The sequence below is a fragment of the Gossypium raimondii genome, chromosome 8, assembly GCF_025698545.1.
Source record: "Gossypium raimondii isolate GPD5lz chromosome 8, ASM2569854v1, whole genome shotgun sequence".
Lineage (NCBI taxonomy): Eukaryota > Viridiplantae > Streptophyta > Magnoliopsida > Malvales > Malvaceae > Gossypium > Gossypium raimondii.
In genome coordinates this window covers 46137989-46207714 of record NC_068572.1, presented here as the reverse complement: position 1 = coordinate 46207714, position 69726 = coordinate 46137989, and the positions used below count along the sequence as shown (strand labels likewise).

The window sequence follows — 69726 nt, the reverse complement described above, 5'->3', positions numbered from 1 at the left end:
TGGCCAAAGCCTAAGCATACACACCAAACATGCTAACCAAATAAACATATAGTATAAGCATTATAAGCATGGATAAGCACCACATTTATTCATGTATCAAACTTACCAACATGAGTTAATTCATAAACCTTTTTTTGACATTGCTACCTACCAAATCATATACCAAGTATACCACATATACATACTATGAAACTTTATTTTCTCACATGAACTTTAACCATAACTAATAATGCACAATTATAAACATCATTTCTTTTCAATCGTTTATCGATTATAATCGAGCATATGGCCAATTATACATAAATCATTCATATGTTCTTCCAATTTTCCTCCTCCTCCTCTCCATTCCACTTCCTTAATGTACATAACCCCCTTAGAAATAACATTTTCTATAGTTTCACTATTCACTTACATGTATACTTAAAACTGTCTCTCCGAGTCAGAGTCACCAAATTATTTTTACCCAGAGCTACAGAGCTCCAAATTAAGAACCGTTAATTTTCCCCAAAACTAGATTCACATATCTTCTTACGATAAAATTTTCAGAATTTTTTGTTTAGCCAAATAGTACATTTTATTCTTTAAAGTTCCCCTGTTTCACTGCTCGACAGTTCTGACCTCTTTTCACTAAAAATTAATTATCTTATTGTATAAAATGCAAATATTCTCGTTTGTTTCTCTTGAAAATAGATTCATTGAGGATTCTAAACATATAAATTTTATCCTGTAATTATTTTTTACAATTTTTAAAAATTTTCCAAAGTCAGAACAGGGGATTCCGAACTCATTCTAACTCTATCTAACTAAACTTCAAATATCTCAAAATATATAACTCTTTTTCTTACTCTGTTTCTTTTATGTGAAAATAGACTCATTCAGATTCAATTTCATATATTATTAAGCCCTAATTCAATTTCCACCATTTTTGGTGATTTTTCAAATTCACACAACTGTTGGTGTCTAAACTATTTTGTTGCTAAATGTACTCTTTCATAATTTCACTTTTTCACTTTCAATCATAATTCAATTCAAAATTCACTTTTCCATTTCTAAGTCGATATTCAATTCAATTCCACACCTATATTCATTATTCAATTACACTTAGTCAATTTCCCGATGAACACTTCGAAATAATAACAGATACTCGGTGGATTCAGCACATAGCAACCACCTTATTAATCAATGATGTTCGGTTCACATAGTAGCCTGCACATAGTACTACACATGTGACCATTACCATCTGATACACGTAGTAGCCTGCACATAGTTCTACACACGTGATCGAAGCTATCCGGTATGCATAGTAGCCTGCACATAGTACTACATATGCGACCCATCATTCCGGTACACGTAGTAGCCTGCACATAGTACTACACACGTGACCATCACTTTCACTTTTACATAGTGGCCTACACACAGACCGTGCCACACATGTGATCATTACTATCACTTCATTCGTATCTTTTCTATTCCGAAGGTTCAACTGAGAAATTTTTCACTTTTTCTCACTTTTCTTTTTCACTAATCAAAGTCAATTTCTCGTCTTTCTTGACTTATAATAACACATTTAACTTATTTAAAACTCACATTTATCAAAACAGTCCTTGACTCGAACTTTGACAAAATTATGATTTTGCCCCTAAACTTTTGCATATTTACACTTTTTCCCCAAAGCTCGGAAATTAAACTTCATCTCTTATTCTTATGTTTTATGACATACTTAACATTTTTCCCTTCTATGGCAACATCAAATTCCCACTCTAACACTTACTTATGAACATTAGGTATTTTTACCGATTATGTCGTTTTACTCGTTTTCACTTAAAATCGCTTAGCAAAAGTTGTTTAACATAATTTCTAGCTTTATAATCTACCATAAAACATCAAAATAAACACATTTCACCTATGTGTATTTTTCCAATATAAACCCTAGGTTAAATTATTGCTAGAAATAGTTAAATCAAATTACCAGGACTCAAAAAACGTAAAGAATATTAAAAACGAGGATTAGAATCACTTACTATGGAGCTTAGAAGCTTGAAAACCTTAATTATGGCTTCTCCCCTTGCTAAATTCGGCCATATGGAGAAGATGGACAAAAATTGGCTTTTAATTTTGTTTTTAATTCATTTTAATAACTAAATGACCAAAATGCTCTTAATGAAAAACTTTGGAAACATGCCTAACCATGTCCATTTTTGTCCACCAACTTAACCAATGGTCTAACTACCATATAAAGACCTCCAATTTAAAATTTCATAACAATTGGACACCCCTAACATATAGAACTCAACTTTTTCACTTTTTTATAATTTAGTCCTTTTGACTAAATTGAGTGCCCAAACGTCAAAATTTTCGAACGAAATTTTTACAAAATCATTTTGTGAAATTTTAGACCATAAAAATAAATAAAAATAAAATTTTCCTCGTCAAATTTGTGATCCCAAAACTACTATTTCGATTAGCCCCAAATTCGGGCTGTTACAGGTAAAGCTGAACATAGATGGCACAATAAATAGACAGAGTGGCAATGCTGTTGCAAGAGGCATTCTTAAAAATGGATTACAGGTTACTCTAAGAACCTGAGGTTTTGTTCAGTCAAACAAGCATAAACTTGGGCTATTTATGATGGGTTATGCTTGGCTTGGAATAAAGGCATTCTGAAAATAATTGTCAAGAGTGATAACAAGTTGTGGTTGAGGTCCTTAAGAACCCTGTTGCTGGTGTGAATGTTGATCCCATGGTCCATTGATTTGGTCTCTTATTAGTCAGACTTGGGATGTTCAGGTCAAATATTAAAGTAGGGATGTGTATAAAGTTGCAGATACATTAGCAAAAGGAGGGCTACAAACTAACTTTCAATTGAAGATCTTTGAAGAACCGCCTAACTTTGCAAGCCTTGCTAGTGTTGATAAAACTAGATGTTCTACTGAAGTGCTTCCTTAACAAATTGTTTGTAACACATTAAACCTAAAACGTTATGGCAGAATCCGAAAGTTACATTAATAACGCTTGAAATTATTTACTTATTGAAAATAACTAGGTTTGAGCTGTTTTGTGAAAACTAAAAGAATTTAAATATTTTTTATTTTGTTTCTTTGAGAAATACTAAAAAATATAATCATTTAAAAGGAAAGGGAAATATTATATTGTAATGTCATTTTAAGTTATTTGAAAATAAAGAATTTACGGCTGACACCTTGGCATGTTAGCATGCCATTACTTTTGCTAGAGATATGGGATTCCAAAAGGTGGTAGCGGAAGGGGATTCCAGAACGATAATCGTAAAGGCTTAAAAAGGGGTTTTGGACAGATCCACGATTGGAGTTTATGTTAAAGAAATTAGATTGATGGCTCTTAATTTTGATTCTATTTTTTTTCAACATGCAGATCGAGGATCTAATTTAGTTGCTTATATAATAGCAAGCATGGGTTTCAAAATAAGGAACTCTCAATACTGGGTTGAAGAAGTACCTCCTGATGTTGTTGCGGTTACTAAAAGGGATCGGTAGTTGATGCAACAGCTTGACCAAGATAGATCTATCATTACTTGAGTTTTTTTTTCTGGAAGACGATCGGAGTCTTGATTATGGATGATTGATACACAAAGGAGAAGATGAAAGGCTTATTTATGTGGTTTGATCATTTTTTCTACTCTCACCGAGGCAATTTTTATGTTTCTTCTCTTTTTTTTGGTTGCTTTATTCATTATTTTGTCAGTTTTGCTTGCCTTTAATAGATGTATTGTCAAACATGTGTATTTTGGTTTTGGTGTGGTTTGCTTATTTTTAATTCAAGAGATGCCTCGGTTTTTTCTCAAACAAAAAATAAATTTCACTTTAATTATTTATAAAAATGTTTTTGGGTAAAAACCTTTCGCAGTGGACTTTCATAAAACTACTTAGAAAATTATGAGTTATAATTTTGTTTAAAACCAAGTAAAACCATAAATAGTTTAAATAAATTTCATAATTTAAAATGCTTGAAATCTCATAAATTTTGCATGCATGTATAACAATTCTAAAGTTTATAAAATAAACCACAACCCAAAAATAAAAAGAAATGTCCAATGTCCGAAGTCCTCAAACCAAAATCCAAACAGTTTTTAAAATTCATAAAAATGTTCATAAGGTAAAAACATCCGATAGGCTCCACCGAATGTTGAATCCAAGTCCTATGTTTGAGTGCTACCTGAAAGATTATAACACTAATAGGGTGAGCTTTTTAAGCCCAGTGTGAGATTAACATAAACACAATCACATACATATGAACATATACATTATACAACCATAATAATCATATCAGTTTCATATAACTCAATATTTCACATTTATACTGTGCATGATCATGTCAATGCACATTTCGTTAAAACGATTGAGGTTTTATGAAAACGGTCCTACCTATCTCTACTACACACCACAATCGAGTTCCCCAGAACTCATCCATCTGATAACACACCAAGTTGTGAACAGTGTCACAGTAATGTAGATAAACTGCCACATAATCAAATTGTGGACAAGCCATCACTTTTGCAGATATACTGCCACATAATCAAATTTGTTGGCAAGCCACTACTTTTGCAGATAAACTGCCATATTCTTCCACCTTTCACGTATCCCACCCTATGCATATGATATGGCCACAATTCACTTTTTCACTTAAAAATCACTTTTCACTTTGGCATGTGAGACATGCTCATTATACCAATTTTCACTTAAAATCACATAGGCATGTTTAACATGCAAATTACATATATACACTTTATATCAATATTTCACATTTTATAAATCATGCAAAAATCACATAACATGAGAATGAGATTTTCATACATTTCATAACAGTAATAGCCATCAAGATCACACAACATACTTTTCACAACATATACGGTGTCGAAACCATTTTTTTGGAATCGAGGTTGACTTTTTATCTAAAAACGAAAATGGAGTCGCCACGAATCCTTTTTATTTAGGTGTGATTGGATCACCTCGTAATTTAATCATTTTAGTAAAAGTTTAAATTTACGAAAACTATAATTTTTGTTCTACAAAATCCAGAAAACAAGTTTGGGAGTCGGTTACGCACGAGGAAGGATTAACACCCTTTATGCACCCAAAATTGGTACCTAGTTGATTACTTAATGTCTTGGTGTCGAAAATTAAAAACTCGAAAAGAATTTAAAATACAATCCCTCTTTATATTGTGTTATTTTTAATTAAAATTACTCAAATAAATCAAAATGTGTAAAATGCCTCCTTAGCTCGAAGTAACAAAATGTCACATCCCGTAAGTTAAGACACGACACCTCGTATTTTTGAGAATAAGCTTGCCTTTTATTTTTTATTTAAACCTCATTTATTTTAATTTTAAAAAGAGATTCGGTTATTTAGATTCAACGCGAGAAAAATCGAAACCCAGTAAGTTAGGGCACGACTTCTCGAATTTCCAAATACAAAATATTGCATTTATTTTTGGAATTTTCTTTTTTTACGAATTTGGGTAAAAATTAATGTAATATTAAAACTGATATATGAATAAAATGTTACGCTAATGAATGACAACAATATAAATGTACTAATAAGCAATTCATAATACATATAACTTTAATACCAATATTAACAATCAAAGAAAATAAATAAATAAATAATAAAATAAATAATAACAATGATAACAATAATAGTTCTAATGACAAAATATGCACATGAAATGACAATACTAATTTTAAATATAATGAAGACAAAGAAAGAAAAAATATGTAAATAAATATAGAGGAAAATATTATATATAATATTGAAAATAAAGTGCTTAATTAAAATATAAATGAAATTATGGGTGCAATTTGTAATAAGACACATAAATAAATAGTAATAATAATAAATATAATAATAAATATGGTAAAAGAAAAATAGAAAATGTATAAATATATATAAATAAATAAATAAATACAAAGAAAAGTAAAAGATTGAAAGTAAGGGACTAAGTCAGAATCTAAGCCAAATTTAAAGTAAAAATCATAATAAAATAAATAGATTAAGTAATAAAATAAAGTAAAGGGCTAAAATCAAATGCGCAGAAACAAGTGGGGACCAAATAAGAAATTAGCCCCATCCCCAAGACACGTGTCCTTTCCTCTGCAGATCAACGAACTGGGGATTAAATTGAAGCACGAAAAAATCAGTGGCCAAATTTAAAAACATCCAAAAATGTAATAAATGACTAAATTGAAGCGCATCACAAAAGCGGAGGAGCCGATTGCGCAAATAACCCATGCGCTTGCAAACACGCAGATTCTGAGGGCCTTGGGTCGGATCTCAGGTCAAGGGCCAAAACAACGCCGTTTTGGGGCTATTGAAGTCAGCCGTAAACGACGTCGTTTAGAGAGTCTATAAAGACTAATTTTTTTTAAAAAAAATCATTAAAAAAACTTTGAGAGCTCTCTCATGCTCTCTCTCAACTCTCCCTCTGCCACCTCTCAGCCGGCCTTGCTCTAGTTGTCAGACCACTGTGACGACCGTCGGTCGCTGGCGATGAAGCCGCCGTCCGCGGAGGCCGAAAAACACCAAAAACCTCATTTTTTGCTCTTTTTTTAGTAGAACCCCAATTTGGGGTTGAAATGCCCAGAAAAGCCCTAGAAATCCAAAAAGAAATGAAAGAACCTTTCGGTTCTGCTCTCCTCTGTCGTGACCCTTCGGCAAACCCCCGAGGGTCCGTCGGTCTTCCAAAACGAAGGGAGAGGCAACGGCGATAAAGGTAAGTTTTTTTTGTTTTCCTTTTATGTATATGCTTTTGAAAATGAAATATAAAAAAAATCACCTTTTGAATTCTATTTTTGATTGATATTTGTGTTTTTTTGTATTCGATTGTCTGTAAAAAACAATTACATTGATATGTTTGGCTTTTATAGCCATTTACAACACTATATATTATTTCTATTGTTCTGCTTTCATTTCTGCCTACTTTGTCTTCTCTTCTAAATCTGTTTTGTAGGGCTTGGCGAGGTCAACGGAGGTGGAGGCTCCGACTTTTTGCCGTTTTGGTGCAAGGTAGCAGAGGGGGTCAGGCAGGGACAGGTGGTGCACCCGAGGGAGGGGTGTGACGCATATGGGGCATTAGGGTTTCTGTTAGGTGTTTAGATTTTGGGCCATTAGGGTTTGTGTTATTTGAGATTGTAAATTTGGGCTTGTATTTGTTGTAAATGGATTTTTTATTTTGGTCTATTATTATTATGATGGGCCCGGGCTAAATTGGCTTATTACATACGGTTTGGAATCACTTACTTGACATAGTTCATATCGATGGGTTTTATCTCTCTTAATGGATACTTAAAGTATCCTCATCAAACATAATTTAAATAATAATTTTAATCAATATAAAGCATAGATTTATTTTTTTGTAATGTTAAAACCAACACCTGATCGTAAATCCGATGTGCAACCACTCTCTAAGAACGCCCACACTTGGATCTAACAATTATATTTCCTATTCAATCAACAAAGGTGATCCTACATTAAGACTACAATTTTTAAAGTAGATGCGATAAGTTTATTATCGATTACCATTAACACTTACCCTAAAAATAATAACTCGGATTAGTGATTTTAATCCTAACGTTAATGGTCTCTCGGGTTGGTGTTGATCGACCTTTCAATAAACACGACATGAGATGTTAATACATGAGAAAATATTTCACTATGACCCTTTAAAGTATTCACCCAAGAGAAAAAGTAAGGAGGAAATAAATATTTCTACTCAACCCTTACACTTCCATTATCGCAATTGGAACAGAATGATCGATAGATCATCTTGGTCATGAAATGAAGGGAAATGAGGATCTAAAGAGGAGGACTATTATGAAAATAAGTCTAAGAAATAAGTTTAGGATTAAGAATTATTTAAAAATAAATAGTGCAATTTTTTTATGGCTAAAAATAATATTGAAGGTTAAAAAAATAAGAAGAAAGGAGGAAGAATCCCAACCGTCGGCGATGGTGCTACAGCGGCGCTTCAGTAACAAAGGTAGTGGTTCGGAGGAGGAAAAAGAAAAGAAGATATGACTTTCAGACACTCACTTAAAGGATAAGAAAGGAGAAGAGAAAATAAGAAAAATGGTTGCCACGGTGGTGGAAGACGGCGCTAGGTGCGGCGTTGGAGAAAAAAAGAGGAGAGAGGTGGCCAGGTGGTAGTTCGGTGGTGTGGTGATGGTGGTTCAAAGCTAAGAAATGGTGGAGGAGAAAGAAAAGAGAGAAAAGGGAGAGAATAGGGAAGAGTATAAGGTGGTGCAACATTGAGAGGAAAATAATGAAAATTAGATGAAAAGAATTGTGGTCAAACATGTCTAGATTCATTAAATCCCTTCATATGGCAAATATGGATATAATGGTGAGTTAAGGGGATAAGGGAGTGAAAAAGGGATCATGTTCTTATAAGTATGGTATGTTGACTAAAAAGAAAGGAAAGAATCTTCCCTTAGTATGGTAAGAAAGGTTGGACGGGGTATTTAGCACATGGAATGTTCACAAAAAATTAATTAAAAAGGTGGTGATGAAGAGACTTGAACCTAAAACCTATACAATTTAATTAAAGCTCCTAACCATTTTACCACATTATTCTTTGTTTTCACTTTAACAGAAAATATTTAAAACATGGGATGTGACCTTTGCTAAGGTTGGAAACAAAATTTTACCATATAGAAAATAATGAGAGGGAAGGGATTCGAACATTGGTCTTTAAAGGCAGCTCCAACACTACTCAATCACTAAAAAATTTGGGTGTGACCACTCTCGGTTCATTAACCCATTTTCTACTAACCCGATTTTTGGGATGTGACATTGTTTTAGGTCCCTTTTCATCAAAAAAAATAAATTGATTAATAATAAAGTCCCTAAAATAACATGGTTATTCTTAAACTGCCCCTATTCAAGTATTATTATGAGTCAAGACAATAGCAAGTTAAAACTAATTTTTTGTTGATTGATGACAAGATGTTGTCATGGATATGTGATATCAAGTCAATGCACGAGTATATGTTAATAGAACAGTGTATTGGATTGACTCGCCATGAGACCAATTATTGGATTATCATGAAATAGCCATAGCAAATTCTCATAGTGATAATGATGTACATGATTCTAGGATTTGAGGTCACTATCATCCCCAACATCAAAAGTTGTGTAATTTGACACTGTATGTCTTCAATAATTGGTTGTAGTATAAAGATTGTTACTAAATATTACACAAACTATGTAATGAAATATGAGTGATCAAGATAGAATTTGTCCCTCTTATATAGTGTTAGTGATATCTAATCCCGCTGATAAAATTAGACTAGACAAGAAAAGAAAAAGATAATAGCTTTGTTTTATCTTTTATTTACTTAAATTTTCTTTTATTCACTAAAATACTACTTTACCCCTATTATTAATCAAAAGTTCAATTAAACCTTGTCCATAACTTTCCACTAACTTAATTATGGTATAATTACCATCTAAGTACATTAATTTACCTTTCCATAGCCATTTAACCCTTTTAACTAATAGAAACCTACTTTTGCAACCTTTACGATTTAGTCCTTTTTACCTAATTAACCATTTAAACTTCAAAATTTCTTTACAAAACTTTAATACGACCCTAATATCCATAAAATTTAAATAAATATTAAAATATTTAATCTCTCATTGAAATATTGGTTCTGAAACTACTATTTTCGACGCCACTGAAAACGGGCTGTTACAGACCAACTGTTTGGCGATGTCACAACGTCAACCCTGAATTTTCAAAACTATACAATTTGGTTCTATTTCATGCCCGAGTAAAAAAATAGCTTTCGTAAGCTTGATTAAGGCTCGAGTTTAATTGTGTATTATAATAAGAATGTGTTTACGACATGTTTGAATGTTTAGTTGATTTATTTATGGTTTATTTGACAAGTAGTTGCTCCGGCAACGACTGTAGCATCCTGTAGCCCAGACTTGGCAATTGGGTCTGGTGAGGGGTGTTACATTTAGCGGTATCAAAGCTATGGTTTAGTTTATTCTAGGACTAAACGTAGTGTGTGTTGAGTCTACAAATACATGCCACAATAACCTGTGATAGTGTGATGCCTTCTAATTCAAATTGGCTCTGTTTTTCTTGTAGAAAAATCATGTCAGTCGAATCACAGTAATATTTCTACTTTCAATTAAGGAGCTGCTAATAGTGTTCCTGTTCAACAAGGGCCTGGAATTGAGGTACGAAATGCCTTCTTCCAAATGATGAACCAATGGTTCAATCAGTTTATTGGAACTACCCCTTCAGCTTCGCAGTCTCAAATGCAACCTCCACTCCCGATTTTTCCTCCTGCGGTAGCCTCTTATCCTCAAAATATTGTAAATGTTCACCAACCCCTAATAGATAAAATTTAAAAGTGTGGGGCCGAAGAGTTCAGAGGTACAAAGGATGACGATCTGGCTAAAGTTGAATATTGGCTGGAAAATACTTTGTGAGTACTTGTTGAAATGATGTGCTCACCTAAAGATAGTTCAAGATGTGTCGTATCATTACTGAAAGAAAAGGTGTACCAATGGTAGACGACACTGATATCCATTGCTCCGAGAGACTAGGTGAATTGGGAATTTTTCCAAATTGAGTTCAGAAAGAAATATGTTAGCCATTTATACCTAGAGAAGAAAAAGAGAGAATTTATAGCATTGAAACAAGGTGATGTGACTTTCATTGAATATGAACGTGAATTTATTTGACTCAGCAAGTATGCCTAAGAACTGGTATCCACTGAGGCCGAGATGTGCACCTGATTCTAGGGGGTTTAAACGAAGACACTCGAATGCTTGTTGGGGCTTTAAACTGAAATAATTTGTTGTGTTGTCCAAAAGAGCTCAAAAAATGGAGGAAATGAGAAATGAAAATAAGCAGGCCAAATCAAAAAGTAGGGATACCGAGAAACACAACATGACTAGATCATTCCCTACTCATCTGTCCAAGAGGACTAGAGATTTCAGAAGTAAATCTTTCGCTACTGTAGGGAACCTGAGAAAAGATGTGTCTAGGAAAATTATTCGAGATCACAAGCTACGTTAGTAGTTAGTGCTGGCAATGTCTGCAATATGAACAAACCTATTTGTAAGCATTATGGCAAAAACCATTTCAAGGAGTGTAGATTGAATAAAGGATCCTATTTCATATGTGGTTCTTTTGATCATTTCCTGATAGATTGCCCAAAGAAAGTTGTGACTGGTTCAGAACAGGTTGCAAAATCGGTGACAACTCAATAAAGGGGTAAAAGACCGAGATCTGGAAATAATACTGGAGCTAACTGTAGTAGAACTAGTTGTAACAACTCGAAAGTTAGTGGCGTTAGAAAATGTAATTTAGGGACCCCATTTTTATAAATCGAGCCTATAAATAATATTATTAAATATTTATGGAATTATATTATAAGTGAATTGAATTTTAAATAGGTAATTTTACAGAATTAGTGATTAATTAAGGCTCATAGACTAAATTGTGAAAGTCCAATCGTTATAGATTTTTAATTAGAAAATGGCTTAAGGACTTAAATTGCAATAACCAAATATCTAAAATGGCAATTAGAACGTGACAAGTCAAGCATTATTGGACGATAGTGTTTAAAACTAATTAATTAAACAAATATTAACTTAATTATCATAAACATTAATTCATTTAAACTTAAAATAGGTATAAAAACCAAATTAAGAAGTGAAAGTAATCATCTTTCCTCCACCTACAAACCTAAAGAAAGAAACAAACAAAAGAGGAAGCCATTTTCGCTAGGGTTAAACTTTTAACTTCAAAAATCAAGTAAGTCTTTAGTTATTTTCTTGTAATATTTATATTTTTGAGGTCATGGGAGCTTGGTTTAGCTAGCCCATGTATCAATTAAAAGTTTTTCATAGTTGAGAATCGAAAGTTTTAGGTGTTAAATTGATATATTTTAAGCTTAGATATGAGAAATGACTAAATCGTAAATCTTAATTGATAGTTTCGTACATTAGGGACTAAAATGAATAAATTGTAAAATTTTCTGTAGAAATGAGAAATAGGAGGTCCCTAATAGATAATAGTGAAATCAAATTTCAAATTGGAGTTTTAGATCAAAAGTTATGTTAGTCTCGATTTTAGGGACTCAATTGAATAAATTAAAAATTTTGTATAAATTGGTAATTGATTGTTAATTGACTTTTTATTGATAATGTTATATGTTTATGTTAATCCGTAGCTAACGTTGAATCAGATTCGTCGAGAGAAAAGGAATATCTAAAGTTGCCGGAGAATAACTTGTAATTTCTTATTTGTATTTCTATGATTCGATACCCAACTTATTTATTGCATATTCAATACATATTGCACTACATGGTAATGAGGTGAGTTGGTAATGACTATTTAACTTGATTCATTATGATTGAGATTGAATATTGAAATAAGGACTAAATTGAATAAGGTGCAAAAATTCTAGTTTACATGTTTTGTAATAATTGATATGAAATGATGCTGAAACATGTTATATATATGTTATAAAATTGTGAAATGCTAATGGATTTTGGGTATTGGAATGTAAATTGATATATATATTGAATCAAAATTAGATACCTATTAGTTGTTTGGATCGAGTCGGATATAGTTGGCATACCAGATGGTTAGAGTATCATTGTTAGCCATCATTTCCGGGCAACCTAGAATGGTAGATTATATTTATTGAGTCATCATTGTCGAGAAACCCAGGGTGACAATTATATCGAGTTGAGTAAACCATCGTTGTCGGGCAATAGAGGTGATGGATCCGTGTATCCGTTCTGAGTCCGTGTTGGTTAACAGGGTTATAAACGAAAGAAAAGTTTGATTGAGATGTGATATGATGTATGCCTTAATATTTTGATATGTTAAGTGAATTGAAAATGAGCCCTAGGGGCCGATGGTGTTAAATGAGTCGATAGACTCGGGTGGCAATATGAAGTATGTTATAAAATGAAACGTATAAGTATATGCATGTATGCCAAGGGTGAAAATGAATGAAATTAATGGTATCTATATAAAGTAAATGGATTGAACCTAATGGTCTATGAAAAGGTTAAAAATTTGGTATGTGTCATTGGTTGTATATGTGATATTGTATAAATGAAGATATATTGCATGAAATTGTATGATATTTGGTTGGAATTGAAGATGTGCATTTTGCATATTTGCATCTATTTTATCTTGAATTATACATTTATCATTAAGTGATTTGCTCAGCGTACGGTTTATTTTCTGTGCACATGTTAGGTTCAATTCGAAATCCCAAGTGTGAACTTTAGCATCCAATTAAATTATCATTATTACTATATTAAGAATTTTATTAAATTCAATTTAATGCCATTAATTTTTTTAATAATAATAAATGAATTCAAGCAACATAAAATTATGAATTCATGTTTAAGTCAAACAACCAATTATAAAATAACACACTTTATATGTGATCAATATTTTGTTTTCCAAAATTAAACCAACTCTAGTCTTTCAAAAATATTTAGATCTTACCCCTTTTAGTACTTGTTATTAATGCGTGGGAATCTCGAACAATAGGAATATTGAAATTAGAAAGATCTGTGTAGCAAGATGATAGTAGAAAAAACACGTGGTACCTTCATGGAAACATGACACAAACAACATCATGACAATGACAACAACAATGAACATGAGTATCGACAACGCGGACTGTAACACCCCATATCTGACTTGATCGCTGAATCTAAGATATAAGATGCCACATTCTTTGCTGAAGCAACTACAATTTTATTTCAATATTTAATAGATCAGTCATACAAGCAATTTAGTTTCTATACTTAATAAAACGCATTATATATTCACATTTCAGTTATAAGCGAGCTTATGAAAGCTTTTATACTAATCTGATGGTGAAAGAGGGACTAAAATGTAAAATAATCAAAATAGGGGTGTATTGTCATGACACCAAGGTGTAACGTCACAACCTTGAGTGTAGAAGCTTAATGTCGTAACCTTGAAAGTGAGATCTCATCGTTGTGAATTCAATGGGGGAACGTCGTGACCTTAAGGTAGGGGGAACTCAATATTGCGAATTTAGCAAGGGAGAGTCATGACTACAAGGACAGAAGCTCAATGTCGCAACACCAATAGGAGAGTATCGCGGCTTCGGGAGCAATTTCCCTAAATTTTTACTTCATTTAACTCAACTCATTACTTAGCATTGTGGTCAAAATGACCCAAAAACTCATTACTTAGCATTGTGGGCATTAATTCAAATGCCAAATAATCATTCTTAACACTTCAATCACCTATAACTGCAAAGTCTCAAGTTTATATCTATTCATTTTAACATCGCAAATACTTACTTTGCATACAAGTAATGTTCTAAATTTTAACCATAGTATTACATATTCTTGGATAAGAAAACATATCACCATACCATTAGATTAACATTCATGATTGCTACCAACTTAGATGATCATGTCCAAGTATAACATTTCTGAACATAAGTACCAAAACGACAACTCAAAACTAAAAACCAAATTAACAATAGGTACATGCCACTTGCTATTAACATATCATAACTATACAAACTTGCTAAGTCAAGGATTGAGTCTGGATGTAGTCGATCACTTCAAGATTTTGAATCTGCGAAACCTATGCACAGAAATAAACAAATCGTATGCTGAGTGATAGAGCTCAATGGTACTTTCATGATTTAAACCAACAATCAATAGAACCAAGAAATCAATACAATTAATATGTGATTCAACTATAAGCTAAATCAAATTGAATTTTCATGTCTCATGTGCATAATCTTATACCACATTTTATTAGGCATGTCATATATGAACATATAATCTCATTTAACATCATGTCACTTTTCATATGTATTATAACATGTCACAAAGTCCATTTTATTTTCTCATTTCCATCTTGAATCCACTGATTCGTTCTATATCCATATTAGCCCTTAAGACTTGTTTTAATCGGTTTGTATAATCTTTCACGTGCCATCTTTTGTTACTTTAACATTAACATACAAAATTCATCATTTAGTATTAGCATTTCATATCAAAAGTCACATAGCATGGTATATGTTTCATAATCCCTATTAATTGAACACAGACTCAAGATAGATACACGGGTCATCCAGCCATCACACCAATATATTTGACACTCAATGTCTTATCGAAACATCCGAAGTATAATTTGCACTTCACACCTTATCAGTATAAGCCAAAGTAATGTGTGCTTCACACCTCATCGAAATGTTCAAAGTATAGTATGTGCTCCACGTCTCATTAGTATAAACCAATGTATAGTCCCATACACAAATCCTATGGCATGCCACCTATACCCGACTATGCTCGAGGTAGTTAATAGTGTAATCAATGTTCCAAATACATATTTATATTCACGATCACATATCATAGTTTCATATAGTACTCATTTATACCATGCTCATCTCAATTCAATTCATGACATCTCATATCATCATATACAAACCAAATCATGAGCCAAGTAGGATACTTACCTAAAGCAAGCTAGTTTGTAATAAGATATATATGTATATATATTGAATTCAAATCGTGAAAGTACAAACTGTAATCATTACTCGTCTACTACTCTCGCCTTTCATTTCTTTCGAGGTGACTCGATGTCATTTTTAGCTTTGATAATTCAATTATAAAAATGGTATTAGTTTCCACTCAATCACATTAAAAACATATCAAACATTTTTGCATTTTATTCATTTTAGTCCATATATCTAAAATACTCATATTTCTCGATATTTAAAATCGAATCAAAATCCAATTTCATATCCTCTCATTAGGGACCTTACACCTTTAATCTATAGTATAATTTCTTAACAGCTTTAAATTTATTCAATTTAGTCCCTAATGTCACAAAAACTAACTATCAAACCTAGTTAAATTTGTAATCAATGCCAACACTTTTCTCTACTTTTCAACTTAGTCCTAACATGCTCAAAGCTCATACCTTAATTTCTTATCAAAATCAAACTCAATTTCATCAAATACCCACTAATGGCAAATTGATAAACATTTAATAATTGACAAATCTAAGGCATGGGTAAGCTTAATCAAGCTTAGATGACAATGAAAACATAAAAATTTTAAAGGAAAAACATGTTTACCTTAAAGATTTTGAGACCAAATTGTAAAAGGAATAAAAACGAAAATTTTCTACTTTTCTTAGCTTTGGACGGTGGCCTAAGGAGAAGATGATGGTTTCATCTTTTTCTACTCATTCTTAATATATATACCTAGCTTAGGTTATAATTAGAGCTTCATTAACTTAAATTTTAACCTTTAAATATGTTTAATTTTAATAATTAACCTTACTTAATGAACTAAGTCCTCAAACATTTAGGTCCCTTGATTAATTACCAATTAAGTCCTCAAACATTTTCTAAATTAAAATTAAAATTAAATAGCAATTAAACTTTTACAATTTAATTCATTTACTTTAATTAATAAATTTCTTGATTTAATTACTCAATTGTTCATTGATATGTTTTCATATTGACTTCGTAAACCTCTCTATAAATAATTTCACTAATTCGGTTTACGGAATTAGACTCCAAAACTGCATTTTTTTACATTGTCTAAAAATTAGATTGTTACGTAGACAACATCCAAATATCCCTAAGATGGTTAGAAATCAAAGGTTTAGAAAATTAAAATTGTTGCTTGAGGCATGAATATCACTATCCTTAAGTATATTTCTTGGATTTACGTATCCCCAAGCTTCAACAAGCACTTTTGTTAACTAGTAGGAAAACAAGGAATAAGAAAAAATAAACCAATTAAATATTCAACTAAAATTGTAGAAGGAAACATTTGAGAAAACAGAGTGTTTGAAAGAGAATGTAAAGAATAAGCTAGCTAAATGATTGTGAAGGATGTCATATAGGGTATTTATAAGAATTTCACTGGCTAAATGTAGCAAATGTAAGTTGATTGAATTAACTAAAAATAATTTGAGAATGGTTCAATGAATTTGGACTTAACTAAAAATAACTTCAATTGGTTAAGTTATTTTTAATGTGACTAAATATAGGTGTTACAAGTTAAATTTAAGAAGTTTACTTTTATTGAAATCTTAAAATTCAGTAAAAATAATTCCAAAAAGCGAAACCTTTTGGCCCAATGCACTTAACTTGAATTATATTTGCCTAATGAAGTATAATGGCTTGTAAACAAGGATCTCAAGATCTGGGATTTGTGTAATTCTTTAAAATATATAAAACTTCACAGATAAAAATTGTTTTACTATATTTTTTGGTTAAAGAGATTAGTTTAGAAATAAAACAACTTTTGATTCGAATAAGATACCACTTTCGACTTTTATTCCTTAATATCATTATTGATTTTTAATTATTCAAAATAGTTTTGAATAAAAAGGTAAGTACATTATCCCATCTTTGACTTACTTGAAATTCTCAAATAGCATACTAGAGTTTTTCAAGGCAACTCTTTGAAGAGGTTGACGTGGGAATTCTATTCATATTCTCCAGGTGTGTACAGTAGAGGCCGAAATGAAAGTTGCGGTTGCAATTTTATTTTGCGTTGAAAGTACCCTATCATATTCGACTTGATATAGTTTGAAGTTATATTTCGAACCTGTTTTTTTTATCTTGGATCCAATGTCTCGCACGTGGGTCCACCAGAATTTGTTTTTTTCTAGTTGTGTCGACTATTCTCCAACGTCTTCAAACTGGATGCATAGTGTTACTGAAGTTTTCAGCTGTTGAGGAGAATAGAGTTCAAGAAAATCAATTGGAACGAGTAGCAACTAAATTTACTTTCTTCGGATGGTCATGTCATCATTAAAAGGAGCTTTAAAAGTAATGCCAAATTGAACATCATTTTGTCATTTAAATTCTCATCGATGTTAATACCAATAACCTGTTAAATAGTAAACTGTAGGGAGGAAACAAACATGTTCTTAGTGGTATCATATGCTGGTGTACGCTATTAGAATCATGGTCAGGCGGAAGCATCCTTCCATGATTTGGTAGTTGTGGGAATACATGATATGGAGCACTAATTTAACTACTGGACTAGGGCACTTATTATCTTTTAGGCTTAACTCACAATTTGTCTTTTAAAATATACCCATTTTTTCAGTTTGATATTTAAAGAACTTTGCACGGTACTTTAAGATTCAAATTTAGTTTTCTTTGTTACACATTAAAAAAAACTAGTCATCTCCTCTAGCCAACTAGAAGCTACCACGTGAAGCGTCCTAGTGGAATCACCTTTCTTTTCTTCAAAATCATAAAAATATATGAAAATTTACTTAAAATGTAAAAAAAAATATTAAAAATATATAAAATAATTTTCACCATTTTTACTCGCTTTCAAGCTTTCTTTGTTGATATCTACTTCCGTTCTTACTTTTCCTCCTCTACAATTTTTAATTTTTGCATTCTTTTAATACAAATAAGAACAAAGAGAGAATGTGACTTCGAATATTTTAATTGAAAAATGTGTGTAATAGCCCGGTTTAGACCCTAGTCAGACAGTGGTTTTGGGACCATGAATTCGAGTCAGAAAAATATTTAAAAATTTCTTTTGGTGTTTATAGTAAGTGAATTAATATGTGTGAAAATTTCGTGTGAAAATTTTATTGTTTGTGTGCTCAATTTGATAAAAAGGACTTAATCGTGTAAGGTGAAAATTTTGAGGTCTTTTAGTTGAGGGCATCAAATTGATGCAAAATGGAAATGTGGAGCACTTGCATATCAATTATACCATTAATAATAGTGATGGACAATATTGGACAAGGTTAGGTGGATTTTAATGATAATGCATTAAGGTTGAAATGGTAAAAAGCATATTAACTTATAATTAAATTAAATAAAACATAATATAGCCATGCAAATGGTTTTCTTTTGCCCAAACTTGAGAAAGAAAAGAGGAATTTGGAGCTTTGCATTTTCGGCAATTAGAAGATTAAAATTTGACATGTTCTTTGTTTAGTTTTCGATAATTTTTACGTTTTTTAGATCATTGCTTCGAATACTAGCTAGCCCATACTTTAATTTTTTATTTTGATGAATATTTTGAGTTAAACCATTAATGAGTATATGAGATTTGTGATGTTAGATGATAGATTATGAAAGAGATGTTTTGGATTAATATGTTTTGTGTTGGAAATTTTGATGATTTTGAGTAATTAGGGCTAAATTGTAAAAATAATAAATTGAGGGACTAAAATGTGAAATAAATGAAATATATGAACTTGTATAATCATGGGTAAAATTCGGCCCAAGCATGGGACCTTGAAATTTTGCATATTTTGTGTTTTATGCAATAGGGACTAAATTGTAAAAAGTGTAAAATGTCAGGGGCAAAATGGTAATTTGCCCATTTATGTTTTTTTTGACTAAATTGAATAAAATAGTGTTTAAATAAGTTTAATTTGAATATGTTTAAATCAAGAACCAAAGAAAACAGTTTTAGATCGGGGGAACACAAAAATAATCGAATAGTCGGTTATTTCATCCGTTGATATCCGAGGTAAGTTTATAAGCAAATAAATGCTTTTAATTTTGAATGTATATGAATTTTATATGCTGATTTGAATTTTATGAATATATATAAGTGTTGGCCGAATGTTTATAAGCTTGTAAGCTATGTTTACGAGATTGATTCAATCGAGTTATGATGCCCGAAAGTCCCGTACGAGCCTTAGGAATAGCTAGGATACATATGTCATGGCATAGGGTTCCGTTGTGTGTTATCGTGTAAGACCATGTTTGAGATGTTGGCATCAACTTGTGTTTACGTGTAAGACCCTATCTGGCACAGTGGCATCGTTATGTGATTACAGGTAAGACCACGCCTGAGACGTTACATTGTACGATATGTTCGACTATTCGAGTATCCTTTTTAATTCTGAATGTTTCAACGGGCAATGATATAGTTAAGATTGAGTGTAAAATCGAGTTAGAATGGCTCAGGTATGTATTCATAGTAAATTATGAAAATAAGGTAAGTTGAATGTTTAAATTGATGATATGATGCTATATGTTAATGTGAAATATGTGTATATATATATGTGAGAGTAGGTATATTAGGCCTAATGTTGTAGTTGTATTATTGAAAGTAAAGGTTAAATATACTAAGGTTCAATTGAATATTCGCCAATGAAAAGTTATTACAAGTTATATATATGTTTTGACATATAAGATGATATGTTGGATTGTATATGAAATTACAATGGCTTATAACTGCTTAACTAGCTTAAATTATGTAAACGATTAAATGTTTATTTGCTTATGACTTACTAAGTTGTGATAGCTTACTATGTGTATTTGCTTTTCATTTTATAGATTTTGGGAGTTGGTTACGAGCTCGGGGATCGTCAGAGAAGTTTATCACACTATCGACTATTTTCGGTATTGTATTAAATCTGAATTTGAACTTATGGCATGTATAGTCTAGTTAATATATTCGATTTTGGGGTATATAAATATGAGCCATGCGAAAATGACTAGAAATGATGTTTACCTATGTTTGCAATATGTAGTATAGTTAGTAAATTGAAATGAAATAAATGTGTACAAATAGATGTTTTTATATATGCTTGGTATATTATATGTAATCATAAATGTAACACCCCTAACTTGTATCCATCGCCAGAATAGGGTTATAGAGCATTATCGGAGTTTACAAATTAATTTACAGACATTTCATCAAGCATTCAAATTTATAACCAATCAAAATCAAAACATTAATGAGCTAACGTTGGCCAATTTAACTTAAACATGCCATTATTACCAGAATCAAATCATCCAAAATTACCGATAGAATCAATGGATAGTGTGATATATCTCCAACAAGCCCCCAACCCAATCGAACTTTCGATAATCATTTCAGTGCATCTAATAATTATACATATTACCAATAATAATTCAATTCCAATAATAAAACACATATTTATATAATATTCATCACAAAATAATATTCACTTTAATTAAAATTATCGAATATAGTTCATACGAACTTACCGGGCTAAATTGCAAAAATACCAAAATTTAGGGACATTTTGGTAATTTTCTATTTTCCTCAAATTTTGACCCAATCTTGATCTAAATTAATATTTTTATTTAATTTATTAATTTAAATAATAAAACAATTCATTTCATACAATTTGGTCACTTTTTGACATTTTACAAAATTTACCCTTAAAGTTTCACATTTGTTCAATTTAGTCCCTAAACTTAAAACATGTAAATTAGCTATTTTTAAAATAATCTCATATTAGCTGAATATTCACATGTATTTTTTCATCCTCTAATTCAATTTCCATAATTTATGGTGATTTTTCAAAGTTAACCTACTACTGCTATCCAAAAGCTGTTTTAGTGCAAGATGTTGATTACTAAGTTTATAACTCTCTTATTCCCTTTCTCTATAATATTTCCCATCACTTTCCCTTATTTTCCTTCACTAATATATCAATAACATAAGACTTTATATAAGAAAACTCTACTATAACATCATTTCCATGCTTTTTCAATAATATCAAACTTAAAATATATTGAAATCTTGATGTTCTTACCTTGTTCTATTAGTTTCAAACTTTAACTTGATTTTCTCTCTCCTCCAGTTTCTATTTCTTGAATCTAACTTGATATTTTAGCTCTTCATAGTCTCCAACATCATCATTGCCTTCTAGATTTCTCTCTCCTTCTAATTGACCATTTTGCCCTTCATGATCTTTTAAAATTCCATCATTAAGTCATCACTCAATTTGGTAAAATTACGATTTAGTCCCTCAAAATTCTTCACTTATTCAATTTGGTCCTAATTCATCCATTTTCCTTAGTTTCTAGATCATTCCACCCTTAAAATATTTGCACAATTAATTCTTTAACTTTTTTATATTTACACTTTAACCCTCAAATTTTAAATATTTACTCCTAAGCAATAGAAATTTTCTCACTTTTGTAAATTAGTCCTTTCTTGCATTAATATGTCATAATATACTTTCCAATGTTGACATAAATCAAAATTTTACTTTTGTCACTTTATTTCCTTATTTTACTATATCAACTATACCTACTTTCTTCTTGTAGTAATTTTGGGATATTACAATATATGTTTGAAAATTTTTAAGAATTTGAATGATATCAAATTTTGATTAGGTAAATGATAATGATATGGTTGAATTTTGAAACATGGTTGGTATATGTAAATTGATTAATGATGCATGTTTGATTTTAATTGGTTATGTGCTTACATATATATTTATATATATATGAGGTGACTTATTCGAGCGAGTGAATGATTGCTATTTGAATTTGATCAAAAATAATAATAAAAATTTATATATATGAAATGAAATTTCGTGATTGAGTTAGTCTAATTTATGCAAAAATATAAAATGAAAAACTGTTCTGAGTTGGGTTTTGATCGGTAATACCTCGTAACCCTAATCTAGCAACAGACACGGGTTCGAGGTGTTACATTTGATTGGTATCAGAGCTAAGATTTAGTTGGTTCTAGGACTAACATAGCGCGTGTGAGTCTAGCTATACATGCCATATGTTATACTGCGATAGTGTGATGATTCCTAACATTTGCAAATGTGTTTTTGTATAGTAAATGGATCCTGATAAAGCCGTAGCAGATGATGTAGAAAGTAATGCACCCGCTCCCACTCAAGGGGTAGTGCAGTCTGATTTTAGACCTTCTACGGGTAACCAAGAGGGAGAGGCTAAGCAAGCATTCTTCCAAATGATGAACGAATATACAAAAGAATGCATTTATGAATAACTATTTGTACAATATAATTATGAATGAAAGAATGATGTGGAAGAAAATCCAAAAGAATGAAAGAATAAAAAATTATTGGCTCAAAAATGAATGCAAAGATGTATTTTATTAGAATAATAACGTTCAGACATGAGCCTTTTTCCACAAAGGAATTTCTATCATTTTTAGGCTAAAAACAACAAAAATGTTCTGAACATTACTCTAAATAAGCTCTAAAAACTATAGGAATTTCTTTCGCGGTCCCATTACTTAGAACAGTCCCAAATTTATAAGGGCGGACATCTAACAAGGTCCCTTTTCAATTGTGTCTTTGTATATGACATTGATGTGAACACTTCCTAACACCTCTTCATATATTGCATTCACCCCATTATCAATCATGATTGGGTCGCGGATTTTCTGCATTAGATGAGTCATCCAACTTGACAATACCCATGTTGATAAATTTTTCAACTAGCTTTTTGAAGGTAATGCAATTCTCTATTGAGTGCCCCGTAATTCTCGCATGGTAATACATTGTGCGTTCGCATCATACCACTTGAGATACGGAGGTTGTGGAGGTTTTAAGTAGGAAGGGGCAACAACATGTGCATTGAACAACCTTTGATACAGCTCCTTATGCGACATCAGTATTGGTGTGAACTGGAGCTTCTTAGTACCTTGTTTCACTCCAAGTTCTTGTCTCAATGAACCTTGTTACCTAGCGACCACCTTTATTGACTGATTCACCGTAATCGGCTTACTGTACGTATTTACGCTGTTCACCTCATTTTCCTTTGAGGCTTGCCTTCTGTTATTTCCTCCAGCATCAATCTTTTCACTCTTTATGGCGCTTTCAATCATTTCACCATTCATGACTATGTCAGAAAAGCTTTTTGTAGCACTTCCTAACATATGTGTGATGAACGGGGCTTTCAATGTATTTATAAAGAGCATTGTCATTTCTCTTTCCAAGAGCGGTGGCTGAACTTGGACGGCGACCTCCCTCCACCTATGTGCATACTGCCTAAAGCTCTTGTTCGGCTTCTTTTCCATATTCGAAGGGTGATTACATCGGTACCATGTACATTACATGGTATCTTGTTTCATGAATGCTTGTGCTAAATCCCTCCATGAATCAATCATGCTACGGCTCAGTTGATTGTACCATTTAGATGCTGCCCCTGCGAGGCTATCTTGGAAACAATGTATCAATAGCTGGTCATTGCTAACATATCCAACCATTCGCCTGCAGAACATGGTGATATGAGCTTCTGGGCAAGTTGTCCCATTGTACTTCTCGAATTCTGGCATCTTAAACTTGTGAGGGAATACCAAATCTGGAACTAAGCTCAGCTCTTTAGCTTCAATCCCGCGATAGCTTTCAGTGACTTCCATCGCCTTGAATTTCTCCTCGAGCCATTTGCACCTTTCCTCTAACTGCTTTGGTAACTCCTCTTTTAATCTTTCCTTTTCAGCCACTTCATCGAAGTCAGGAATGGCGGAGTTAGTAGGGTTGTTTCCGGGGTTAGAGCCCAATCCAGCTTGAAAGTTTGAAGCACCAGCCTGGGAGTGTTGAGGCTTGATTGTGACAGTAGGTTTGTGCGGATATTCAGCTTGAGCTCGCACATGTGGAGGAGTAAAGCTTGGAGGATAGAGTGGTTCATCCTCATTACCCTCTTCGACATCAGCCATGTGACCTTTTCCCTTATCACCTCCTCCAGTCAACAGTTGGGTTAGCTTTGCCATCATATTATTTTGGGATTCCATTATTTTATCTATCATTTTTTGTTGAACCTTCTCAAGCTGCTCATTCATTTGTTGTTAAAGCTGATCCTGCATTTCTTTTTGGAATTGTTCTAGCCTTTGGTCCATGTCTTTAGTCTTTGATCGAGTACCGTAGCAGTGTTTGGCAAGTTGGTTGGTTTCCAGATTAACTGAGGAATGATTTTAATCAATTAGGCTCTTTTAGTGGACTTTAATGTTTATAATGTCATGCAATGCGAATGCATGCAATGAATGCATAAAGAGATGTTGATTCTGATTCAATTCCATTTAGAAAACTTTACTAGAAAATAAATCTCTTTACATAAAATGGATATTTATACGGCCTTGCCCTCATAGGCAGAGATATTCGATCCTCTTCTTCATTCGAGCGTTAAGATAAATCTCACGAACTCTTCAAAAAAATGTCTCTTCTATCTCTTTTTTGCTCGATCCAGGCCGTAACTTGTTGCTCACTCATCCTTGTGATGCTCGTTGGCTTCTCTTTAAGAAGGTTCAGCAGCTCTCGAATAATCTTTGCCATCTCGAATCCTTGGGCAACGGAGCCATAGTCGTGTAGTCCTCCATTAAATTATCATCCTTCTCTTATCATGTGTTCTTGGACCATATTCGGACAACCATATTGTCATCCACTTTATCAAGAAACCCATTTTCTTATGACAAGCTCTCTATTTAGCAACTGAACGTGAATCAACACCTCTTTTTTAAGATGCAAATGCAATGCAATCATAATAAAAACAACATAAAAAACAAGTTAGTACAAAGTAAAAGCAAATGAATAAAGTACCTATTCGGGTGACCTCTAGGGGTTTGGCATAGTTCTACCTAGGGCAAGTTCCTAAGGTTCATTATATGCAGTTTGGTTTTAAAGTAAAGGTACCCGAACCAGCAGATTCCTCAATCTTCACCCATTATAGGCTCATATAGATCAAGTTCGGTTCAGGGGGACACATTTTCCCTATGACTATATGGAGATGATGATCTCACGAAGTCATAGGTACCGATGTATTCCGAAAGCGATCCACTATCCTATACAGAGGTGAAAACCTCACGAAGAAATAGTTTCTCACTCCCACTTAGAAGGTTAAAATCATTCAACTCATGTAATGTGTGATGCAAAAATAACTTAAATCAATTAAGCAAGAAAGAATGCAAAAAGATCTCATGAAATTTTTACAAAAAATTATTTTCTCGACCATAAGACAAAAATTAATCAACTTTGTGGCTCGACTCTCTTGTTCTTTTTAAAAAATGTCCCTAGCGGAGTCGCCGAGCTATCGAAACCATTTTTATTTTTGGAAAAAAAACAAAAATTAGTTGTCGACTTTTAAAAAAAAAACAAAAATTGGGAGTCGCCACCAATCTTTTATTAAGGTGTGATTGGACCACCTAAAAAGAAAAACGGGTTTAGGAGTCAGTTACGTACGAGGAAGGATTAACACCCCCGTAACGCCCAAAAATTGGTACCAAGTTGATTAATTCACGTCTTAATGTCGAGAGTTGAAAAATACGATCCTTAATTAAATTAAATTATTTATTAAGACGCCTTCATTTTGAAACAGAAAACATCACACCCAATACGTTAGGGCACGATATTTTATTTTTTCAAAATGAGTTTGTCCAAAAGATTTGTGTGATAAAATTTAAAAGAATATTCAATTGTTTAAGATTTATGACGAAACCGCAGCCCAAAACGTTAGGGCACAATTTCTCAACATCCCAAACATTGAATATTTCCTTTATTAATATATACATATATATATATATATACTTTTTTTAAAAATCTTTGTCTCGAGAAATCAATACGTCACATCCAATGCGTTAGGACACAACATATTAAAGTCCCAACAACAAGCTATTTTATTTTTAATCAAAGAGTAATTCTCGATTGTTAGATTTAACGAAGAAAATCGGAACTCAATACGTTAGGGCTCAATTTTCTTGAAAATCCTAAATACGAGTATTATCTCTATTTTGAAAAGTTCCATTTTTAAATTTGAGTAAAAGATGATGTAATGTTATATTGAATGTATGAATAGATGCCTCTTTAACAAATATCAATAATAAATACAACAATTGCATAGAAATAATATGAATAATGTACATAAAAACCAACGACATGTAAAGTATCAAATGAACAAAATATAAATGAAAACATAAATCAATAAGCAAAAGAAGGAAATAAAAAGTATAAAGAGAAAAAAAGTACAAAATATTTACATGAAATTATAAAGAATAAAAGACATACACATGGATTTACATATAAAATTTTGGACTATAGAATTTATAACAAAATATATATAATGCATTTTGAAAATAAAGAAAGAGAAAAAAATAAATATATACATATAAAATATATTCATGCATTTGAAAAAAATAAAATGTATAAGTGTAATATATTGGTAAATATAAAACGTAGAAAATATTTATAATAAGCTTTGAATAGAGTATAAATATATATGTACATATTACAAAAATGTATAAACATATAAAAAATTATAGAATATGGGAAAACGTATAAATATTATGAAATGTAAATGTGTATAAGTATATGTATAAAAACACTATGAAAATAAAATAATAATAATAAAATATGTGTATAATATGTGTATATATTAAAAACGTTTAAAATATATATGTATATATATTAACATGCATATGCACATATATGTAGGTATAATAATAATATATAATATAATAATAATAATAATAATAATAATAATAATAATAATAATAATAATAATAATATCAATACTAATAAAATAAACTAAAAAAACCTAAAATGAAAGATTAAGGATTAAATTGAAAATCAACAAAATTTAAAAACTAAATTTAAAAATAGAAAACGTGAAAGGGAGCAAATTAAAACACGCGCAACAGGGGGAGGACAGAAAGAGCAATTTGTCCAAACCTCCCAAAACGCTGCGCAGCACTGGACCAAGTTGAAACAGTAATAAAACACGCTTGCGAAATTTAAAAGAAATTGAAAATTTTAATTTAGACACGCTACAAAAACAAGAGGACTAATCGCGCAAATTTCTCATTTAGGAAAATGCGCGGATCTTGAGACCGGGTCGGGTTGACGCGCGGATCCCCTCCCCCATCATACGTCGTTTCGTTTCAAAAATATTTATTTTTCTAAAGGGAAAAGTACACCAGCAGTTACTAAATATTGATTAAAATAATACTTCAGTCACTAAACTTTTAAAAGTGGCAAATCAGTCATTAACGTTCTCAAAAAGTAACAAATCAATCACTCAAATCCATTTTCCCTTACAGACTTAACGAGACAGCTAACGTGGCCCATTAGAGTGTCACGTTGGACATGACCGAATGTCCATTTAATGGATAATTAATTTCCACCGTGTGATCCAAAAAAATTAATTTAATGTGCCAAAAAATCGATTAAAACATGAGCAGAAACTGAAGAGACAAAAACAATTTGATTAAAGAAAAAAATTTCGTTCAGGAGAGAAATGGAAAATGATTGAAATTTTTAGAGAATCTTTGGAGAAGGGATTGAAAATATTCGAAATTGGGGAATTATTGTGTAAATTTTCCACATTGTGGGAATGGTTAATAGAAGAGAACTAGCTGAAGGTGTTCCATCGATTATAACGGGTAGCACAACACAATTACAAATAACAACACCATTATCCATATTTTTCTCTCCCAATTTGCATCCTCCATTGTCTCGACTTTTTTCAAAAACCCAACAACACAATTCGTGAACGGGCATCAATGGTAGATCAAACCAGGCCAAAAAACAGCTTGCATTTTGAAACCCACTCCCATACTTCTTGCACCCAAAAAACCTCCCACTTGGGTTATCATTGGATCAATAAGTCCTTAAATTGGCTGGTTTTACAGTAGCACACCGGAATCACAGTGGGGATCTCCATTTCTTCTTCTTCTTCTTCCAACTAGGGTCCTTCTGTTTAGCTAGTAATCCTTATAAACAGGTAAAAGGATCTGATATGGATATCCAATCATATCCAACATGGCACCCTAATGGGCCGCGTCAACTGTTTGTTACGTCTGTAAAGGAAAATGGGCTCGGGTAACGATTTGTCTTTTTTCGTAAACGTTAATGATTAGTTTATCACTTTTAAAAAATCTAATGACTGAAATATTATTTTAATCAAAGTTTAGTCACTGTTGGTGTATTTTTTTTTTCTAAAAAAAAATGATAATCTGAAATACTAACAGACATTTAACACAACTTTGATTCGACCAACTTTAATTATAAACTACTATTATTGGTTTTCAGTAATAGATGCTTTTGCCGTTGACGTTTTGATTTCATAGTTCATACCGTTTTAGACATTGAGAAATTAAAAATAATTCATTGTCTATGCATAACAAATTACTAAAATACAAGTACTCATTTGGTTATTTTTCAATTCTTGCTGACATAAAAAATTGCTTTTGCTATGTAACATGTGTTCTAATAAATATTCATCATCATAATTGGGGTATAAAAATAAAATACACAGTTTAAAAATAAATTCAATCAATTATTATGGATGAAATAAAGAAGAAATAGATTATAGATACCAGTTTGAAAAGTTAATTGAAACTTGAGAGGAATTGAACATATGGTTATCAAAGATAAAAAAGAACTCAATGTCATTTTCCATGTCATGTGAACTAAAACAAGCACAATATATGAATATATATATATATAGATAGAGAGAGAGAGAGAGAGAGAGAGTTAACAAGTTGCTGTTGGCATTATAAAGATTAGAAAACAAAGAAACAACTTCCCAATATGAATGTCATGTAGTTACAGGCTGCGAAGAAGAATGCCTTCAAATGTAATTCCAGGACCAAATGCTAAGGCAAGCCCCCATTCTTCTCCTCCTTCTCTCTTCAACTCTTCCCTCATGTATTCCATCACATAGAAAATGGTATTGCTGCTCACATTTCCGAAGTCCTTCAAAGCTTTCCTGCTACATTCTAGTTTCCCCTTGTTCAGTTTAAGAGTGCTTTCCAAGCGGTTAAGTATCGCCGGTCCTCCAGGATGAACTGCCCAAAACATTTCATTGAAGTCTGTCAAACTAGCCTTTGACATGAGTTTCCTGCAGAATTCCTCAATGTTGTCTTCGATCTTCTGGGGAAGGTCTCTGCCAAGTTTGAAGTTTATGCCTTCTTCAGTAAGGCACCCATCGATGACACTCTGTGTTCCTGGCAGAAATTGTTGTACTGCATAGCTGAGTTCCATGAAAGGAGATTCTTTGCCCGTTACTGGATCGGTTCCAATGATGACTGCTGCTGCTCCATCACCGAAAAGTGCTGCACCAACAAGGTCATAAGGGCGTGCTTTGTTTGGAGGTCGAAAACCAAGAATGGTAGTCTCAGAGGTGGTTAGCAGAATACGACTTCCTGGGTTGTTTTCAGCTATGTCTTTAGCTACTCGGAGGCCAGTGGCACCACCATAACAACCAAGGAAATAGAGCATTACCCGGCTAACATCGTTTCTTAAGCCAAGCTCACTGGCAAGGTAAAGATCACCCCCAGGTAAGCGTATTTCACTGGAAGAGACATAGATGATATGGGTGATATCAGTTGCAGGCCTCCCCCATTCCTTTATGCAAGCTAAGCTTGCTTCAAATGCCATCTCAACAACTGCCGGGTTTGCTATTTCAAGCCTTTGTCTGATAGTTGATGAACCCTCAGTTGCCAATTCTGGGTATTGATCTAAAATCTCCTTGCACATCACTGTGTACCTAGTCTTCACAGTAGTTGTTTTACCTACCAAAGAGAACAAAAATAGAAGCACACAGATTGAGCCTAATTATATCATCTTTATCTATGCATGTAGCATTGTCTAAGACCCCCATTAAGGAGATTTGAAACACAGTGAATTTTTGCTTACATAAACGTTCCAGTTTCTCTTTGATGGAGACATCTTGGCATTTTGTATCACGTATATAGCCCTCCACCAAGTATTCTTGAGGAATTAGTTGCCGTGGAAAGGCCTTACCGATGGCGAGCACCGTTGCCTTCCTTGGTGTGGAAGCACGCTTGAGACGGTGCCATGGAGCATTGTTATTGTCAATTTTTGACATCTTTAGGAGGGCCTGGAAAGAAGATACACTGATTATGCTTTTGAAAAATGTTAATATTGTAGGTATTTTTCATGAGCAAGGAATATAAAGGAGAGGTTGGCCTGTTCTTGGAGAGAGTTTGGTTTCAAGAAAGCCTATCATGAAAAGGGGGCTTCATAATATTTTGGGCAAAGGTTGTTAGAAGTCTGAAAGCTCCCAAAGACGGCAGTCTTTTACATCTTTGGATAAAACTAACTAATTGTAATTTAAAACATCACTTGGCTTTTGGCATGAGTAGACAATATAGGAATTACAACTTAATATAAGGTAACCTTTCTTCATTCTCTTCCCATGAATAAAACAAGTAACAAAACGGAAATTCAGCCAAATCTCTCTAATCGTTTCTCCTCTTTACAATATGTTCAAATGAAATGAATTTTAGGCCATGAAGTCGGAAGACTGGGCAACTTGGGAAAATCCTGTCCTTCTTTGCATAATAATATGTGGATTTATGGAAGACCATTCACCATTGTTTCGTAGTTGGCTTCAATCGTGAGCCGGACTTCCTACAAATTGATTCTCCTATATTATTGATTATGGATAAAATCTGTGCTGAAAATAATGAGGTCAACTACAACGTATAAAAGTACTTAAATATAGTGGGATATTTATCTATGAAATATTTGAATATGTACCTGCAAGTTATGGGGAGAAAGAAAACAGTGTAAATGACAAATTATATCTACACCAAAGCAGTAGAGCTCTGTACCAGTGAAACACAGGTTGAAATTACTTGGAGGGCATCTTAAGCAGGCACAGGATAATACACTTCATCATCTTGTTGAATCAGGGGATTAAGGTATCAACCAATCAAATCTAAATCCAAGAAAGTAATTTCTTAGTAAATGCATGATGTCCCACTTTATGAGAAATAACTGATATTAGAGTTTTGAAGAACTAAGAAATGAATCCTATCTGAAGACTCCGCCAGTTTCAATGTCAATACTTCAGACGACCCAAAAATCCTGCAGTTAAGATGCTTGGTCTACTTCACCTGTTTGACATTTTTGGAAAATGAATCAAATAAAGACATCCGAAGGAATTATTGCTGCTGAAGTTTTGGCATCCTGGTGCTGAATTTTGAAGAAGCATCATTAGCCTGCCACTGGTTTGGCATCCTCTTCGATACAAACTCAGCTTCATTTAGCCGTCCTCCAGCTTGTAATGCCATTTTCAAATTGTCAAGGCATCTCAACTCTAGATGTTTACCCCTCTCAACGAGCTCATAGTACAAACTAAATGCTTCTGAAAGTCTCCTGTTGTTACAAAGACCTTCTATGACCGTGCAGCATATTTCAATATCAACAGTTTGGTGCTTTTCCAAACTAAATTGTATCATCTTGCACACCTCCAAAAGCATTCCACTCTGGCAAAGGAAACGAACCAAGTCTTCCATCTCAACCATATAGCCGTCATCATATAGTAATACAAGAACTTGAAAAGCTTTATCCTGCATCCGTCTTGCAAGCAGCAACTTTACAGTCTGTGTCGAGAGATTGATATTCAGTCTAATTCTATGGTCCAGCATTAGAGTTACCAAACTGGCTGCTTCTTGGGCACAACTCTTTTTCAGAAGTTCTGCAAGTATGGAATGAACAGAAGATGTTTGAGGGAGATGTGAACTCTTCAGCATCTTCTCCAGGGTCAGGCGAGCAAGAAGAGGTTCACCCTTCAGCAAGAGACCAGTAATCAGAGAGTCATAGATCTCAAAACCCGGTTCAAAGTCTCTTCTCAACATCAAGACCAAGAGCTCATATCCAGCTTCAAACGTACCTTCCTTGCAGTGCCCTAAGATTAAAGTCTTGTAAGCAGGAGGGTCTTGTCTCCCCCTCTTCAATAGTTGTCTAAACACTCTCTCAGCTTTCTTAGTTTTTCCATTAGCACATAAATACTCAAACATGGGATTATATGCCGCAACAAGAGGTGTACAACCTACATGACTTAATAATATCTCCTTTTTGGCTAGCTCATCAAAGAACTCCTCTGCTTTCTCGAAGTCCGCTATTTGACATAAACTCCTGATTATAACACTATAAGTAGCTGAATCTGATTGTACCTTCATTTCTGACATCCTTTTTAACACATTTAAAGCTTCATCCATGTTCCCAGCATTGCAGTGCGCATTAATCAGCGTGTTGAATGTGCATGTATCCAGAGTAAATCTTCCATCTTCTCCCATTCGCTCCAAAATTTCTTTTATCTTATCATACTTGTGTACCTCAGAGAGCCCTTTAATTAAAGTATTATAAGTGATCTTATTCGGTTTCAAACCTCTACAAATCATCTCTTGGAAAACAGCCAAAGCTTCATCAATATCTTGCTTCATACAATACCCTCTAAGCAAAGTAGTGTAAGTAACGACATTAGGATTCAAATCCAAACTTTTCTTGCTCATACCTTTCACCACATTGTGGGCAATTCCAACCTTTCCCACCCTGCATAATCCATCAACAATTGTATTATAAGTGACAACATCAGGATCACATTTAAACCGCTCCATTTCCTTGAAAAACCTAAACCCCTCATCAACCATTGAATTCATGCAAAACCCTTTAATCAAAATGTTAAAAGTATACACATCTGGAGTAACCCCATATGTGCTAAGCATTTCATTGAACACACTCTTTGCCATATTCGTGCGTCCTCGTTTAAGCAAAATTGACAAAAGATTATTGAATGAAACGACAGAAGGAGACACGCCGATGCTTTTCATTGTTTCGAAAACCTTGATAGACTCTTGAAATAACCCCGCTTTACCATAGCTCCTAATCAAGCTGTTAAAGAACTTGTCCTCAAGTTTAACAGACCCATTAGACCTTTTCTCGATTGAAAGCATTAAATTACGAGCTGCATTGAGATTTCTTTCTTTACCCAATATTTCAATCATCAAGAAAAAGGATTGGGCATCGTGAGGGAAACCCATTTGTTGAACCCAGTTAAAGAATTGAAGAGCTTTAGATGGATTTTTAATGAGGCGAAGTGTTTGCAAGACGGTGGTTTTCGACAGAGAGGGAGACAGAGAAGAAATAGAGGATTCAAGCTCACTTGACCATGGCGTGGAGTTGATGACACGAGCCATAAATTTTGCCCCCTTGGTTTTGATTGATGATTCTGCTTTTTCACCCAAACCCTGATTTCGTTCATTGGTGCCTTCGCCATGTATCTCGATTCGAGCAGAGGAGAAGCACCTATTTTATTGTTTGAAATTACAAGAGATAAAAGAAGAAGCCAAAGAAAATAAAGTGGAGGCAAAGAAAAGAAAGTCGAGAGATATCTACCGGATAACAAATCGAAGCGGACACTGGTAGAGAAAAAGTTGCTTGCCGGCACCATGGTAAGAACGAGGACTAAGCACCATTTCCATGAACATAATAAAAATACTACAAACAAACAATTTTATTTCATCCTTGCTTCGGTTGAAAAAATATAAAATTTAAATATGGTAATATATGAGATATAAAATTTAAATACTTTTTAAGCAATTAAATAAATTGTTTGTGAAATTTAATTTAAATATATAAACTGTATTAGAAAATTAATTGAATAAAAACGATGATTAGCAAAAATGAACATATTAAAGAAAATTAACTTTTTTTATTAATTTACATGCTCATTGTTAAATGCTAAGTAAAAATACTTAAAAAATGATTATTTGTAAAATAAATATTATGTGACAATTCATTAAATTTTAATTGGTTGGGATGAAATAAATAAAGATATTTTAATAATTTCTCTTCTTGTCTTTTAGGCTTTTGAGATTGAATCCAAACGTTTAGTATTCCAAACTCACCTTGTTCTTTGAAACCAAAAGTGAATTTGGATCCAAAAGCTAGTTTGGACAAGCCCTTATTCACGTTGGATCAAAGTAATTGAACCAAGAGAGGAACAGTTGTCAGCATGTAAGAGTGGCGTGTTCATCTTCTGTTTTTAATAGCGGACTTATCAACAATGTTAAGGAGAAAAATTTCAGGCGCTTCCTCGTCTTTAATGGAACTGACTATGATCGAACACGAATTGATGAGCATTTGATATTTAGCATTGCAAGTGCATTCTTTACTTAAAGAAAAACAAAGTCATCCCATCAAATAAATGGTCCAAAGGAAATTGTAATATACCCATATCATCCCATCAAATTCATATATTTACAGCATGCAGAATAATCCATTGTACAACACATTCAACCTTCTCTAATGTCATGGAAGGAGATAAGTATATGAGAGCTCCTAACTTAAATTTATGGCTGGCAAACAGTTATGAAGGTCATGAACATAACACACAATACTCCTTCAGCAAGTTACCGACGGTAATAATACCTACAAAAGGTAAATGAAATTAGTTGATTATATATTCTTGCAAAGAGAGAGAGATAGGTGAGAGGAGGGGGATGCATACACAAAGATCTTTACACCATAAATGGAAGCATATTTTCTCAGAAGACGTTCCACGGTGTACCACTGAGAACGATCTGATCGATCTTGATATCCAATTCGTGGCATGTGGATTGAAGCTGTTAAAAGAAGGGATAAAATACATTAGATGGCTCCAAATGGTTGAAGCAAACAAGACTTGGGTTCTTCATAGCTGTAAATGAAAATCAAAATGATGCTTCATCTCATAAGCTGTTGATTTGTTTTCGGACATTTTGGTGGATGAAAGCAGTCATACATGCATGAAGGCAAGAGATCAGCCAACTAGATTGAATCATAGAGGTAATTTACATAATGCAATGATCAAGTATTTAAGAGACAACAGAACAAAAGAGAGAGCATCATCTTACTTGAATGTTTTGAAGATGTAATATTAATTAATGATGATGGTGGTGATGATGTAAGATGGATTAACTTGAAGTCTTTACCAGAATTTTCAGCTGCTGAGAATGATGCCTTTGACAAACAACGTTCCAGATCAGGCATAGTGATGTCACTACGAGGAACTTTACGTCTTGGATTATAAGATTGAACAACAGCCAAAGCAACCCATAATGGTGTATTATTTTCCTTGACATCCTCTGCATAGCAGAAAATGGAGCAAGAGTGAGAAATTAGAGACATGATTAAAACCCAAAAGGAGAATTCTTCAAGTTACTTAGCTGACCATTGACTCTTATAAGATGAAGATCACCGAGATGAAGGTCCTGAAACTCGGATGCTCGTTCATATGCAACAGGAACACTAGCAGAAAGCTTCGCTAGAGCATCAAACATTCCACCATGACCCCAGTTTCCAGAATTATCAATACAACTGTCAAATTAACATTAAATCAATGATTTTAACTTCCTAGGCATTTAAATGTCTATAAGTTCAACTTTCTGATGGACCTGTGCAAATAAGTCCATAGGTTAAAATATTAACATGAACATAATAAGAAAAACATACATTCTAACTTTAAGTGACAAATGATACATAAAAAAACAGGTTTAGAATCATTTAAAATATTGAGGAACAAACTCATTTTCAAATGCTACATAAAGTGCTCAAAAGAAAGTCGATGCAGATTCAGAAATGCTTCAAAAAGGAAGTTCGCAAATGAAATTCAACCAGAATGTTATCTTAGCCATTTTAGCAATCATGCAGCAGTGGAGGCTCACAATTTAACAGTGACTCAACAGAGGCCATTTGTTTGATCATGGAGGAAATTACCCACCATCATTAATCCTGTAATGAGCATAATAATGAGAAGGCTAAGGTGGAAGTCTGCAAGAAACTAACCTGAATATTATAGCAGGCTCAGAGGGACAAACTATTGATGGATCAGTACAATCGCCATAAACAAAAAAAACAGAACCAGAATCTGACAGCATATCACCATCCATTGGACAAGGATCTTGGACAGACAGTGAATGGTATCCATTAGCTTCCCACTTAGCCGCCTTCTTTTCCTCCGCCTTCTTCTTTGCAGCCTCAACTTTCAGATGCCTGTCCTCAGGAAAGTTCCTTCTACTTTCCAATGCCATGATTTGATTATCACCCGACTGTGAAGCTACCTTGAATTTTTCAACCCAAGAAAGGTATGAAGCCTCATCAAGACCAGGATCATTGCTGACGGAACTCTCTATCATATGAACATCATGGCCATCCATCAAATCCCCTGCATTAATCTCAAACTTGCCATCATTCTTGCCTAACATTTGTTCATAACGCATTGCAATTACTTTCTCGGCCATAGCACTTAGCTCGGATGTCTTTAACTCATATGCTTCTTCATTATTGATCTGAGCAGGATCGAACATATGCAATCCAAATATGATAGATCGCAAATCACCCATTTCAGCTCCTTCCATTTCTTTCCCCTCCTGGTCCATGACATGATCTCCTACAACATTACGACTAAGTTGCAGCTTCTTTTCTGCTCTCCGCATAATTACCTGCATCAATACAGCCAAGTGCCAGGAGTAAGTATAGTGGCCTTCAATTTTAATTGGTATATAAGATCTCACCTGTTCCACACTATATTCCGTAACAAGGTTTATGGACAACACATGATTCATTTGGCCTATTCTATGTGCTCGCTGAAGAGCCTGCTTGTCTACCTGAGGATTCCAGTCTTGCTCGTAGAAAATAACCTGTGCTATCAAAATTAGTTGGGTCAAGAACATGTGAATATAGTACTGAGAATATAATGGAAACATTTAGGGTGTGCTTTAGAACAACTTTAGGAGGATTTTAAACCCAATTTCTCATCATTCATAGTTCCTTAATTGAAACACAAGTTTATACAATCAAATCTCTTATTATGGTTGCACCTACCCATAGTTGATAGTACTTTGCAAAGCAAAAACTGGATGAGGAAATTAAGGGAAAGAAGTATCCTCGCTCAAAATGTTAGTAACAATTTCATACAACGAAAATTGAGAAAGTAGTCATCCAAGAAAGGAATTGAGAGAATTTACCGTATCAGCAGCTACAAGATTCAAGCCAACACCCCCAGCTCTCGTAGAGATCAAGAAAACAAAAGCAGCAGTTTGGTCAGATTCTGAATTCACACTCCCTTCAGCTGATTGCTTGCTGAAACTTCTTATTGCAGCAAACCGCTCTTCAGCTCGAATTGATCCATCAAGCCGCTCATAGGAATACTTTCGTAACTCTAAAAAATCCTACATTGCAATTTAGATATACTATTACACAAACATTAACAATAAAGCAGAAGCATTCCTGTTATGGATGACTAACCTGTAAAATGTCAAGCGTATGTGTCATCTGAGCAAAGAGAAGGACACGATGCCCAGAATCATATAGCTTCCAGAGTAGTTGATCTAAAACCATAAGCTTCCCACTGCCCTGATCAGGAAATTTTAAGAGAGTAATGGGTGTATTCTAAAACTAGAAGTTTACTCTTTCGCCCAAAGCGATAGGGTTGGTGAAGGCAAAAGAAGATAAGTTTTTGACATATTCTGGTTCACAGTTTTTGTTCTTCTACAAGTTTTATAGTCTTGAGTCTTGACACAACTAAAAAATTGAAACGAACTCTTAATTGAACACCTTTATTTTAGCAAAGCTATATGCAAAAGTGCAATACCTGAACAAGGTGTTCACCCTCTTCATATGGCTCAGGCTCAATGCCAGGGAAGAGGTAAGGGTGGCTGCATGCTTTTCTTAGTTGAATTACCTGCCCAGTAAAATTTTAAATGTTTTTAAAATAGAGCAGAAGAATAAAGAAAAATGTCTGAAAGCATTAGGGTGCAAAATAACTTCTGATGAGGAATAATAAGTAAGATGACTAAGTGTCAAATTAATCAATGCTTTTAAAAATAGGGGCACGGAAACATATAAGGAATGCCTTGAGAAATTGATGCCCTAAAATGGGTTATTTTTATCCAACAGATAGAAGAACTTAGAACTATAATTTGTGCAGCATCTCAAGGACCAGAAGCAGACTCATACGATACAACTGTTACATGAGAAAAGGAACCAGTTACTAGGGTTAACAATAGGAGTAGTTGGTGTTACATGAGAAAAAGCATCAGTACTATGGTTGACAATAGTAGTAGAACTGGTATTACTTGAGAATAGCACTATTTAGAAAGTTAACAATAAGAGCAGAACAGGTTTACATGAGAAAAACACTATTTAGAAGAGTTAATAATCTGTAGCTCAATGATTAACATCAAATCATCATGTAACATAGTTTGTTGGATCTATCAACTCATTAGCTACCACTCTCCAAGACCTTGGTAAGTAGATTTTTCAGCAGTGGAATAATATTGGTCCCTAATAAGACTTCGATAACTCGAAAGGAAGCATAGTATATTGACAACTCCGATATGAACTTCCAGCCTGAGACATGAAGCGATTTATATAATGTTTAAGAAATGAAGGAACGACAGCCTTGGCATTCATATTACAAAGTAAATGCAAAAGCTTATAAGTGGACATCAAAGCTGAGAAGTTAGGAATCTAACATACAATATTTTGTAAAGATTGATGGCTACATGAGCTAGAAGACAAAGCAAGAAGTTTTGGAAGCTCCTTTCTTAATATTGAAGTATACACCTTCTTTTGCAGGCTAACTAATGGAGCCATCCTATAAAAATAAAATAAAAAAACACATTAGCATTAGAAACTTGTAAGTTTTTAAAAAGTCAACATAGAACTTACACAGTAATCTCAGTAAGAGGCGGGAGTACTAGATTTCCAGACTCAATAAGTTTAGCTTTTGTCCGTCGAAGCATAAAAGCTTGCAATATATACTTTAAACTCTTAAACAACTCCTTGGACTTAGATGATGTACTATCTAGTAAAAGGAAACCCAGAAAAGGTGTAAGACGTGTGCCATGAATCCCCTTATAAAGTCATTATGTCCATGTAGAAGCCAACATAAGGTAAGAAGGCAGCAAAAGGTCCTCGAAAGTCATAAATGCTTGATTTGAAGAAAGAAGCAGATATAAGAATAGATTTCAATCCATGAAAAAAAATGACAGAGTTTTAAACTGAGGGAAGCAAGAATATCAAAACCTTGTTTCAAAGATATACACTATACTCTGAAAGGACAAAACGTAGATTCAGATGAAGCCTAAAGTTAAACAACCTATATAGTAAATAACAAAGACAACCTGATGAAATATCTCCAGCTTCTTTGAATAAAGAAAGAAACTGGTTTAGGGTCCCAAACACCGAGGGCATACAAAAGTGCATCAAAGCCCAGAGTTCAGTGAGATTGTTCTGAATAGGAGTACCAGTCATCAACAACCGTCTTGGCATAATAAACCTATCGTTAAGGACATTATACAGAACCTGTCAAGATCTACAAATTAGAATGCCTTATTTAAGCAACTAGATCAAACTTACATATATAAACTACAATATCATAAAAGAAATATGAAGAAGAACATGAAAGATATATCTTGCTATCTTAACCATACGCTGGAAGGATTTTTAAGCCTTTGAGCTTCATCTATTACAGCATAATGCCAGGGTATTTGAGAGAGAAAATCTTGATCGATCAATGCTATGTCATATGTTGTCAAGAGCACATCAAAGGGTAAGGATGGAACCTACAATATACGGGAAATTTCCTCAAACAAGTTGGTAAAGAGACAACTGATGTTTCAATACACTCAGTACCAGAACAAAACAACTACTTTGGCGAACAGATTTCAAACATAATGCAAACACATAGCAAGAAACTCACATTTGATGATGACTTCTCTTTCACCTGCTCATATATATTCTTGCGTAGACTTCGCCGGTGTTCTTTGTCACCGACATACCTAAGAACTTCTAATTTAGGAGTAAATTTAACTATCTCTGACACCCAACCGTCCGTTACACTTAAGGGACAAAGCACCACTACAATATAATTTTGACAACAATGAGAAATCAAGGCATATATATATAAGCCCAGCCACCTCAAAATTCTTAAAATCAAACCAAAAGTTCTAACTCACAAAATGGCCCTGGTGACTTCTGATGGACCTTCAAATAGCTCAAGAAGGAAATAGCTTGAAGAGTCTTCCCCAATCCCATCTGTCAACCATTGTCAAATTACGGAAATTATCATATACAAAAGTTTAGCGGGAAAATTACCGTTATATTTACAAATTTTAATTCAATTTTGAAAAAGGAACAAACCTCATCCCCTGCAATATGAATTCAAGAAATAGAAAAAAAACTTACATGTTAGAAGCTAAATTTTTCAATGGTAATGATTTCAGAACTAAAAAGACAAAAAAAAAGGAGCTACCAAGAACGACGTTGACGCCAAGAACATATGTCCTAACAAGCCAAGACACTCCGTCGACTTGGTGAGGTTTCAGCGTCGCGGTGACTCCAAATTCTACACAATCCACCGCATCGTCTCCAGCGCGTTCGTCGTACGTGAGGACGATTTTGGCCGCGGCTTTAAGCCTCTGTTCGTAATTCATGAAATTGGAAGGAGTTTTCGGGTTACAGATTTGGCGGCGGATTTAAAAAAAAAAGGGAAAGCGTGGAAGGAAAGCTAAAAAGTTTCAACGGCGCCGATCCACGTGGCTTCAATCCAAGTTCAGCGAGTCTTAGGTGGAAGCATGTTTAAATGCTAAAACGCCCGGCCCAAATATAACCCGGTAGAGAACAAATAAGAAAATTCCATAAAATCATGGGGCACAAAATATATAGTTGCTTATGTGTCTTTTACGCCATTATATTTATTTATTTTTAATATTTTTTATTTTCCCACGTTTCTTTTTCTTTTCATTTTTTCTTCTTCCCCTACTTCTTATGTGTTTTTTATTTTTTATTTATAAAATCACGGACACAAAAATTTGTCGAAACCATTTTTATTATTTTGGAAAAAAATAAAATTTAGTTGTCGACTTTAAAATAAAAAATTGGGAGTCGCCACCAATCTTTTATTAAGGTGTGATTTGGTCACCTAAAAAACGAATTTGGTCTACGAGTTTCAGAAAAACGGATTCGGGAGTCAGTTACATACGAGGAAGGATTAGCACCCTCGTAACACCCAAAAATTGGTACCGAATTGATTAATTAATGTCTTAAAGTCGAGAGTTAAAATATGCGATCATTAATTAAATTAAATTATTTATTAAGACTTTCTCATTTTGAAAAAAAAAAGAAAAATATCACACCCAATGCGTTAGGGCACAACATTTTATTCTCTTCAAGACGAGTTAGTCCAAAAAACTAGCGTAATAAAATTTTAAGAAAATATCTAATTGTTTAAAATTTATGAAGAAATCACAGCCCAATACGTTAGGGCACAATTTCCTAAAATCCCAAACATTCAATAGTTCCTTTATTTTAAAAAAAAATATTTGTCTCGACATGTCACATCCAATACATTAGGACACAACATATTGAATTCCCGATGACAAGTTTTATTTTGTTTGATTAAAGAGCAATCCTCGATTGTTAGATTTTACGAAGAAAATCGGAACCAAATACGTTAGGGCTCAATTTTCTTGAAAATCCTAAATACGAGTATTTTCTCTATTTTGAAAAACTCTATTTTTAAATTCGAGTAAAAAGATGACGTAATGTTATGTTGAATGTATGAATAGATGCCTCTTTAACAAATATCAATAATAAATACAACAATTGTATAGAAATAATATGAATAAATAAATAAATAAAAATAATGACATGCAAAATATCAAATAAAAGAGTAAAATAAAAATATGAAAACATAAGTTGATAAACAAATGATTGAAATAAGCAAAAACGTATAAAGAAAAGAAAGTGCATAACATATACATTGAATCTATGAAAAAAAGCATACATATGAATTTACATATAAACTTTGGATTATAAAATTTATATAAAGTATATAATGTATAAAAAATATGGGTTAAAAATATAAGTAGGTATTTAAGCATCTTTGAAAAAATATATGTATTTATATAGATATAAAAGAATATTTATTAAAGAAAATAAATATACCTGTACATAAATATATATATATATATGTATAGATGAAAAATATTAAATAATATCTACATTAAAAAATATATGTGTATAAATATAAGAAAAATATTAGTTTGAAAAATATAAATATGTACATAACAATGAATATACATATATATAGATTTAAAAGAAAAAAATAATTACATAAAAATAATAATTTCATTGTTTAAATTAATTAATTCTTAAAGATAACAAAAAGACTAATTTGAATTAAAGGATTGAAGTTTGGGGCAAATCCACAAATAAATGGAGACTGGAGGACCCTATTGAACATGTCAATAATTCGGAGGGGCTGGAAAGGAAATTATCCCTTCTCCTCCAAAACGGCGTCATTCAGATAGGATTAAATTGGAATCGAAGAAAAATTAAAGGGATGAATTTTTAAAAAATAAAAGAAACCTAATAGTAAAACCTTTAAAAGGCGGAGGGGCTAAAAGCGCAATTTTCCCCTCCACTCAAAAACGCGCGGACCCTAGGCTGGGTCGGGTCAGTTTCGGGTTGACCCATGCCCAAAACGGCGCCGTTTTAATTAGCTATTTAAACCAAAAATCCTTTCAAAATTTTCATTTTTTTCAACCTTTAAAAAAACTTCAAAAAACTTCAAAAAAGGCTCTCCCCTCCCCAGCCATCCGGGCACCGGTCCGGCCATCGGCCACCACGCCGGCCGCCGACCTCCGGCTCCAGCACCGCCATCTGCTGTGGCCGAAAAAGGAGAAAATCTCCTATTCGGTTCCTTGGGCCTCTCTAAACCCAAATCTGGGTTTGGAGTTTTCAGAAAATCGACAGAAGCCGCAAATAAATCGAGGAAACCCTTCGGTTTCCGGCCACCGATCCTCGGCGTGGCTCCCTCAAACGCTTCAGCGCCGCCTCAGAGTCCAAAGAAAGGTAATTTCTTTCGTTTTTTTGATTCAATATTATTTGTTTTTTAAAAAAGAAGAAAAAAGAAATATATATATGTATAAATAACAATAGAAAAATAAACAAAAATTGAAAATATCAACCTTTAATTCCGATTGACTCTCTGTTTGTGCTATGAAATTGCTTGTTTTTTTTATTTGATTTTTTCCTCTCCTTTTACAATATTGAATCTGCTTTTTTATAGGAGTTTATGAAAAAAGAAAAAAAGTAAGACATATCTAATACATTATTTGCTTGGTGATTTTCTTGGATTTTCTTGCTATTCTGCTAATATTATTCTGTTGCCTTTCTTGCCGTACGGATTTGGAGAAGGCGCGCACAAAGATTCGGCTCGTGCAGAGGGACTTGGCTGCTGCGGCAGAAGTTTACCCTAGAAACCCTAGAGATTTCTGAAACTGTTTTGGGTCACACTGTGATTGGGCCATTTTTTAGATTGGGTCTGGAGCTTTGGGTTTTGTGATTTTGGGCTTAGTGTTGTAAAAAAACACTGGACTTTTATTTTTATTTTTGTTTATTAAAGGCCGGGCAAAATCTAGGCATTACAAAATTAATCCCTATTTTTTATTCAATTGAGTACTTAAACTTTAAAAAAATACATTAAAAAGGCCCTTAAACTTTTTCAAAAAAAGCAATTAAGCCACTAATTTTTTTACACTCAATTGAGTACTTAAACTACCAAAATACATAAAAAAATCCTTTGATCATTAACTTTAATAGTTGACTGTTAAATTTAACTGCCTCTAATTTTTTTAGTTAAAAACACCCCGTGCCATAACCATGACGTGAAATGTAGCAAAAAAATTATAAAAAATAAAAATGAATAAAAGTTATAAAAACTATTAAATTTTAATAAAAAATAAAAAATATTTAAATTTTATTAAAAAGTATAAAAAATTATAAAAAATTGTAAAATTTTATAAAAATCATAAAAATTATAAAATGTATTAAAAAGACCCTTTAACTATTAGCTTTAATCGTTGACCATTAAAGCTAACAACCCTCAGTTTTTTTTTCAGTTAAAGCAATCACGTGCCACAATACAGCATGACATGTGGCGAAAAATGATAAAAAAATAAAAATCAATAAAATTTATAGAAAAATTATAAAATGCTTCTTTTGGTACGATGTTTTTTATAATTTTTTTACTAATTTTATATTTTTTACATTTTTATAATTTCCTTACGACTTTATAAAAATTTATAATTTTATATATTTTATATATTTTCAATTTTTTACGATTTTTATATTTTTTTATTAAAATTTAATAATTTTTTATAATTTTTATTGATTTTTTATCATTTTTTGCCACATGTCATGCCATGGTTATGACACATGGTGGCTTTAACTGAAACAAATCAAGGGCAGTTAAATTTAACGGTCAATTGTTAAAGTTAACAGTTAAAGGGTCTTTTTGATACATTATGGCAGTTTAAATACCCAATTGAGTAAAAAAAAAGTAAGGACTTAATTGCTTATTTAAAAAGTTTGAGAACCTTTTTGATGTATTTTAAAAGTTCAAATACACAATTGAGTGCAAAAAAAATGTCTTTATTGCTTTTTTTGAAAAAGTTTGAAAGCCTTTTTTATGCATTTTAAAAGTTCAAGTACACAATTGAGTGCAAAAAAAAAAAACAGAGACTTAATTACTTTTTTTTAAAAAAGTTTGAGGACTTTTTACACAATTCTTCTATTCTTTCCCTTTCACAAACCCTAACCGCTGCTCAAAGACCCCATTGCTTGTCGCCTCTTCCGGCCAAAGCTGCTACCGTCTTTTCTCTCCCTACTTTCCCAGTTAGCTTTGTTTGTACACAAACCAAAACGATAGAAAACCCAAAAACTAGGAACTTCCAATCCACCATCGGATCAATGTCTCCAACTGCAGAAAACTCAAGTTTTTGGATGTTTCTTGGAACAATTTCTCAATGGGGAAGCCTTCGTTTGGTGACTGTTTAAGTTTAGGACACCTCAATGCCTCCGCCAACAAGTTTTCTGATGACATTGGTCGTGAAATCTCATCTTGTCTGAACTTAAACTTCTTGAATCTATTGGACAACCAGTTTTTCTGTCGCATTCCAGGTTTGTCAATATTCATATTGCAACATCTTTATTTAAGCTGGGAACAATTAAAAATTTAATGATCACGTAAATTTAAATAAATATAAACGATTTTTTTTATAGTTTAATCTTATTTCAAATGAAATGATATATTTAAAGATTTTGTTTAAGTTGTTGGTTTGTAAATTAATTTAGGACTCCAACAAATTTTTTTTTACAAAAATATTATTGTTTTTCTTTAAATAATGTTGTAACTAGCCTGTTTTTTAGTGGCATCGAAAATAGTGGTTTCAGTGCCACAAATCCAACGAGTGAGTCTGTAAATATTATTAGTTAATATTTACGAGTAAAAAAATAGTATTATATGAATTTTGATTTGATAATTTTATTAATAGAATGAATAGTTAGGTTCAAGTGATTTGTCCCTAAAGCTAAGTGGTTTTAAAAAATGAGGTTTCGGGACGTCGTTTATAAATGAATCCATAAATATTTATATAGGTGTATTAAATATTTACGGATTATATTTTATTAAATATTTACAAATTTATTATATAAGTGTATTGAAATTTACTCGAAAAATTTTAACATTTTAATAGTTCATTTAGTAAAAAAAACAAAATCATAAAAATTAAATAAGTTAATCACTATTAATTTATAAGGGTTAAATGAGTTTAAATGACTTGTTGGATTATTTTATTTGACAAATAAGCCATAATCATTTATGTTGGACTATTTATTAATGGTTTATTTATAAAATTATATATTATATTATATTATAAGTTAATAATGTTAAAAGGTAATAAAAACAAAAACAAGAAAATGGCCATTTCATTATTGTTTTTATTCACTTTCTTCAACCTTCCTTCATCAAAAGCCGTGGTTGAAGAACACCAAAGTTTCGGCTATCAATAAAATTCATTGCATGTATTTTATTCTATTTTTAATAATTTTATATTTTTGAGATCGTTGTATTTTAATCTAGTTAATTTAAGAATTAATTTGTAAAATTGTTAAATGTTATAATTTATGTCATTGATGAATTTGTGATGTTTTTGAAGTTTGATGATATGTTTATAAGCTTGTGAAAATGTAATAAATATGAGTTGTATAAGGACTATGGAAAATTCAGTCAGCATGAATTGAGTTTAATTATGTTTAATTTGAAGTTTGAGTTTAGGGACTAAATTGAATAAAAGATGAAAGTTTAGGGTAAAAGTATAAAATATTGATAAATGGTAAAATACATGAATTTAAGTATTTTAAAGTATTTGCATGGAACAATTGAATTAAATTATTATATTTAGATTAAGAAATGGATCAATCGATTGATAATTGCAGGAAAGGAAAAGTCGTCAAGTAATCATCATTGAAGTGTTCGTAGCCATTGTGTTTAGGTAAGTTCATATGGTATTATTTTGTGTATTTTAGTAATGTTATTATTAAAAATTATGTAATTTGATGACATTGGTTATATCTGAAATATTACGATTGAATTGGTGAGAAAATGGATTGAAATGTAAACTGTTATACGATTACGTGTATCGAGCTCGGATGAACATAGGATAGAATACAATTGGCATGCCAATAGGTTATATTGTGCGCTGTACGAGATTGACTTGTGATGAGATAATGATTCCTAACTTATTATTATCTACTGAATATACCGGAGTCCAACATTTGTTGAGGACTATCGTGTTATATTTACAGTGATTCTAGCGTGTTATCGGGGGTGGATGTTAGCCTATGGGCTAGACACTTGGTGCCCATGCGTGTTTTCAGCTGGTTTGGCTTGTTTGAGCTTTCTAGCGTGTCTTGGGTGAATAACCGCGTATCCGGATCTGTTTATATCGTTCATCGGGTATATTTTAAATGGTTAAATGACTTGCTAATAAATTATATAAATGTTTACATGATTTCCGATATTATATTGTGACTTGGTGTTGAATGATCTTATATGACTGATTAGATTATGCAACTCGTGTAAATAGAACTCATTTGTTGAATGATTTTGGTTGATAGGATGAATGTTTATTAACATTGTTGTTAAATGTATAAAGTGAAATGGGTATATAAAAGCAGTTATATGGAATGAGACATTGAATGGAGAAATTGAAATGTGATTTACAAAATGATTATGTGTTAAATGTGTAATATGAAATGGTTATATGAGAGGGTTATTCAAATGTTTATATGGATAGATATGTAAAATGGAATTTTGAAACGAACACTTTAAATGTAAATGTGAAATGTTAAATGAATAGGTGTTGAATGAATGATATATCTAATGTGTTTACTTGTATATGTCTTATAACATAATAAGGTTATAAGTTTCGTATATGTGAACTTATTAACCTTGTGAGACTTGTGATATGTGTAGATTAATAATGAACTCATGATCTTGCTAATTGCAAATTGTTTAAGTTGCAACTTTATGGTAAGTTAAAGTTTAAGTTTATTACGAACTTACTAAGCAAATATTTGCTTACATCCTTTGTGTTTGATTTCTTGTAGATCATTGGAAGTTTATGATGGTTGGAAGTTCAAGTCAGAGCTCACACTATCTATTCAACAACTCGGTATAAATTGTGATTATTTTGATTTAGGTTATAAATGACATGTACTAGGAATTTAAGTTCAATTACTATTAGACGTGTTGTTTCATACTTTGTTATGCGATGCTGTGGTTGTGTTTATTTGGCTCTTCTGGTATGTTTTAACCATATGTATATAACTAGTATGATTCATGACTTTGCAAGTTTGGTTCTGATTGTGGTTTAAGGTTATGAAATGCTAGATATGTAACAACCCGATTTTAGCAAAATCGAAATAGTGGTTTCAGAACCACATATCTGAAGTTGTAAAATTATTTTTAATATTATTTTATGTGTTTACAACATGATAGCATGTACGTGTGAAAATCGTTTGGATGTTTAATTTGATAAAAGGACTTAATCGCGTAAAATACAAAAGTTGCATACTATTTGTTTAAAGTGCTTAATTGCTATGATTAATTAAATTAAAAGTCCTTATGACAATATTAGACCATTGGTAGTGTTAATGGACATTAATGGACATGCATTATAAATTTCTATGTTTATTCATTAAGGGTAAATAAGTAAATTGAATATTAATATGTAACAAATAAAACAAAACATAAAACATCATGCATGTTCATCTTATTTGGCCGAAACTCAAAGAAAAAGAAAACCATTTGAAAGCTATAAGGTTCGGTACACTTGGGAGCTTGATTTAGGCATGTTATTTGCTCAGTTTTTGATAATTTTTACGTTTTTAAGATTGTTGCTTCGTATACAAGTTAACCCATGCTTAAATTTTTGAATTTGTTGATGAATTCATGAAATGCCATTGATGATTAATTAAGTTTTTTTGTTGTTGTTTGATGATGGATTATAACAGTTTGATGTTAGATTATTATGTTTAATTAAGTGATTTTTGATAAAAAACTTATTAAGGATTAAATTGTGAAATTTGTAAATTGAGGGGTCAAAATGCGAAATAAATGGAATTAATGGGCTGCTAGGGACCTAGGGAAAATTCAGCCTAATATGAGCATGATGAAATTTTGTGTATTTTGATTTGTTCTGAAATAGGGACTAAATCGAGAAAATCTAAAATATTAGGGGCCAAAGTAAAAAATGCCCATTTATGTGTTTTTGGATAAATTGAATAATGAACATGTGATTAAATAAGTTAAATTTGAATTTAATTAGATTAAGAAAGGAAGAAATCAGATTTGGATTAGGGAAAGTCGAGGTAAGTTCATAAGTAAATAAATGTTTTTGAATTCAAATGTATATGTTTTATATATTGCCGAATTGATTTGTATATATATATACATATTGCCGAATTGATTTTAGCATTGGATGACTGGTTTTGTGCGTGAATTGATTTAATTACGAAGTCAAAAGCTCCGAATGAACCTTAGTAAATGTATAGGATACTGATGTCATGACATTAGGACTTTCGAGGTGTGATTTCGTGTAAGACCATGTCTGGGACATCGACATCGAAGTGAGAAAATGTGTAAGACCATGTCTAGGACATTGGCTTCGTATATGATTTGTATAAGACCCTATCCGGGATAGTGGCATCGATATGTAAGACCATATCCGGGATATGACATTGTACGAGCTTTATATGATTTCCGAGTGTCCTTAACAATTCCGAATGGTTCAATGGGCAATGTCAAATTGAGATCGAAAGTGAATTTGAGCTAAATGGTTCAGGTATGTGTGAAGTTTATATGTTCATGAAATATTAAGGTAAGTTTAGTACTTAAGTGGTAATATGAATTTACATGAGTTAGTTGAATGTATATGTGTTTGAGATTTATTTAAATTCCATCTAGTTGAATTGAATTATAAATATCATGGAGATGAATTATTTACTTATGGCTTACTAAGCTTCCAAAGGTTACTTTGTGCATTCTTTCATTGTTTTATAGATATTTAAAGTTAGCTCGAGCTCGGGGATCGTTAAGGATTATCGTCACACTATCAATCGCCATTTCGGTATTTTGAAAGCTTGCTATTATGTGATATGGCATGTATAGGCTATGGTTAATTTTGAATTGTATATAAGTTGCCATGCGAAATGACTTGTTAGTGGTGCTAATTATTATGTATATTCGGTCATATTATAAGCTCTTTTGGTTAGTATGTTTCGAGGTATATATGTATGATATGTTTGGTTATAAGATTCGGTTTGAGTAATGATTTAGTTGGTGGATGTGTTTTTTCTATAATGTGTATGTTCTGATAAGTTCAGTTATGTATAAGTGATTGCCTGTGAAATTAGTCATGTGGTTTGGAGATTAATGGCAAAAGATGACTATGTTTTATAAAAGTTTGGTCAGTCATTTGAGCAAGTATAATGGGTTTGGTTAATAATGTTATTTAGTTATGAAATGGTACCTAGTTGAGATTTTGTTTTGATATTGGTATGACCTATAGAGGTTAAATTGGATGACCGAATAAATGATTAGTTGATTGGTTGAATATATGAAAATTAGACATGTTATTTATCATGCAAATTAGGTGTACATTGATTTTTTTATTTGTGTACAAAAATGTTTAATGTGGCTATTGTGAAATGCACCTAAGTTGGTAATGGTTACAATTGTATTTGGTTATTTAGTGATGCTTGTTTATGTTTTATATATGTATGCCTATTAAGCCGTATGGGATAGCCTGACCATTACAGCAAAATTGACTTTTAGCAACGTTCTTTTAGGCCTTTAGCGGCGCTTTTAAGCGCCACTAAAAGTATTAGCGGCGTTTTCACAAGCGCCGCAAAAAGTGCCGCAATAAACAACGTCGCTAAATTTAACAGCGTTTATGTGAAAAACGCCACTAAAGATCATGACCTTTAGCGGCGTTTTTATCACAAACGCCACTAAAGATCTTGACCTTTAGCGCTCTTTTATCACAAACGCCGTTAAAGAACAAATCTTTAGCAGAGCTTTTATCACAAACGCCGCTAAAGAACATAACCTTTAGCAGTGCTTCTCGCAAAAACGCCGCTAAAAACATTACCTTTGAAAAAAATTATTTTAATCAAATAATTTTTATTTTTATGATAAATATTATACTATGTTTTATTTTTAAAATTTGAAATTTAAATATACTTTTAAGGATAAATAAAAAATATTATTTAAATTAAATTTTCTATGAAAATTTTAACTTTAAAACTAAATATAAAAATTAATGAATTTAGTTTTAGAATTTAAAATAATAAATTAATAACACAATTAAAATCCAATAGTTAGAACTCAAGTTGCCATAAATATTAAAGTAAAAATAAAAATTTAGAACAAAAACTAAAATATATAATACATATGAGAAACAGACTGATTAGTTGAACCTGCCTATGACTATACACATTGCAAGGTAATAAAAAATACAATGCATTTTCTTAATCAAGTAAATCTTGGTAATAAAAGATATAATACATTTACTTAATCAAGGAAATCTTGTAATGAACTCAAAGCAATGAGCCTTAGAGAAAAACTTTTGAGCATGGCTTCGAATTTGAACTACAGATTTAGTGCCTACATGCTCTGCATGAAAATAAGAGTAAAATGTTCAAACCATAGTGAACATGGCAAAGATAAGTAAATCAGTTCAACTCATTGTGCACTTACCTTCTATTTGGCGCCAGCCACGACCATACAACCTTAAAGCTTCAAGAAACCTTTGATGCTTCAAGAAATGAAGATGAAGAAATGGATGCTAATGCTGACAATCTGGTATTCCTCAACTTAGTTGAGCCATTTGGTATGATAGGTCATGTTCTTCCACTATTTTGTCCAAGTCTTAGCCAATTTAATCCAAAAACCACCCTTCATCGATTCAAGCACATGTCAAAAGCCTTAAACCTAATTTGTTTCTCCCTAAAATGCTCAATGGAAGAAGCAAAGCATATATTATATATTCTTGCTACTCCAATTTCCATCAAGAAACTTTTCGCAACAAACAGAAAATATTAATATATGAATCATCAATTAAAATGCCTAAATATTCAAGGAAAAATTGCTCATTAACTTGCAATAGTTTTCAGCACAGAGAATACTGTAAATTGTAATACCACTGGCTCTGTTTGAACATCCAACCCTGCAAGTTGTATAACAACATACGAGGCCATAACCTGTCCAAATATCGTAGGGATGGTACCAAGAACTTGTATGATAATGACCCTAAACCCAGGTACTATCTGACAGCAGAATAAGACATTAAATTGTTGGATTAAACATGTAGATTACATACTAATGTAAACCAAAATATTTTACTTTATATATTGTGCATCCAATAGGGGTAAGATGGTGGTAGAGACATTGTAAACTTGTAATTTGATGTTTATTTTCTTTTTAATTCTAACCCCTCAAGAGAAACTAATAATTCAATTCTTTTACCACTTGGCTCTACTAAACTCTCATTTCTGCCATCTAGAATAGTTCGATAGTGATGTCACGACAACTATTTTATTACGTTGTTAAAAGTATATTAAAATTTTTATATGTCAAAATTACGATTTTAAAACTTAGATTTGCATTTTAAAACACATACAAAAACAACATAATTTTTATTTAAAAATAACATATGCAATATGAACAAAATAAAATATGTAATATGTGTAGGTGAAAACTTTTGTTTAATAATATTAATATGTACAAAAATTTAAAATGAAGCATTGATTGTGTAATAATTTTAGTAATTGAGATTTTATATATGTTAATGGTATGGTTTCAAATCTCAACATTTATAATTTAAAATGAAAAAGACAAAAGAATTCTTGTAAGAATATAAGTTATTTCTCTAATCGACTCAATGTACAATTGACACTAATTCAATGAGGTGAAGCATTTGCTGTAGTGGTAAAGTTGAGATTTTATATATGCTAATGTCATGAGTTCAAATATCAACATGTATAAAATAAAATAAAAATGGTTTTATTTGAAATGTAAAAAGACAAAAATTACTCTTGTATGAATGTAAAATATATAAAAGAATGAAGTAAAACCTAGGCTGCACTATGTGCCATGGGATAAATTGCTGATTGAGCATAGACTGAAGAAGGCCAAGAACCAGGTCCAGATTGGCAGACTAGATCTGTAGTGTCAACAAATACGTAATTTATGCATGGAAAATAAAAATGGAATTTCACAAATGTCTATAGACAGAAATTTTCAATATTTATCCTGATCAAGGTCATTTTAAGAAATGATAAGATAATGTTCTCACATCCCAAGGAAACAAAAAACAATAGCATTGATTTATATCCTACCAAGACCTCCTGTCCCAGATGCTTCCACATTTATAAAAGCTCCTATGGAATGATGCCATTTATGTGTCCTCATGAAACCATGTGCACCCTAAAATATCAAAAGCAACAACGTTTGATAAGTCTATATGTAGGATATTCAACAAGATCTGGATCTTTCAGCAAAATTAACAAAATACTGTCAGTATGGAGATTTCTTAACCTTGTCAACAAACATATGTTCTGTGATATTTGTCAACAACTCAGCCTCGTGCACGGAGATTTTGTAACCTTGTCATCCTTGACAGCTCTTGCAAAGATTATAGAAAAAAAACTACTAAAATTGTTAAGAAAGCAGTTCTGTCCCCAGTTTCGTCCCCCAAAATTGTTATGTAGTTAAAGATAACCATCTTACTATTCATAGGAAAACTTCCACAAATAAAATCCATTAATTAAAAGGCCTATGCTATGGATGTGTATTTTGATATGAAATATCAAACACGTCATAGACACTTAAAACTTTGAGATAGTTATACTATTTTTTATTTCACTTATAGGAACCTCATATACTCAAGCACTGCAAGTATTTTGTGAATTAACCAATGCTTATGAAGATCTACTACTTACGGTTATCAATGCCAGCCAGAATCACAAATATTAACAAGAATCAGACAACTTAATGGATTTAAGTTAATGCAAATTAGAAGAAAAGAAAATAACCATGAATGATAAGGGTAACAAATTTTAAGGTAAATATTAAAGTTTTGCATTGCACCCTTCTAGACCTCTCTCATGCTGCGTGTAATATTTTGGTTCATATTTTAAATTCAATTGTATTATGCTGCTGTCTTTATAGAATTGAGAAATACTAACATGCAAGGTAACATTCATAACAAATTTATGAAGCCATGTCCTACCAGAAAACAACAATATATCCTTCCAATTGTTGGAAAGGATAAGTCTCAACATAATACTATAGTACTGAGTTGCATGCGAGCATACAGTTTGCGCACTTTCAAATGGCATTGACTAGTTGCATATGAACATAAATAGCAAAATTAATCAAGCACTTTCAAGGGACATCATTCTAGCAGTTCTTTAAAGAAATGGATTTCAATCCAGAATTCAGCAGTTCTGTAACTAGCCTAGCAGACAGATGGAAAAATGATATTTATTTTAGAGATCAGTCTACCTCTTAAGTGGAATAACTTTCTGTAAACTTTAACCTTGTGAACTTTTTTATTAATATAATACTTCTTAGAGATAATCACAGTCAAGAGATTCAACCATTATGATTCAATGGATGGTTAATACAAGACCAAACAAAGACAATGCATCTAATTCAATAAGCTAAGCAGTGCTCATGAACAAAGCAAAGAAGAATTATATTCACCTCAAAAACTTCCATGTGGAAGTATGAATTAATTTCATTTATCGCTGCTTTTGCAGGGGCCTTCAAAGCTCTTTGAACGACCAAAATAGCATTATAAACATTATCTGCTTGCATACGCTTTGCACAGTTTCTTACCATAGGAACACCAACCTTTACTTCTGCAGGAAAGAAGACATAAATCTAGAGACAGAAATACCATCAGTACATCAACATTGAAGTTATAAAATTATTTGTAACAAAAAAGTAAAGAAAAGGGAGTTGCTCTATATTTCTAATATTAGAGTTAAAAGCAATGACCCGTTCTAACTATGCAATCTTTTACAACAAGAAAGTGCAAACTCATGCAAACTGTTTAAAGAATTCTAAACATTTCAAATATTTGAAAGATAGGCTTCTGATTTATAAACTGATGATTCTGAAATAACGACACAACTTGCTAATTTGATATGCTTATTACCTTGTATTTGAAACAAAAATGGGGAATCCCAACACCAAGGGCTAAGAAAAATTAGAAAAGCACACACGAAGTTAAATGCTTCAAGAAAACAACTCTCTTCCCTATAAACCTTCCAGCCAACAAAATCAACACAGTCCCTGGTGTAATGCTTGCTCTAAACAAATAAAAAACAAGTAAAAACCCAAAAATAAGGAACATTTCTTCAGAAATCTATAAATAAACGAATAATGGTTTTCAAAAGAAGAACCTGAGTTTGGTGGGTTCAGGTTTACGCTTGTTAAGAAGCGGCTTCTTGACATCTTCAGTCGGGTAAAACTTGGGAGGTTTCTCAGCGGCAGCGGGGGCCTTAGGTTTGGGATCATGGCGGGGGAAAGCACCGCCATTTTTGGCCTTCATTGCCCAAAGGCCACGCTTGGGGTACATCTTTGACCTGGAATCTTTCCCTTATATCATCAATGGTTTGACCCTTTTTAAGTCTTAAATAAACATGGGCAGAAGACATCTTATCCACATGAAACCTTTAATAAAACAAATTTCAATCACCGAAATTCACATATAATTTTAAAAGAGGAAAGAGGGAAAAACCCTAATTTAATTTCCTCTACAGCAACAATGGCGAAATTTCAAAATTTTTCAATACATCTGGAAAAATAAATCAAATAAGAAATTACCAGATATCTTTGATGAAGCCATATTTGATGAGCTCCTCGTTCTCGTACTTGTGAAGACCCATGAAAATGGTGTAATCGCCAGCTTCTGCCTGGGCTTTGAAGTAAAACACCATTTTTCCCTTCCTTTCGTCTCTTGGGAGAGACAAAATTAGGGTTTTCCTCTCTTCAGTTAAGGAAATATTGGGAGACCAGCCTATCTCATACCATGGTTTAAAAAGTAGGGTAAAGTCGGGATAAATTACCTATAGTTGCAGTGTTTTTCTTCCCCCTTTTTCTTATTTTTCTTCATCTCCCTTTCCTTAAAAAAATTTAGAATGGAAACAAAAATACCAAACACATGATCTTTTTTTTCCCTGCAAATACCGAACAGAACAGAAGTCTTTTTTGACAAAGGGAAAGCACAAAAGGAATTCCAAAAACCTTATCTGCTTTAGGCCCCGTTCTTCTGCCCGTTTTAGAAGGACTTTTCATTGAAAAAGTCTTTTTCCCTTAAAATGAATGAAGAACAGCCTCCTTCTCTCCAGATTATTTCACCATCAGAAAAGCACTTCTCTCCAGATGAGAAGCTAAAAATTTCTTCTTTTCTTCAGCTTGAAGTGCTTTTGGCTGAAAATTGACCAAATTAACCTATCGTCTTCTCCCACAAACTTTCTCCTCTGCACTTTCACGCCCAGTCTCTCTTCCTTCATTTCTTCATTTCTGTTAGAAAATTTCCTTGAGATTATCTATTTTCCAGTAATCCCCCACTCTCCTCCTTCATTCCTTCATTCTTTCATTTGTCTCTGTCGATTATCGCTGTGGTTTTCTGTGGGTTCGAACTCGTATTGGAACCTGGACGAACGGATATCGCAGCTGACTTGCACGTTATTGGAGCAGGAGGTACATATATTTTCTTCCCCCAACATAACAGATCTATTTCAGATTTCTTCATTTGCGGTTTGATCTGCGGCTTTTGCCACCTGTCCATTTTTTATTTAGTATTTTCTCTGTATTGGTTTTTGAGACTAGAAATTAATAGCCTCAAAATGTTCTTAGAGGGTAGAAATGTTTTGAATTTTTATTTTTCATTTGATGAGTTAAATAAAAAAAAAGGAAAAATCGTGAGAAGAAAGCTTTGTTTTCTTATTGTTTATCGTCATAATTTTGTGTTTTTAGTTTCTTAAATTCAAAATTTTTCTCATTACAGCTATTGAGTTTCCAGTTCAGTTGTTTTTGGTTCCAATCTGACTTGTCGAGTCAGACTTTCATCGACTCGGTTGTGGCTTGGATGAGTTGTAGAGAGAAGATCGTTTGCATATACTCGTCATGGTAATCCATTGCTTTAGAGATTTTTAATTGTTGTTGAGTTGAATCGGTTGAACATGACATCTTGTTTTCTGATTCTTTACTTTAATTTTCTTTGTTAGATATTTTATAGCTTTGGCAAGCTTAAATTTTATAGGAAATTCTTTGATGGATTCGATGTGATCTGTTTTTTGTTTCATCTTGTTTTTTTTTAATTATATTAAAAAATTCAAGTATATTAGCTTTAGTTTTTGCTTTAGTTTTTTTCTTGCGCACTTGACCATGGGATGGTTGAGTGCCCTATTAGAGAAGGTCGATGGATAGACCCAATCTCTATCAGTACTCGCAATCTGGAAAGTACCTAGACAACTTATAAGGCCTCTACATTGAGGAAAAACCTATTCTATGTGAAAAAAACGGAAGTTAACTTTTGCATAACCTCTGTTTTGTTTTCCTTGGGCATTGGTGTAACAACCCGATCTTGACCCTAATCAGACAAAGTGGTTTCGGGACCACAAATCCAAGTCAAAAAAATATTTTAAAATTATTTTTGATATTTGCAGTATGTGAATTACTATGTGTAAAAAATTTGTATAAAAATTTGATCGTTTGAGTGCACAATTTGATAAAAAGGGCTTAATCGCGTAAAATAAAAATTTAAGGGTTAAATTTAAAAGCACCCAATTGTTGTTGTCTTTTAAAAATAAGGGTTATAAATGGAAATTAGGCCATTTAATAGTTAGTGGGCTGCAATGGTCTAAAGTACCCTTAAGTTATATGTTTTATAATTAATTAAACTAAGGTTAAAGTAGTCATTAAGTAATTAAAATATATATTAGTTAAAATAACTTAAGAAAAGATGATTTTATCATCTTCTCCAAGCGAATGTTAAGCAAAAGAAGCTCAACTATGGCTATCTAAAGTTCGCCATATCCTTGCTTAATTAAAGGTTCGCTTTTGTTCGGTTTTGAAAATTTTACGTTTTGAGATCGTTGCTTTGTGTACTACAAGACCCATGCTTTAATTTTAGAATTTGGTGTTGATTTTGTGATATGCCATTGATGAATGCTTGAGCTTTGTGATAGTTGATGATGAAATATGAAAGATATGTGAAAGATTAACGTGTTTTGTCTTTGAATTTTTGGTGAAATTGAGTAATTAGGGCTAAATTGTGAAATTAAAATTTTGAGGGACTAAAATGTGAAATAAATGAAATTTGTGGACTTGTATGAGCACTAGGGACATTCGCCCTTGTATAGTATGGGCAAATTTTGTGTATTTTGTGTTTTATGTAATAGGGACTAAATTGCAAAATGTAAATATTAGGGGTAAAATGGTAATTTTCCCATTTATGTGTTTTTGGACTAAATTGAATGTAATAATATTTAATTTATCTCATTTTAATATATTTAGATCAAGAACCAAAGAAATCGGAGTTAGATCGAGGAAAAGTTAAAGTCGTTGACTAATCGTCCGGCTTCGATTTTACACTGTCCGAGGTAAGTCTATTAGCTATTTAATGTCATAAAATCAGTATATAGGTATGTATATGTGCTGTATTTTGATGAATTATAATTTAAAATATGTTGGTTGAAATAATTAAAAGAATGAGTGAATTATATGCATTATTGTTACATGTTGAATCATAAGTATATACTTATATGGTCATTTGAATTTAGTTAAAGTATGAAGGTATATAAGGATATACAATTATAAATGTTATCAAATTTAGTTGGAGTATAAAAGTTTTATATTTTATATGTACAAGTTTTGAATTTATACATGTATATACAAGTATAAAGTATTGGTTTAATAAAAGGTATATGTGTGTGTGTGTGTGTGTGTGTGTACTTAAGATTCGGAAATAAACATAGGTTTATATTGGTATAAAACTTTGTATTGGATCTATAATATGCAAATATACATGTATATGTCCTTGTATTGAATTCGTGTATGCCATTTATACAAGTTTATATGAGGTTCAATTATGCAAATATGCATATATATATATGTTCAGAATGAGTTTAAGTATGAAATTTATATATGTATAAGGAGATTCGATTATGTATGTATATTCATGTAAAAATTCTTGAATGGAATTGAAGATATGAAATTATTAGTTTGGAATATCATAAGGTGTTGAATGCATGATATTAGGTAGTAGGCTTTAATGTATTAAGTTATATATATATATATATGTTCGGATGTATAATTAAGTTATTGAGTTGAATTTGATGTCTGAACTTTATATACCTATGTGGATTAAAGATATAGTTTATAAATTATTGAGTTGAATTTTTATGTGGATAATATATACAAATATGAGATATAAATTACGTGAATTGAGATTTTAGGCTCGATGCTCATCGTGTTTATTGCCAGTGAAACATTTCAGACTTTACATCTAGCAGGCTTAATGCCAGTGAAATAATTTCAGACTTTACGTCTAGCAGGCTTAATGCCGGTGAAACAATATTAGACTTTACGTCTAGCAGGCTTAATGCCGGTGAAATAATTTCAGACTTTACGTCTAGCAGGCTTAATACCGGTGAAACAATATCAGACTTTACGTCTAGCAGGCTTAATGCCGGTGAAACATTTCGAGACTATATGTCTAGCAGTGCTAAGTGTCGATTATCTTGAATCGGGCTTTAAGTCTAGCGGTGCTAAGTGCCGTGAATCTGTTTAAAGAATGTGATTAAGTGTACAGTTATATGATTTTGGTTATCTTTAATTGATGAGCATATATACCTTGACTAAGTGTGTTTAATGAATATGTACATATTCGGTCTATGCATTTGTAAAATATACATACATGCTTTCGATTTATGCAATGATAAATGTATACGTATAAATATTCGGTATATGTATTTCATAATTATCTACATATGCATTTGAAATGTATACACCTCTATTTATAATTATTTGATGAAGATGAATGCATTTGGTCACATGTATTAGATTTGTATTTGGTTATAAGTTTATTATGAGTATACATACAGTTGGATATGATATGTGTATAACATACATATATGCTCGGTTATATTCATTTGGTTGTAATGTTGTTTGGTATAAATATATATATTCAATTGAACGCATTTTGATTGTGTACATATATTTGACTATAAATAAAATGGTATGAGTACAGTAAATGTATAAATATTAATTATATGTGTTAATTGCAATCTCAAGAAATTAAATTAAAAGTTATATTATTTCTATATATATATATATTTCATTATGCAATAGACTTACTAAGCTATAAAAGCTTACTTTGTTTGTTTATGTCTTTCATTTTATATACTTAAAGATCAAGCTTCAAGCTCGAGGATCGTCAAGAAGATCATCACTCTATCTCTTGTCTCAGTATTAAACTGCTTAAATTTTAATTATGGCATGTACAAAGCTAGATAAATGTTTTGGAAAGTCATACTTTGATATATTGTATATGAAATTAATAGTCATCTGAAAATTACTTATATTCTTATGCTTTAATTGGATTGTAATTTTAAAGAGAAGTTTAAAATTTTACATGTTTAATATTAGACCTAGCAATTTATATGTAACCGTTAAAATTATTGAACTATACTGAATGTCTGTTCTAAGTTCTGTTTTGATTAGTAATGCCTCTTAACCCTAATTCGATGACGGATACCGGTTAGGGGTTTTACATTTGTTTGGTATCAGAGCTACGATTTAGTCGGTTCTAGGATTAGCGTAGCACGTGTGAGTGTAGTTGTACATGTCATATTTTATATTTTGATAGTGTGATGACTTCTGACATCTTAAAATATGTTTTTGTATCGTAATGGATCCCGATCGAGCTGTAGCTGACGACGTTTAAAGTATAGCGCTTGCTCCCATGCAAGGGGGAATGCCAATTGACTCCCGGCCAACCTCGAGTAGCCAAGAGGGAGAGGCAAAGCAAACCTTCTACCAAATGATGAATGATTGGTTTACACAATATATTCGAACCAATCCGACTCTTTATTTATAAAATTAGAAAATACAGGGCTGAAGAGTTTAGGGCCACAGTTAATGATGATGCTGAGCGGGCTGAATTTTGACTTGATAACACTATCCGTGTATTTGAAAAACTGTCATGTACACCCAAAGAATGGTTGAAATGTGCCATATCCTTGTTACGTGACTCTGCCTACCATTGGTGGAATACTCCAGTGTCTGTTGTAATGAAACAGCGTGTCACTTGGGAATTCTTACAGGCGGAGTTCCGTCAGAAATATATCAGTCAGAGATTCATTAATTAGAAACGTAAAGAATTTCTTGAACTTAAACAGGGTCGTACGAATGTTACTGAATATGAGCAGAAATTTGTGCGACTTAGCAGATATGCCCAAGAGTGTGGCGACTGAAGCTGTTATGTGTAAGAGATTTGAAGATGGGTTGAATGAATATATTAAATTGTTAGTTGGTATACTTGAGATAAAATAGTTTGTGGTACTTGTTGAATGAGCTTGCAAAGCTGAAGAACTCGGGAAAGAGAAGAGAAATGCTGACTTTGAAGCTAGAGATTCTCGTAAAAGAACATTCAGTAAATCATTTAAGTTGACTTCAAAGAAATTGAGAGAAGATCACACCGATCTAAAGCTACTACAGATTTTCTAGACGGGATCGAGATCGACCTCATGTGAGTTCACGAGCTACTTCAGTTGCTAGTATTGGTAATGTTCGACAAGATAGATCAGAGTACAAACATTGTGGTAAATGACATTCTGGAGATTGCAGATTACATGATCAGTCTTGTTTTAAGTTTGGATCCAAGGATCATTTTATTCGGAGGTGTCCGATGGTAGCTGGGCAAAACACTATTCAGAGTACCAGACCGAGTAATGTGTCAGTACGAGGTAGACCACTCAGGCATACAGGTAATGTAAGTGGTAGCCAGAGAGGGACAAAAGACACGACAGTTCGATGTGAGGCTCGTGCACCTGTCAGAGCATATGCCATCCATGCTCGTGAGGAGGCTTCTTCCCCAGATGTCATTACTGATACTTTCACTCTTTATGATACTAATGTTATTGCATTGATTGATCCCGGTTCGACTCATTCATATGTGTGTAAGACTTTAGTATCCAGTAAGACTCTGCTTGTTGAGTCTACTGAGTTTGTCATTAGAGTATCAAACCCCCTGGGTCGGTGTGTTTTGGTTGACAAAGTGTGTAAAAATTGTCCGTTGATGATTTGAGATTCATGTTTTTGGGCTGATTTGATGTTGTTGCCATTCGACGAGTTTGATATTATTCTGGATATGAAGTAGTTAACTTTACACGATGCTGTGGTAAATTGTAAAAGGAAAACTATTGATTTGATATGTTAGAACGATAAGATTATTCGGGTTGAATTTAATGATTTTAATGGTTTATCAGCTGTGATATCTTCGATGTTAGCTCAGAAGTATGTGAGAAAGGGCTACCACGCTTACATTACATATGTGATTAATAGTAAAATGACTGATAAGAAGATTGAATCAGTACCAGTTATGTGTGAATATCCGGATGTGTTTCCTCAAGAGTTGCCAGAGTTGCTGCCGATTAGAGAGCTAGAGTTTGGGATTGCGTTAGTACCAGGGACGACTCTGATATCTATAGCTCTGTATAGAATGGCATCTACAGAATTAAAAGAATTGAAAGCTCAGTTACAAGAGTTGACAAATAAGGGTTTTGCGATACCGAGTTTCTCTCCTTGGGGAACACCAGTCTTGTTTGTGAAAAAGAAATATGGGACAATGAGAATGCGTATTGACTACAAGAAACTAAATAAGGTAACCATAAAGAATAAGTATCCATTGCCACGGATTGATGATTTGTTCGATCAATTGAAAGGGGCCACTGTGTTTTCTAAGATAGATCTGAGGTCAGGCTATTATCAGTTGCGAGTTAAAGACTCTAATGTTCCAAAGACTACTTTCAGAACAAGATATGAACATTATGAATTTCTGGTCATGCCTTTTAGACTTACTAATGCACTCATGGTTTTCATGGATTTGATGAATTAGATCTTCAGACAATATCTGGATCGGTTTGTGGTAGTGTTCATAGATGATATTTTAATCTACTCCCGTGATGATACCAAGCATGCCGAACATTTGAGACTTGTGTTACAAACTCTATGAGATAAACAGTTGTATGCAAAGTTTAGTAAATGTGAGTTCTGGTTACATAAAGTCAGTTTCCTGGGTCATGTTGTATCAACATCTGGTATTAGGGTTGATTCGAGTAAAGTTTCAGCTATACTTGATTGGAAACCTCCGAGAAATGTCATGTTTACTCCGATCATAAAAGTTTGAAATATTTCATGACACAAAAGACCTAAATTTGAGACAGCGTCTATGGTTAGAGTTGCTTAAGGATTATGACCTTGTGGTTGATTATCATCCAGGAAAAGCTAATGTTGTCGCTGATGCTTTAAGTCAGAAATCACTATTTGCTTTGCGTGCAATGAATGTACATATAGCTATGTTTGATGATGGTACGATAATAGCTGAGTTGAAAGCAAAATCGTTATTTGTCCAACAAATTTGTGAGGCTCAGAAAGCCAATGAAGGTTTAATTGTAAAACAGGCTCAGTGTGATTTGGATGTTAATTCTGAGTTTTTAGTTGATGCTGAGGATTGCTTGAGGTTCAAAAACCGATTATGTGTTTCAAAAAAAAATTCAGAGTTAATTCTGATGATTTTGAATAAGCTCACAATAGTCGATTATTTATTCATCCATGTAGCACGAAAATGTAAAATGATCTAAAACAACACTATTGGTGGCACAGTATGAAACGAGACATTTTTGACTTTGTTTCGAAGTGTTTAATATGTCAGCAAGTAAAAGCTAAACATCAGGTACCTTCAAGGTTGCTTCAGCCGATCATGATACCTGAATGGAAATGGAACAGAGTCATGATAGATTTTGTATCTGGTTTACCATTGACACCGGGCAAGAAAGTTGCTATTTGGGTTGTAGTGGATAGATTGACTAAATCGGCACATTTTCTTCTGGTTTACACAGATTATTTATTTGATAAGTTAGCTGAGATATATGTTTCACATATTGTGAGGTTGCATGATGTACCTATTTCTATAGTTTCGGATAGAGACCCGAGATTTATATCGCGGTTTTGGAAGAAACTGCAAGATGCTTTGAGAACAAAACTACACTTTAGCACAGTTTTTCACCCCCAAACAGATGGTCAGTCCGAACAAATCATTCAGATACTCAAAGATATGTTAAGATGTTGCATTCTCGAGTTTGAAGGTACATGGGAACGATATTTGTCTTTGATTGAATTTGCATGTAACAATAGTTTTTAGTCTAGCATCAAAATGACACCCTACGAGGCTTTATACAGTCATAAATGTCGTACACCATTGTATTGGGCTGAGCTTAGCGAGAATAAGATACACGGGTTGATTTGATTAAAGAAACTGAGCATAAAGTGAGAGTGATTCGGGATAGTTTGAAGGCAATATCAGATCATCAGAAATCATATGCAGATTTGAGAAGAAAGGATATAGAGTTTCAAATTGGGGACAAAGTGTTTTTGAAAGTCTTACCGTGGAAGAAAATACTCAGATTCGATCGTAAAGGTAAATTGAGTCCGAGATTCATTGGACCTTATGAGATTATTGAGCGTATCGGGCCAGTTGCTTATAGATTGTTATTGTCACCTGAGCTAGAAAAGATTCACAATGTATTCCATGTTTTAATGCTTCGTAGATACCGATCTGATCCTTCACATGTGATTAATCTGACAGAGGTTGAGATTAAATCTGATATGTCATACGAAGAAGAACCGATTAGTATTTTGGCTCGTGAAGTTAAAGAGTTACGAAACAAGAGAATTTCGTTAGTTAAAGTACTGTGGAAAAAAAACACGGAGTTGAAAAAGCAACGTGGGAACTAGAGGATGCAATGAAAGAACGTTATCCAAACCTATTCACTGGTAAGATTTTCGGGGACGAAAATCCCTAAGGGGGGAAGAGTTGTAACAACCCGATCTTGACCCTAATCAGACAAAGTGATTTCGGGACCACAAATCCAAGACAAAAAAATATTTTAAAATTATTTTTGATATTTGCAGTATGTGAATTACTATGTGTAAAAATTTTGTATAAAAATTTGATCGTTTGAGTGCACAATTTGATAAAAAGGGCTTAATCGCGTAAAATAAAAATTTAAAGGTTAAATTTAAAAGCACCCAATTGTTGTTGTCTTTTAAAAATAAGGGTTATAAATGGAAATTAGGCCATTTAATAGTTAGTGGGCTGCAATGGTCTAAATTACCCTTAAGTTATATGTTTCATAATTAATTAAACTAAGGTTAAAGTAGTCATTAAGTAATTAAAATATATATTAGTTAAAATAACTTAAGAAAAGATGATTTTATCATCTTCTCCAAGCCGAATGTTAAGCAAAAAGAAGCTCAACTATGGCTTTCTAAAGTTCGGCCATATCCTTGCTTAATTAAAGGTTCGTTTTTGTTCGGTTTTTGAAAATTTTTACGTTTTTGAGATCGTTGCTTTGTGTACTACAAGACCCATGCTTTAATTTTAGAATTTGGTGTTGATTTTGTGATATGCCATTGATGAATGCTTGAGCTTTGTGATAGTTGATGATGAAATATGAAAGATATGTGAAAGATTAACGTGTTTTGTCTTTGAATTTTTGGTGAAATTGAGTAATTAGGGCTAAATTGTGAAATTAAAATTTTGAGGGACTAAAATGTGAAATAAATGAAATTTGTGGACTTGTATGAGCACTAGGGACATTCGGCCCTTGTATAGTATGGGCAAATTTTGTGTATTTTGTGTTTTATGTAATAGGGACTAAATTGCAAAAATGTAAATATTAGGGGTAAAATGGTAATTTTCCCATTTATGTGTTTTTGGACTAAATTGAATGTAATAATATTTAATTTATCTCATTTTAATATATTTAGATCAAGAACCAAATAAATCGGAGTTAGATCGAGGAAAAGTTAAAGTCGTTGACTAATCGTCCGGTTTCGATTTTACACTGTCCGAGGTAAGTCTATTAGCTATTTAATGTCATAAAAATCAGTATATAGGTATGTATATGTGCTGTATTTTGATGAATTATAATTTAAAATATGTTGGTTGAAATAATTAAAAGAATGAGTGAATTATATGCATTATTATTACATGTTCGAATCATAAGTATATACTTATATGGTCATTTGAATTTAGTTAAAGTATGAAGGTATATAAGGATATACAATTATAAATGTTATCAAATTTAGTTGGAGTATAAAAGTTTTATATTTTTATATGTACAAGTTTTGAATTTATACATGTATATACAAGTATAAAGTATTGGTTTAATAAAAGGTATATATGTGTGTGTGTGTGTGTGTGTGTGTACTTAAGATTCGGAAATAAACATAGGTTTATATTGGTATAAAACTTTGTATTGGATCTATAATATGCAAATATACATGTATATGTCCTTGTATTAAATTGTGTATGCCATTTATACAAGTTTATATGAGGTTCAATTATGCAAATATGCATATATATATATGTTCAGAATGAGTTTAAGTATGAAATTTATATATGTATAAGGGAGATTCGATTATGTATGTATATTCATGTAAAAATTCTTGAATGGAATTGAAGATATGAAATTATTAGTTTGGAATATCATAAGGTGTTCGAATGCATGATATTAGGTAGTAGGCTTTAATGTATTAAGTTATATATATATATATATATATATATATATATATATATATATGTTCGGATGTATAATTAAGTTATTGAGTTGAATTTGATGTCTGAACTTTATATACCTATGTGGATTAAAGATATAGTTTATAAATTATTGAGTTGAATTTTTATGTGGATAATATATACAAATATGAGATATAAATTCTGTGAATTGAGATTTTAGGCTCAGTGCCTATCAGGTTTATTGCCAGTGAAACATTTCAGACTTTACATCTAGCAGGCTTAATGCCAGTGAAATAATTTCAGACTTTACGTCTAGCAGGTTTAATGCTGGTGAAACAATATTAGACTTTACGTCTAGCGTGCTTAATGCCGGTGAAATAATTTCGGACTTTACGTCCAGCGTGCTTAATGGGTGAAACAATATCGACTTTACGTCTCAGCGTGCTTAATGCCGGTGAAACATTTCGACTATATGTCTAGCGTGCTAAGTGTCGATTGTCTTGAATCGGGCTTTAAGTCTAGCGTGCTAAGTGCCGATGAATCTGTTTAAAGAATGTGATTAAGTGTACAGTTATATGATTTTGGTTATCTTTAATTGATGAGCATATATACCTTGGCTAAGTGTGTTTAATGAATATGTACATATTCGGTCTATGCATTTGTAAAATATACATACATGCTTTCGATTTATGCAATGATAAATGTATACGTATTAATATTCGGTATATGTATTTGATAAGTATCTACATATGCATTTGAAATGTATACACCTCTATTTATAATTATTTGATGAAGATGAATGCATTTGGTCACATGTATTAGATTTGTATTTGGTTATAAGTTTATTATGAGTATACATACACAGTTGGATATGATATGTGTATAACATACATATATGCTCGGTTATATTCATTTGGTTGTAATGTTGTTTGGTATAAATATATATATTCAATTGAACGCATTTCGACAGGTACATATATTTGACTATAAATAAAATGGTATGAGTACAGTAAATGTATAAATATTAATTATATGTGTTAATTGCAATCTCAGTAAATTAAATTAAAAAGTTATATTATTTCTATATATATATATATTTCATTATGCAATAGACTTACTAAGCTATAAAAGCTTACTTTGTTTGTTTATGTCTTTCTGTTTTATATACTTAAAGATCAAGCTTCAAGCTCGAGGATCGTCAGCAAGATCATCACTCTATCTACTATCTCGGTATTAAACTGTTTAAATTTTAATTATGGCATGTACAGGCTAGATAAATGTTTTGGAAAGTCGTACTTTGATATATTGTATATGAAATTAAAGCATGGGTCTTGTAGTACACAAAGCAACGATATGCATGATATTAGGTGTTCGAATGCATGATATTAGGTAGTAGGCTTTAATGTATTAAGTTATATATATATATATGTTCGGATGTATAATTAAGTTATTGAGCTGAATTTGATGTCCGAACTTTATATACCTATGTGGATTAAAGATATAGTTTATAAATTATTGAGTTGAATTTTTATGTGGATAATATATACAAATATGAGATATAAATTCGTGAATTGAGATTTTAGGCTCAGTGCCTATTAGGTTTATTGCCAGTGAAACATTTCAGACTTTACGTCTAGCGTGCTTAATGCCGGTGAAATAATTTCGACTTTACGTCTCAGCGTGCTTAATGCCGGTGAAACAATATCGACTTTACGTCTAGCGTGCTTAATGCCGGTGAAATAATTTCGACTTTACGTCTCAGCGTGCTTAATACCTGGGTGAAACAATATCGACTTTACGCTCAGCGTGCTTAATGCCGGTGAAACATTTCGCACTATATGTCTTGCGGGCTAAGTGTCGATTGTCTTGAATCGGGCTTTAAGTCTAGTAGGCTAAGTGCCGATGAATCTGCTTAAAGAATGTGATTAAGTGTACAGTTATATGATTTTGGTTATCTTTAATTGATGAGCATATATACCTTGGCTAAGTGTGTTTAATGAATATGTACATATTCGGTCTATGCATTTGTAAAATATACATACATGCTTTCGATTTATGCAATGATAAATGTATACGATAAATATTCGGTATATGTATTTGATAAGTATCTACATATGCATTTGAAATGTATACACCTCTATTTATAATTATTTGATGAAGATGAATGCATTTGGTCACATGTATTAGATTTGTATTTGGTTATAAGTTTATTATGAGTATACATACAGTTGGATATGATATGTGTATAACATACATATATGCTCGGTTATATTCATTTGGTTGTAATGTTGTTTGGTATAAATATATATATTCAATTGAACGATTTATTGTGTACATATATTTGACTATAAATAAAATGGTATGAGTACAAGAAATGTATAAATATTAATTATATGTGTTAATTGCAATCTCAAGAAATTAAATTAAAAGTTATATTATTTCTATATATATATATATATTTCATTATGAAATAGACTTACTAAGCTATAAAAGCTTACTTTGTTTGTTTATGTCTTTCATTTTTATATACTTAAAGATCAAGCTTCAAGCTCGGGGATCGTCAAGAAGATCATCACTCTATCTCTTGTCTCGGTATTAAACCTGCTTAAATTTTAATTATGGCATGTACAAAGCTAGATAAATGTTTTGGAAAGTCGTACTTTGATATATTGTATATGAAATTAATAGTCATCTGAAAATTACTTATATTCTTATGCTTTAATCTGGATTGTAATTTTAAAGAGAAGTTTAAAATTTTACATGTTTAATATTAGACCTAGCAATTTATATGTAGCCGTTAAATTATTGAACTATACTGAATGTCTGTTCTAAGTTCTGTTTTGATTAGTAATGCCTCTTAACCCTAATTCGATGATGAATACCGGTT

General features: G+C 32.4%; 3 protein-coding genes and 1 long non-coding RNA gene across 24 annotated transcripts; 1 reads left to right on the top strand and 3 right to left on the bottom strand.

The window, feature by feature from the left end:
- Positions 1-29238: 29238 nt before the first annotated feature.
- LOC105791686 (type III polyketide synthase A) lies at positions 29239-34101 on the bottom strand. 9 transcript variants are annotated; one of them, XM_012619880.2, is made up of 4 exons: positions 33964-34101; positions 33731-33873; positions 30454-30658; positions 29239-30329 (listed from the first exon to the last, which is right to left on the bottom strand). In XM_012619880.2, exons 1-4 carry the CDS (start codon positions 34016-34018, stop codon positions 29362-29364), a joined length of 1371 nt encoding a protein of 456 aa, XP_012475334.1. In that variant the 5' UTR covers positions 34019-34101; the 3' UTR covers positions 29239-29361. The 9 variants fall into 9 exon arrangements, 8 of the variants coding, with proteins under 8 accessions (XP_012475334.1, XP_052490542.1, XP_012475336.1 ...); XM_052634582.1 differs by lacking the exons at positions 33731-33873; positions 33964-34101 and adding exons at positions 30958-31191; positions 31321-31726; XM_012619882.2 differs by lacking the exons at positions 33731-33873; positions 33964-34101 and adding exons at positions 31153-31191; positions 31321-31726.
- A 674-nt stretch (positions 34102-34775) lies between these two features.
- LOC105791683 (probable helicase CHR10) lies at positions 34776-41170 on the bottom strand. Of its 4 annotated transcripts, XM_012619873.2 has the most exons (17): positions 40865-41169; positions 40753-40760; positions 40569-40647; positions 40313-40470; positions 40044-40175; positions 39735-39915; positions 39280-39415; positions 39088-39205; positions 38201-38290; positions 37855-37962; positions 37575-37778; positions 37122-37247; positions 36394-37049; positions 35780-35925; positions 35541-35693; positions 35078-35192; positions 34776-34998 (listed from the first exon to the last, which is right to left on the bottom strand). In XM_012619873.2, the coding sequence occupies exons 1-17, from the start codon at positions 41043-41045 to the stop codon at positions 34980-34982; spliced, it is 2610 nt and encodes an 869-aa protein (XP_012475327.2). In that variant the 5' UTR covers positions 41046-41169; the 3' UTR covers positions 34776-34979. The 4 variants fall into 4 exon arrangements, with proteins under 4 accessions (XP_012475327.2, XP_052490939.1, XP_012475330.2 ...); XM_052634979.1 differs by lacking the exon at positions 40753-40760 and having other exon boundaries at positions 35463-35693; positions 40865-41170; XM_012619876.2 differs by lacking the exon at positions 40753-40760 and having other exon boundaries at positions 40865-41168.
- A 3974-nt stretch (positions 41171-45144) lies between these two features.
- On the top strand, positions 45145-48588 carry LOC105791682 (uncharacterized). Its single transcript, XR_001133068.2, has 3 exons — positions 45145-45576; positions 46894-46949; positions 48067-48588. It is a non-coding gene; the product is annotated as an uncharacterized LOC105791682 (long non-coding RNA).
- Positions 48589-51325: 2737 nt separating this feature from the next.
- On the bottom strand, positions 51326-55904 carry LOC105791678 (60S ribosomal protein L6-1-like). 10 transcript variants are annotated; one of them, XR_008198739.1, is made up of 7 exons: positions 55432-55713; positions 54728-54907; positions 53558-53644; positions 53359-53446; positions 53095-53183; positions 51719-51916; positions 51326-51634 (listed from the first exon to the last, which is right to left on the bottom strand). XR_008198739.1 is itself a non-coding variant. In XM_052634935.1 (2 exons), the coding sequence occupies exons 1-2, from the start codon at positions 55605-55607 to the stop codon at positions 55236-55238; spliced, it is 279 nt and encodes a 92-aa protein (XP_052490895.1). In that variant the 5' UTR covers positions 55608-55704; the 3' UTR covers positions 54914-55235. The 10 variants fall into 10 exon arrangements, 1 of the variants encoding a protein (XP_052490895.1); XR_008198737.1 differs by having other exon boundaries at positions 51719-52287; positions 55432-55710; XR_008198734.1 differs by adding an exon at positions 55856-55904 and having other exon boundaries at positions 51719-53446; positions 55432-55702.
- Between the last annotated feature and the right edge of the window lie 13822 nt (positions 55905-69726).

Bases quoted from the DNA above. Each gene is read 5' to 3' on its own strand.
- LOC105791686 (XM_012619880.2), bottom strand. From the start codon at position 34,018: ATGGTGCCGGCAAGCAACTTTTTCTCTACCAGTGTCCGCTTCGATTTG. The intron at 33,874-33,963 runs GTAGATATCTCT...ACAATAAAATAG, and splicing joins CCGCTTCGATTTGTTATCCG to GTGCTTCTCCTCTGCTCGAA. The intron at 30,659-33,730 runs GTGAGCTTGAAT...TCTTCTTTCCAG, and splicing joins CAACTCCACGCCATGGTCAA to GCCCTCCTAAAGATGTCAAA.
- LOC105791683 (XM_012619873.2), bottom strand. From the start codon at position 41,045: ATGAATTACGAACAGAGGCTTAAAGCCGCGGCCAAAATCGTCCTCACG. The intron at 39,916-40,043 runs GTATGGTTAAGA...AGATCTTGACAG, and splicing joins GGCTTAAAAATCCTTCCAGC to GTTCTGTATAATGTCCTTAA. The intron at 35,193-35,540 runs GTAAAGACTTCA...TTCTTTTAACAG, and splicing joins CTCAGCAGCTGAAAATTCTG to CTTCAATCCACATGCCACGA.
- LOC105791678 (XM_052634935.1), bottom strand. From the start codon at position 55,607: ATGTACCCCAAGCGTGGCCTTTGGGCAATGAAGGCCAAAAATGGCGGT. The intron at 55,339-55,431 runs GTTCTTCTTTTG...TTATTTGTTTAG, and splicing joins CCTGAACCCACCAAACTCAG to AGCAAGCATTACACCAGGGA.